Source organism: Chanos chanos, chromosome 3, assembly GCF_902362185.1.
Source record: "Chanos chanos chromosome 3, fChaCha1.1, whole genome shotgun sequence".
NCBI classification, from domain to species: domain Eukaryota; kingdom Metazoa; phylum Chordata; class Actinopteri; order Gonorynchiformes; family Chanidae; genus Chanos; species Chanos chanos.
In genome coordinates, this window is record NC_044497.1 from 19,054,679 (window position 1) to 19,125,159 (window position 70,481).

The following is a 70,481-nucleotide window of genomic DNA, read 5'->3' on the forward strand; positions in this document are numbered from 1 at the left end:
CCACTAAAAAGTTCCAACCAATTTTCGGTGTCAAAACAACATTTCAGAGACACTGTATCCTCTCTGTAACATTTTCTGCGGTAACCCAGCAATGTGTTTGCTAGCTCAGTTAAACTTAGGATGGAAGGTCTGGGGAGACAGAAAAACAAACAGCTTAATCTAGCATAAGTGAATGCATTTGTTTTAAACCACACAGTTATTTTTAAACTTGTTTTTCCTGGTATCACACCCTTTTTTACCATTACACCATACTGCCACAGGACCAAGACTGTTTTTTTTTCACGTTTTATTTTTAGATTTGCTTAAAGAATTAGGAACATTATTACACCACTGTTTTTACTTGATAATTAATCTTAAGCAATCATTGTCATACATCTTATTACTATTGTCAAGTCATTTATTATTGATATTATTAAAATAGTTACTAATAATATTGGTATTATTAACAGTAACACAGAATTATCAAGTGCATTTTAAAGAAACTAATACTAGAGGTGGCAACAAGGAAGGTCTGCTTCACTCACATCCTTCCGTTGTTTGGCTAAATCCTTCTTTTTTTCTTTTTTTTTTACCAAGCTCAGAGTCCAAAACCCAGTGCTCACGTAAAGATGAAGAGCAGTTAGAAAGTCTTAGTGTTGAACGAAATACAAAAAAACACATCAGCATAGTTCAAAGACAGAAGCTTTCTATAACAGTCTCCCTGGTTTGCAGAGAAGATTCTGACCTCTTTGCAGTCCATTCTGACATAAAACAAGTGTCAACATCAGCATCTGGATTTATGATCGCTGTTTGCACTATTAGGGTCATCAGAACGTCAAAAGTGCCTTCCAGAGCAGACAAACATTGTAAGTGTATCATTAACGCTCCATTTCTTGGGTTAACGAGTCAAAAATGAATTCCCCCTTTTCTCATTCCAGCACGTACCAAATCAATTGACAACAACAAAAAAAAGGTAATGCCATTTTATAGTTGCCTTTAAATGAATGAATCTCAGAGGTGCTCGCACTGGATGCAATGACTGACTCATTCCCTGTTGACTGTATCTCTGGTTCTGCATTCGTAGCGTCGTCCTGCAATGCAGTACTAGAGTGGATAAGGAGTCTCCTTCTCCATTTCAGTTTGTGAGATGAACTTAAAATGTGTTTAATTTAATGGAGAAACATATTATCTTATTTACAAAAAACAGCCTTTGCATTTTCAGCCCTTGCTACAGTTTCTATGTCTCCGAATACTTTTAGCGAGTGTGTCGTGTTCTAAGTGGATCGTAAACCACCCATATGAGAGATCCCTTATGAAGGTGAGCTGGAGTGTTGTATTCCCTGACTTCTGGCTTTTTGGAATGAGACCCAACGTGCTGGCTGAGTAGATGCTAGCTCTGCTGTGTGGAGTGTCAGCGAGTGTGAAGGACCGTCAGTGACTTACAGCTTCTGGACTGTTACGCTTCGGTAAGGGCCTAAAAGGAGATGAGCTACGGTTGCTCTGCCCACATGTTTAGGAATGATCGTAATGATGTAATATTTAGAGGGCTTGACTGTGCGGTCCCACGCACCAGGTCTATCAGCCAAACGGACCCCATTTCTATTTCCCTTCATGACTCATTGACATGTTTAAAGTTGGAGGGATGGCTGAGGTGATGTAGCGAGTGTGCATTTCGTTGGCTGACTAGGTCTCTGGATTGGGTGTAGCAAGCAAGGGCACATTGTCCCTCCTCCTCCGGCCCAGCGGGGGGCGCCGGTACTGCTCTCCATCAGCTAGAGTCTGGGGCAGAGGTTTCCGTTTACTCTCGGGGAGGAGCAGGATGGAGAGGACAGCCAGCAGGGCCAGAGAGGAGTAAATCACATGGTGAAGGAAGTAGCCATAGTGGTTACGTAGATCCATGATGGGCGAGCTTAGGCGTCCTACACACCCCAGAGCCATAATCATACCCACGGCACTGCCCCTGTACAAAGACCAGAGGAGGATTACAACAAAACCCCTCAAAATCCAATCCTGGAGACACTCTATCCTACCGCTTTATGTCCTGTTCTCTTTGTGTTTCTAAAGTCAACAGGCACCTGATCCAACTAATTACATCTGATTGATCTTGTTTAATGACGATCCAGAGCAAAAGGCAAATTGAGCCTTGGTGTCACAGGAATGCATCTAATAAGTAGTGGATTAAAATACCTCACACTGAAGCATCAAGCCTACTTAAGCTTTGTTAACCTGTTTGCATTTTGGGTCATCAGAGGTATGTATTTAAAAAAACTAATTTAAAAAGATCAATCTGTAACAGCTGTACTGCCAATATCCATCAATATTTTGAACAAATGCAAATGACAAAATACAACTGAATCCAATGCCTTTCTGCTTACAGCTACGCAGAATATTTTCCAAGCTGTGTATGAGACAATCAGAGGCAATACATACACCAAACCTCAATTAATGTACCAGGCTGGATTGACATCTTATGAGCCACATTCATTTATTTATATTTCTGCACTGTTAATATGGATGTCATCCTGCTGGTTTGGAGACAAAGTAAGGACAGGAGGACCTGTGAGGAGAGAGGGGCGTGGCATGCATGTAGGTGATTACCTGATTAGAGTGGGCATGATCTCAGCGCTGAAGAGAATGCAGAGCGAGGCGGCAGCCTGGGAGGAGAACAGCCCCATCACAGAGAACACAGTAATGGCCGACTCACTCAGATCTAAACAGACGCAAAAACACCAATGAAAGAGTCATCACAGAGCTGTGTGGAAATGAACAAAAGGACCTACCCTCAAGTTTAGAAAAAAAAACAGGGTGTCATTCCTGTCAATGCAGGTAAGTTAACTTTTACACTAACATAATTTGCTAAAGAAGGATAATGCCAGTGCCAGATGAGTGGTTAGACAACCCTGCCTGGGACAGAGGAAGAACAGGAGTATCACATCTGGAGTGAACACCAGCATGCTTTACTCTACGATCAGGTTGGCTGGCTTGGAGTGTTACATATTTGTGTCATTCTGCTGTTCTGCCACATGGTGGAGTAACAACACAGTTTTCTAAGGACAGGGACATTGACAAGGGCATCTCCAGCTTCTCTCTCAGTTTGCAAAACATGAAGTGGAAAAACACATTCGCAATACATTCACGAGAGTCTGCTTTTATCTTACTGATATTAAAAAATGAAACGCACACTTCCAGCGGACATTATCAATAATATAAAATAGACGCTGACTTACACTCCACTAGCCCGAGCAAGATTAGAGATGCAAGTCCCGTCATGGTCATTGCTAGCAGCAGGATTCCACGGCGACCGCACCTGTCCACCGTTGCCCAGAGCAGCAGCAAGGCCCCGCCCCCTGCACACACTGACAGAAGGTAGGTCCAATAAAAACTAGGGGTGGTGCCTCTCACGTCACCTCTGAAGGAGCTGTAGCAGTGACTAATCCCGTGAGAAATGAACCTAAGCATAAAACACAAAGACAGCCAGCGAGAGAGAGAGAGAGAGAGAGAGAGAGAGAGAGAGAGAACCACCCTTTAAATGCCTCAAATGCTTACATACAAAGTACAAAGGCAGGGAGCCAGGTATTATTCTCTGGCATTTACTATATGTGCTCACCAACTGTACCAGTCTAGTTATTCCACATATTTCACTTAAACAGCAAGCATTGTGGAATGTGAATTTGTCATACATGAAGAAATGCATCACAGTTCAGACAAAACTGTAATCTCAAAGAGAGTCAGAACTGTCATCTCAAAGTAAAACAGGACTGTAATCTCACAGTAAGACAGGACTGTCATCTCACAGTAAAACAGGACTATAATCTCAAAGTGAGACAGAATTGTAACCTCTTGGTGAGACAGAACTGTAATCTCACTGTGAAAAATAACTGTATTGTCATGGTGAGAGAGGTATGGTACTACTATGTCATGTTAAAATGGCCAACAAAGAAAACAAGCTCAAAGAGATGTAGATGTTATTTGACACCTTCTTTGGAAACACAGAAATGGAGTGAGAACATGACTTACGAGGTGAATCCTAGAACACACATGTTCTTCCAGATGTTCCTGCTGTGCAGAAGTTCGGGGAAGGAGAGATGTGGATGCCCTGAAGAGGACTGCTCAGATTCCAGCTCTGTGTATACAACAACATCACAATAACGATAGATGATCTCCACAAAGTGGGCACAGAACTAGCAACAAGAGAAAATACAGCATACTGAAAAAACAGCGCTCCCGTATGACATGAGCAAAGCCCTTTTACAAATGACCAACCGAAATGTGGAAAGACATCTAGTCAGACACCTAACCAGCCCCCTGCCTCCCTTTAATGAATGCTGGGCACATTATGTCTGACATTTCCAAAATTGCAGAGGGTTCTCGACGGACCTGTGAAGCTCTCGTCATCCCGCTCTCTGTCTCTCCGCTCACTTCGCTCACTGAAGGAATTCATGTCTCCTGACCTTTCAGAGAGCAAGAGCCAGCGAGGAGACTCTGGGAACACCCCCGGAATACTGAAGAGCAACAAACAGACATAAGCCACCTCTAAAAACTAATGATGCCGACATTACAGAAAACACAGAGGCAATGCTCAGCACTTAGCTAGAAATAACAGAATGAGCTTAGTAGATTGTTTGGGTGTCTTGGCACTCAAAGTCCTCTTTAGAACAACAGTTGCCAAGGTGATGCACCATACAGACAGGTGTTAATATGTTCTGACATGAGCTAAGGTCTAGATGTTACTTTGGGAATTTTTGGATCAATACTCTCCAATGCTACTCAACTGCAGTCAGCTTACATTAAGGACAATAAACAAAACTGCAAATAGCACAGCCTGATTCCTCCATGGCACTCCCTCAGTTTCCATAACACTAACCCGTAGCACAGGAACAGGGACAGAGGAGCTGCACCAGCTCCTAACAGGCCCCTCCAGGACTGACAACCAAGGGCCACACCAAGCAACAATAATTCTCCAGCAACCGTCATTAGGCCCGCCACCATGGTGACCAGCAGACGTAATGAAGGGTCACAGAGCTCCAGACCTAGTATTAATAAAGGAACACAAGACAGATCTCACTGGGGATTTCAGCAACAGAATTCATATTTCTTTGAATGCTTCTGCATAGACCTGCTACTCGCTTTGCATAAGGATTTTTCTTATCTACGTGATGTGTTGGACATTATTTTCACGGACATGAAGAGCTCATCAAAGGATCCGTCAACTGTCAACAGACGTGAGTAATCATTATCGTGATTATGCTGTTCCAGCTTGTCAGGCTGACAGTTGATATTGTATTTACAAATATGAGAAAATCTGATGTGTGTGTGTGGCACAATTTTGACATATTGAAGAGTTATCCTGATGTCAAACTCACGAGTGATGTAAAGAGTGAGGTAGACTCCGGCACTCGCTGCAGCCAGACAAAATCGCATGGTGATGAAAACAGGCGGCGAAGGAGAGACACACACCAGCACACCAAAGATCACAGAGAGGGTCAAAGAGGCCAGCAGGGTCTTCTGCCTGCCTAACCTGGTAAAATGAGAAAGAAATGAATATGACAAGGGTGGCTCAATTTGTAGTCATTTTTAGAGTATCATTCAATTCTTCGAAAACAAACTTCATAATATTACAGCCTGGACAGTTGAAAGACAGAAGACTATTTTGAAATTTGCAGTATAACTGCAATCATGTTTTTGCAGCCAGTCCCAGGCTTGGCCACTAATCAGCATCTGCACAGAGCACGGCCCAGTCTCATACACTGTGTGTGTGTGTGTGTGTGTGTGTGTGTGTGTTCTTACCGGTCAGCTGCGTAGCCTAAGCCTAGACATCCTGTCAGTATCCCAAGTATGAAGCACACCTCCTCCACTGGAACCAGCCAGTACTGAGTACACACCAAATCCCACTGGGGACAGGAGTGAGAGGAGAAGAGAAAACCCAGGCAGGAAGTGAATTGAAAGATGGCATGGCTGAGCAGACAAATGCATTATGAATGTAATCAGCCAATCAGAAATGCATCCTGTGACCAAGAAGGGATATGAGTGTAGTCCAGCTCACTAAAAGCAATTAGACTGCACATGAGACTCCGTACTGACAGATTTCCACTATTACTATCACTTAGTGTTTCATTATTTTGTATCACTTTGATCTGATTTTGATCTGTGTGTGTGAAGGTCAGAGTTATAACATGTTACAGAGATAAGGTTTTGTTTTTCTTTCAAACACAACCAAAAACTATCAGAAATAATGCCTGACTCAACTGGAACCACAAAGGGCTCCGTCACCAACTGGCACAAATCATCACTCGCCTTTAAAAGGTAACATTGATGACACGTTTGTGAGCAAGAGATAAGAACAACAAAACCTGCCCGTAAACAAGTTTGCTAGGTCACCGGACCAGTTTTTGCATTTGCAAGTCATCAGGAATCTATTTCATACTAACCCTTTAAATTAGTCACCAGAATGTTAGTCAAATCACTATTCTTATATACTGAGCCAAAGTATAATTGTGTGTAACAAAAAATTTACAGCAACACTAGTTAAAGGGAAGGTTTTCTTCTTACCATCATGTTCTTACTGTACATCAAGGTGTGGAGATTTCATGTTAGCTCTGTTATCTTTGCTAATGTTAGCGTTCTTACAGCAGGAAACAAAGGGATGAACAAGGCCAGGTTCTGAACCAACCAAACCATTCCTAGTGCGTGTCCACTATTTGGTGCTACGCTTTGGTAATTGTCAGAATGTTGGAGATAGCTGTTCTGACAGAACTGTTTTCCAGCAAGAACACAACGGTGGAGGAAAAACTAAGCAAACCTTTCCCTTAAGTGTAAAGTCAAACACACCCACAAAGTGTTGAAAAAGGTGACGTCCATTCAAAGTCTTTACTCAAGCACTTCACTGAGCATGCTTTTATCTCCCTCTGTCACGACTGCACAAACTCTTTGCAGAATGGAACAATTTAACAAGTGTTAACATTCAATAAAGCCTTACTGATTCACAAGCCTTTACAATTCACAAACCTTTCTTACGCTTTATTCATTAAATTTAATTTCTACTGATTACATAATCTGAAGCAGTGAGATTTGAGTGGGACACTGGACAGTATCAAGAATCAAAAGAGAAAATGACTTTTTGTTATAGATAACAGTTCAGTGCCACATGAGGAGCTAGAGGTGAAGCTGGATGGCTGCCTCATGATGTGTCTGAGACTGTCTTACCCATATGGTGTATGATCAGTGTAAAACACCATTACATTCATGTGAACCGTGCCCTTTAGCAGACAGAGAAATACTAAACAAATACGAAACTGGCAGAGCGCCCAGTGAGAGAGCAGTGGCATTTTAGCTTGGGCAGTAGAGATAAGAAATCATTTATAAGACATACAAAATCAACAACAACTTCACAGCTCATGCTGAGTGACATTCTACATTAGCAGAGTCACTGAGACAGGGTAAGGACCACACAGGAATTTCACAGTTTGGTGACGTTTAAAGAAAAGTAATTACACACCGCGACAAAACAGGGGCATGACTCTTCTGTCATTTAAGTTTACGGTGACAATCGATACTAGAGACTGTAAAGCTATTCTATCAAAGTGAAAAATTTCTTTGTAAGTTTGCAAGTATGTCATGCTACCTTTTTTTTTTTTTTTTTTTTTTTTTACATTTGGACTTTGTCAGCTGCTAAGTTCCATTTGGAGTTACACTGAGGGTGTGGAAAGTACAAACTTAATTATGTCCCAGTAGACTCTCAAGATGTCAAAATGATGTGTTCGAGTAGAAACCACTTTCAGTCATACACCAGGACTTCAGAATAATATTTACTATTTCAACTAAGACAGACCAGGTGACCAACAGCATTACCAGAAATGTTTTGCCCCTACCTCAGTCACAATGTTATTCTGTAACCCTTCTGTGACGTTGTAGTCCCACCCGGCCTCACAGTTCACCACACCAGCCTGGGTCCCATTAACAAACAGATACTGCTTGCACTGGGACAGGCCCCCACTCTCACCTTCTCTGTCACCCTTCTCCCAAGGCAGGGAGGAGTTGAGCACCTGGGGGCTGGGTGGAGGTCCGGGGAGACGACAGTGGTGGGGCGAAGCAAGAGTGAGTAGGGGGTCAGAGGAGAGCAGGAAGGCGAGGAAAAGGTTTGGCAAAATGGAGAGGCAGATGAGTAGTCTCTGCTTCTTCCGTCCCAGAGCCAGGACCATCACCTCCCCTGTGGGCGGCAGGGAGACGGGCAGGGGAAGTGTAGAGGGAGCGGGAGACAACGGTGTTGGGGAGGAAGGGAGAGAGGGAGGGGGCGGTGGACAGGGCGAAGGGGAAGCAAGCGGAGAAGGTGGTGACGTCATGGCTCAGAGAGGGTGTGTGTGTGTGTGTGTGTGTGTGTGTGTGTCTGCTCTTCAAAAAAGCTTTGGATCTGGTGTTTCTCCCCTCTTCTGGAGTAAGGCTGACTTGTTTGATGTGTGTATTCATGTAGTGGAGGAGTAAAAAAAAGGAGAAAGAGAGAGAGAGAGAAAGATAGACTTGTGGTCTGTGTCTCTCCCTCTCTCCCTTCCTCTTTCCACCTCTTGAGTAACACAGTGGGGAATTATCTGTGAAGAAGAAAAATGCTGAAATGAGATCACTGTTACGTTGTCTTTCACAGCAAAAACTACATAACTACAGCCCTTACAACGCATGCAGACTTTTGCTCGATTCATTTATGTCTGGGGATTTTACGACACAGTTTAATCACATCGCAGAAGAGGGACAAAAATGGAAATTGCTTTAAAATCTGTTAAGTGTTTGTAAAAGTAGCCCTCAGTGACAATTAGTTCACGCATATACTGTAATTACACACTCTCAGTAATAAAAATTTAAAATGTGTTAAAAACATCGAACTAAAAAAACGAAACAAAAAAAAATATCACTCTAATTCAATAACGCTTTCATCGGTTATTTAAAAAAAGATCCCATGCCTGAGAGATGAAGTAAGCACAGCTAATAGGCTTAATTTTACATGCGCCGCAAATGTTTCTTTCTGTGAGCCGGACATGTTGTACTGAACCCAGCCTTTGTTAAGTGCACATGGTACATTATGATAATATGGAGCAAGCTGCAGGCCAGGAAGTACTGTTGGAGGAATTCAGATGTTATATAAGCGGTGTTACAGAGTCTATGCTACCGCAGTAACCAAACTGAGAAGTGAAAGCTGTTGAATAAGGAAAATGCATGTCAGCGTGGACTATGGAAATACTGGCTTAAGTAAATAGGGTAATATGTTGGTCGCCTGTAAGGTACTGGTCGGCGATGACGTATTGATCTCTGACACCGACACATCCCAGGTTAACTAGTAACTGAACGAACATTTCGTTTTTCACCTTAGAAACAGCAACATTTCACATTTTAATTTGTAACAGAATTACACTTACCCCTTGTTTGGCAATTTTCGCGACACTACACAAAGTGTCTTTACAAGAACGGTTATAGCCTGTAATGTTTCCCAATTTCAGTTCCCAGTAAATGGGATGAAAATGAAATCCAGCGAGGGTGAAGTTCAACGGAATGACAAACAAATTTTAGAAAAGACTACTGCTAGATTTCCGATTATGCATTCCGCATTCCCTTCCCAGTCAGAGCATCTATTTTAGTAGCTAGCCTGTTGTATTCCTCCAACTCGCACCTAGTTTGACACTGTGTCTGAGAAATTTCGCTTTGGAAACGGAATGTCTCGGCCCTTAGCGGACACAATTCAGATTCGGGTACACCTCCGAGGTCAGTTTGTTTTCATGACAAAAACGTTGATGCTTGACTTCTGCCGTTTCTGGTCTTCACAGCTGTCATCCGACCCAAGTTTATGTCCGCCGACAAAAAACACATACATTAAATAAAACATCCGACACGGCCACTTTAAAGGGATGGCCATGAGCTAACCGGTTTCTCTGGGACAAAGAGATGGTGGAAGATTGCAACGAATGAGCTTTCGGAAAGGCAGCCCATCTTTCGTAAACAATCGGATACATTCGTTAGAGTTTTCCAAAATTCAGTCGAGGCCCGCATGGTGGGGCCATTGAGACATGCTTTACTCTTTATCGTTCACAGGACTGTTTTCAAGAGTAAAAATGGTCCGACAACACTTTGTGACGCAGTATTTGAAATGGACTCGGTCCAAGCTGCTTGGTCCTATTTACTCTTGTGGCTTGTGATTCAGTGACAGACACAAGGGATCTTGAAGAGAAAACGAGACGTCTCATTTCTGAACTTAAAAAGCCCATTTTCTGAATACTCCTATAACCGACAGTAGCCTCGACAGGACAGTTCATCATAAACAAAATTCTGCTCTGTTGCAGTTAAACTGTAGAATATTACCGTGTGAACCAAATAAATACATTTTCATCCACTCAGCATGGCAGACGGGCGCACGTCTTATACCGAAAGACAGCCGCACTCTCTTTCTCATTCACTATCAGCAACACTTAAGAGTGATAATTGTGAGATGTATATAAACTGTGCGTATAAAGAATACAGTATATGGTTTGGTTACCATTTGGTTTCGCTGAGCTCATTAATACATGTCGAGGTAAATCCTGAGTGAATGCTGAGTTAACCTGTTTCTCTCGTCCAACACACTTCATTGTATCGTTGACCTTGTGTGAACCTACATGTGACAAATAAAACTTAAACTGAACTGAACTAATCCATCAATTCACCTTTAATTATCTGCAGTGGTTAGCAATTGTAAATTCTTAAGGATTAATTCATAATTAACAATAAACAGACAGTTCTTTAGTAAGAATTTTATAAAAGAGCCTGACACCATTTTACTTATGTTTCAGTACATCATTTTCGTTGTATCTGAAGCTGATTTCAGCTCGCTTCATCCAGATGCTACTGGTGCCTCAGCGCCAGAACTTTCAGGCATCGCAAGAGTTGTCTCCCTAATGCTGTTTGCCTGTTAGATAAAAGCTGATCTACACCAATGACTCCTTATGTTCACAACACAGCACACACCTTATGTTTATAATAACACAACATGTTTAGTTTAGTTTAAGTTTAAGAGTTTATTTGTCATATGTAGGTTAACACAGGGTCAACGGTACAATGAAATGTGTGAGAAGAGAGAAACAGGTCAACTCAGCAATAAGAGCACACTAGTTGTAAGAATGAGTACAATAGGGATTTAAATAAATAAAGAGTAGGACACTAAGGAGTAGAAGAGCAAAACAGGGGATTTAAAAAAAATAAGAGTAGGAGAATAAGGAGTTAACTAAGAAAGAAAATATAAAGAGAGTTATAAATATATAAAAGGAGTTAACTAAGAAAGAAAATATAAAAAGAGAGGTATGAGCAATGAACAATAAGGTACAAGGAGGGTGCACAATAAATATAACAGAATATGGAACAGAATATGAAATATACACTATATACATGTGAAGGAGGCTTAAATTTAAAGTTTAAAGTGGTGAGTGTGAACAATGGTATTGCGCATGGGGGATGTACAGCTTTATGTACCAGTGTAAGTGTCAGTGCAGTATCATGTATACATTGTGAATCAACATGTATACCTGTATCCAGTGTCTGTTGGTGCACGATATGTATGTCTAATTCCGTGTAAATTTTTCTTTGACTTGAATGCCTGCTCTCGACAATTGCACACCCACGTGATATCCCTTTGTCATTGTGCTGTAATTATGTATATTAGAGTGATTGTCTTGGCAAAGTATAACCAGTATTTCTCTGTAATCTGTGTTAAGGCTCAGTCGAACAAAAACAAATTTCTAGTGAAGAAATATTCTTGGCGAATAAAGCTGGTATTCTATTCTATTTTGTTCTGTTCTATTCTATTCTGTTCTATTCTATTCTGCTCTATTCTATTCTATTCTATTCTATTCTATTCTATAAGTATCTGAGAATTACTCACATTTCTGTACAAGAGATATTTCCACAGCTTTACAATTACACTAGTGTCTGACTTGGCAGAGGCAAGCATTCTGTTGGGAAAAAGGCCAAAGCAGACTGAATGCTGGTTGTTTCAAATCGTAGGTTGTCTGTTCAAATCCATTTCTTGGCTATACAGTGTTGAGAAATTTGGATTTAGTTGCAAAACTGTCTTTCCTAATCTTGTGGCCAGGATTAGGAAAGTCCTGGGACCACAAATTACCCCATAGAGATACGGATGAAAATTTCAACATGCTAACAATTGAAGTACACATTTCAACATATGTGAACTTGTATATTCACAGCAGGTTCACTCATTGTTCCTCACTGTTTGCAGCTCTCGTGATTAGAAGCACCGTCCTACTCTGTCTGTCTGCCCGCCCTCCTCCCCCGTCTCTCTCTCTCTTTCTCTCTCTCTCTCTCTCTCTCTCTCTGTGTCTCTCCCTCTCTCTGTCCCCAACACCCTCTTCTTTTAAATTGTGCTCTTATACCAACAAGAGTTTAACAATTTTGAATTATCACAACTGTCATCTGTCCTCTTGCGCTGGCATAAACTTCATAGTGTGGTTACAAGCAAAACATGCATAGGAGAACTGAGCGGGTTTGTCCGCTTCCCATCCATTATCAGTCTACCTTCTTACTGCAGTGGAAGCCACAGGAAGGCTCTTGCACTCCTTAACTCTGATGCTATCTCCTGTTTGCTGTCCCACGCAATGTTGAAATCTCACCCATCCCACTGAAGCCTACCACTGCTCCTTTCCACACACACACACACACACACGCACACACACACACACACACAAACGTCCGTGTCATTGTGTCTGTTTGTAACGGCCTCGGTGATGTGACAAGGGAAGGAGCCTGTACATACACACTGAAATATTTCTTTCCAGTTTCACCGACTAAAATATTGAGATTTGTGAGGTTCATGGGCAATGCAGAAAACCACCCGGTGCTGACAGTTAGTTAGTACGACATACATGGACAAAGACTTCAGAATTTTATTTAACATCTGTACCTGAAAATGAGAGGTTAAAGGGACAGTTGACCATAATTTCAACATTTCCTTTAGTCTTCCCTACATAAAAAGTAACTGACAAGGGGAAACCGACATGAGCTCTTGCAGTTTACCAACAAAAAATACTGTGTTAACAGACTTAATGTACATTACTGATATTAAAGCACAGAGATTTTACTGTTTTATTGAAATTGCAATTTATCTGAAAATCTTCATAAATATACCTTGTCAGAAATGCATAACAAACAAATCCTGAGATTAGCAAAAATATAAACAAAACATTCTGTGATGGACTGGTGACCTGCCCAGGGTGTTTCCCCACCTTTTGCCCAGTGAGCGCTGGGACAGGCTCCAGCACCCCCCGCAACCCTAATTAGGATAAGCAGCTTAGAAAATGAATGAACGAATAAATAAGCATAACACTGACGAAAAAAAATTTCAACTTCTAACGTAAACCTGTATGCTAGTGCAATTAGAATTGTTGATGCCGACTTGTAATCTAAAGACAAAACATAAAAAATAAAAAGGCAAAACATAGAGACTAACAAGACTAAAAACATACCAAAAATGAACTGAAGTGATGTGTTGACTGAAAAGTGCTTCAAGTCAAAAGTAAACTGATTAGAAGATAGACTGACAAAACTTTTTCCTTTTAGAAATATACATACTGTTTCACTGGTTACTCAACTTTGAACTTTAATTGTAGTAAATTTATTTGATCAAACTAATCATCTAATATTACACTACCTAACATCTTTGCCAGTGTATGTACCAACCTAAAACACGCAAAGCATCCTTTGATGAAGTGTATATAATTTATTTATCGCCATGGTGTGATCAGTAAATTTGTGAAATTTTCTAGTATCACTCTCTTCCACTGTAGCGGAGAGTGGGCTGATTTGAACCAGCAGTTAAAACGAACTATGGTCAGCGAAATTATTTGTGTTATGCTAAAACTCAGAGGAGAGAATATTTTTTTCTGCAACGAGTAACTGTATCAGGACCAGATCCATGCATATTTTAATATTGGGAGACTTTAATTTTTTTAAAAACAGCATAATCAACATTGTGTAAATAATAAGTGAATGTTTACATAAGCTACATTACACAGTTATAAGTGTTGCAAATGCAGCAGTGGTCCCCATTGCAGAGATAGGTCATTTAGTCAAGATAGTTAATGTGCAGTAAACTAGGGGATCTGCCCTAGAGTGAGGGAAAAGAAAAGAAAAGAAAAGAAAAGGTTAGCAATAGAGGTTTGGAGAGAAAATATGATGTTGACATCTGTGGTACTCCGTGGTGTTAATACAACTTGATGTAAAAATAATAATTCAATCCTCCAGTATCCGTGAGATATAATGATAGACTTACATGTTTTTAGGGGTGTAATAAAAAAGATCAACTTTTTTGGCTCTTATATTAGTAGGTTGCGCTCCTTTGCACGTCTGATTTTTTTTTCTAAACCTGTACAATGTCCTGAAACATATGTGGCAGTTTTAGTTAGCATGTCGAGTGGTGATGTTACGTAGGTTATGAAAATGACTTGCGTGACTTCTTTCTCCCACATATCATATTGACCACAGACCAATCGCAGAACATTACCGAAAAGGACTGTATAATTATTTAATTCATACACAACATATATACTATTTTGTTTCTCCCCACTCCCCCAACCCCCCGCCCCCGTTTGTAAAGAAACTGAACGGGAGTGCCTGATTAATTGTTACTGTGTTTTAATTGTCAATAATAAAACAAGGCAACACAAAATAATATATAGATGCATTTTAAGTTAATTTTGCCGGCGAGTCAACATTTTTTGGCGTATACCTTACACATGAGAACGTTTTGTCGCAAATGTAAACAATACCAGATTCAATCTTCTAAATAACCGTAGAGATCAAGTTATGTATGTGGAATCCAGTCCCGATACAAGTTCTGTACACTCAATATGAAATGTGTGTGAGGACGGACGAACAAAACTTTTTTCTTTCACATTTTCAAACCATTATCCATGCATGACAGCTGATCATGGCAGTAATGCCGGCAATTCTCAGGCATCGAGGAGAAACCGCTTCCCGAAGCATGCTGAAGAATGTCAGAAAACAATGATTGCAGACACAAAGCACAATGTGTCCTACTCAACATTTCTGTGAAAGAAAAACGAAATATAAATTCGAGAAAAAAAGTATAGACTTGCAAACAAACAGGAAAACACGTCGTATAAATGCTCAAGTTGCCTGTAAATACCAGCCAAGAGAGAGTGAGTATAAACTAGGATAGAAATTTGAAAAAAAAAAACACACAAAAAACATCAACAACAAAAAAGGATTATTTGCATTGACGCTGTGCCCACTATGCACTCAACAGTTGTCTCCCCGCGTTTGTTCCTCCACTTTAGGCCGCAAGTGGCGCTGTGACAGAAAGTGCCGGAGCGTTTCCAGCTCTTGTGTTAACTGGTTGATGAGGGTTTGCAACTGACGGTTCTCTTCTTGGAGCTGGAGCGCACGCTGCTGCGTGAGCTGGATTCGACGACGAGCTTTGTCGCGACTCTTCCTCACCGCGATGTTGTTTCTCTCGCGTCGAAGTCGATACTCGGCGCTGTCTTTGTTCAAACCCCTTTTCTGGGTGGACTGCCGCAGGGCTGACGGAGGGGGAGGCAGGAGGAACTGGGAGAAGTCCTTTATCCGCGGAGGTTTATGATATCCGCATTCAGATTACAAGAATGTCAAATCAAGAAAAAAAAATAAAGTTAATAATATAATAATATTAGAACAACAAACACGTAATAAAAAAGGTATCACTCCGATAAAATAAACTGAATACGTTATACAAAAGTTTCTCAGCTAGTGTCTCTAAAATCCAGTGGCTCATTTACTTTATCTCTCTGAGCTCTCACACACACGTGTCCATCAGATGTTAAGCCCCACAATCACTGAATTCAATATAGTGTGCCATTATCTAAAACGTTTTAGATTAATTAACGTTATCTGAACTTTGGAAGCTTTGAGAATTAAATAATTCTGAAAACAGTGTGTGTGTAGGACACTTCTGTCAAGGTTTGAAACAAGCTGTATGAGGACCAACCCAGTGTCTTTTGAGCTGTCCCTTTTAAAAGGGTTCGTCTTTCATTACAATATAAATCTACTGTCCTTTAGGTCCTTAGAAAATGGGAAAAAACCTACATACATATATACCATCTCCGAACACAGAGATCATCTATAGGCCTACATACGCTCTTACCTGCTGTGTCATATGGCTATGTTGTGCCGTTCTCTCTGAAGCTGAGGTGGTGAGACAGGTTGAGTAAGACAAGTAGGGTAACCCCATGAGCTGTTCAGTGCCTCTGTCATTGTTGGTCCTGGAGAGTCCCTGACTACCCAGAGTTAGACCGTATCCTACCTCATCTGTCTGGGCCATGGCATTGGTCAGTGGATTGAGTGCTGGCGTGGTGGAGTCTGGAGTCAAAGCCAGGCTGTTGACCGAGGAGGAGGTGTGGGTCAAAGGGGAAAACATGGGTGACACAGCACTGTGGGAGACAGATATCTGGAGAGGAATAGACGGAATACATATAATAACATCTCAAAGTGTTGTTACATAACATCTCATATGTTATTATTCAACAGACAATTACATTATCTATGAATTATTTAAAAATATTATATAGAAAGAAAAAAAACATTAGCTCAGATGGTTTAGACTGATCCTCTCTTAAGTTATTTTTTGGTAAATAAGTGCTTCCAAATTCATACACTTTCAAAATGTCATACACCTTCAAAGTGTCACTAAAATATAATGTCCTGTTTAAAGTACCTTCATACATGTTTTATTTGGAATTGGATTTTTTATACTTGCCTTTTTATCTTACTCTTTTCTTTAATTCAGCTACAGATGTCTCTCTTAATGTCTCTCTCTCTCTCTCTCTCTCTGTCTCTCTGTCTTTCTCTCTCTCTCTCTCTCTCTCTCTCTCTCTGTGCCTAAATTCCGTTATGTTACAGGTAGTCATAAAGATCATGACACCATCATTTCCTCTGACCCAACCCCCCTCTCTCTCTCTCTCTCTCTGTCTCTGACTCTCCTCTCTCTCTCCTCCCTTCTTCATCCCTCTTTAATGTATCGTACTGGCTTATTGTTATACCCTCTTTAATGCAGTCTTCTCTCTGCTTTGTGATGTTCTCACATCTGCTTCTCATCTCTTATTGTCTTCTACAGAGACCCATCCTGTTTACTGACATTAGGACTAAAGGCTTTGTTTAACATTTTGGTAAGACTGATATGTCTTGCATTGATAAAACTGAAGTTATGCACATATTTATTATACATCGAGTTAATGGGGTCGTTGTCCTCAGTTACACAAACTAATTGAAGCTGAAATTTAACAATACAGGTTGCTCTGCTGATGCAGCTACTGATCAGTTTTACGTTTTCCCTATACGAGGAGATGTCATTTCGCTTCTAGAGAGCCAAGCGCCTCCTGCAGGACAACAGGCACACTTGCACCAGTTAAGCTGCATGTAGAAAAAGGGAGAAAGGAAAAAAGATGGTTTATTGCCTACAGATGGACGTAATATACTGTATGAGACAATAAAGGTCAGGCCATAGTATTGATAAACAGCTTACAAAATACTTTAGAAATGTAGCATTTACATAACAATTAAACAATAACTAAAATCTTGCTCAGATCTGAAATGACCTAGAATTAGAATATTACCACCACCAAACACTGTAATCACCAACTTTTCATTGCACTCCATAAATTTAAGAGATCCACAAATGAAAGATTTCATTTGCTTGTAGTCAAGGGTCAGCTATGTTTCAGCATTATTTTAAACAAGAATTGCTGATAGACTAGAATTGTCTTCCCAGCGATTCAGAAACCCTTAGGGGTGCAGGTGCAGTTTAAGTGACTGTGATGGAAATGTCAGCTGTCAATTAAATTCATTTTTTGAAATATATTTTAAAATAAAAAATATTAAATGAAAAAATGAAAATGTAATGCTTCATGTGACTTTGTAGGCTATGTAAGAAACAGTGATAGAATTAGCTAATTAATTAGCTATTGAAGGTCATGGAAGGTCATATTAAATAGGTATGCCTGTGCAAGTGCAAATAAGCCATCCAGCATATTTTAAATAGTTGTTTACAGTTCAATTCTGATAACAAATAACAATGTAAAAATAAAAAAGAATTTAAAAATATTAGTAATATTAATATTTTACAAAGTGAAAAACATACTAAGAGGGTCATTGCGACATTATTAACATTTATTGAGAGGTCTGATCTGGTTAAAACCTCAGTGGAGTACTTTTGGACACTTGGGTAACCTCTTGAGTTGAAGAGGTTCAACCGACAAAAAAGATTAGGAAACCCAGCACAACTGAATATGATGTAACTTACTGAACGTATTACCACCAAGTGAATATGATATTACCTATTGAATGTGATATTACCCACTGACTGTCACATGAGCTGTAACCAATATTGCCTATTGAATTATTAAGCAACTGAAGACTGAGTGCAAATATTTATTGAACAATAACAATGAACAAGTGTTGTCAAATGTGTAAGTACATATTTAAGCGTTAATATTTATATAAGAGTAAGAAATATTCAAATTATATGTTGAAATAATACAATTACATTGCATACATATAGAGTATACTGAAATAGCATTATATATCTAAATAATGAAGACTTCACGTCAAAAAATCTCTCTTTCTCTCTCTCTTTCAACCCCCCCCCCCCCCCCCCCCCCCCAAAAAAAAACAGCAGCAAAAAATAGGAACATACTTATATTTAAATAAATGTTTAAAAATTCTGTTACTAAACAGCATAAACCACACGGTAAGGAAGCTTGTGTAAGACCAGAAATCTTTTGACTAAGATTTTAAACATTTTAAACAGTATTGACGGTTGTGTTACGTCAGGGTCTGAGAGACTGTTGGGCATGGGTCAGAATGTCACTCCGGATCTGTGGGTAATCAGGGTGCTCCCGCAGAACCTAAACAAACAAACAAGCAAAATAAAAAAAAAATGCTGAGACATTCAGAAACATTTGAAAGCAGGTAGCATCTTATGTCATCACCCCAAATCTTTTCTCAGCATTAAACTGAACGCCACCAAACCACATGAACTGGGGAGAGAGAATGTGCGAAATGAATTAATGTTAAAGAGAGGGAAACTGAGCAGACACTACAGCAGAGTTAAGATAAATAGGGATAACACAGCAGTGTATAATAACACAGTGAATACAGGCATACATACATGTAATCCTCACAGTGTTTGCATGTGTACACAAACCTGATGACAAATGTCTATCGCCTTGGTATAGTTCTTACTCTTCAGATAGTTGAAGGCAAGTCGATAACCTGTGGGTAAGGATGGAGAGTTAAAATCACTCCAGGTGATTACCACACATAAACAAACCTGTCCTACGCTGAAGGTGCCAGCATGCTTGACAATGATGGTGAGTAGTCATATAATCAAATTTTATCAGTTCGATCATCAATACTGTCTAGATTTCTTGGTTCTAGATTCTTTCTAGATTTCATTTTCTATCTGTTTTTTAAAGTTCTACAGCTCTACAGTTCATACTGCAGATCAGACTTGTAAAAAATGGGCTTTGTTATTACTGAATTCAATGAATGTTATCAGACAGTAGTAGATACAGCAATACAACGTTAAAAAAAAAAAATTAAGAGAACACAACGTTTGACTTATAACAGGACCAACAACTCACCAATTGTTGGGTTTATTCTGCTGCTGTAGGTCCAAGCTAATTCATACTGCTCAGCTGCATCCTTGTAAGAACACTCATTTTCCATCATAAAACCCTTGTACTCATAGGCCTTACTGCAAGACTGCAGTATAAACGGGGACAAGCAGGTGCACAGGCATCAGCAAAGGTGCGGTGAAATACAATTAGCATAAGTTCAATTATCATACATACTTTAATACAGAGCTGAAACGAGCGACCAAAGAAAGCACATTTCATTCAATCAAAACCACCTGCAAAAGAAGACGTACCCTTTAGTTTATACAGGTACCCTAATTACAGCTTACCTCAAAATAAATTTGTCCCCTGAGAAACTCAGGACACATCTGTCTGTGGAGACTGAGGAATTTGATTGCACACTCACACAGGAGAAACAGAGGGTGCTATACACTATACTAGGGTGCTATACACTGGGAAATTACAAAGATCTGTAACGATAGAGCATACATCCCAAATATTCTTCTTCTCTCAAGTGAGCTTCTGGAGACCTGATGAGTACAGGTTCCTAATGAGTATTTAAGGTTATGCAGTGATACTGGTGTAACAGCAGTCAGTTTACCTATGAAGAATTTCTTACCATACATGTCAGTAATTTCTTCTTATTAAGAAATGACTAATTTTGAACGTGATCTCTGCATTTCTAATTGACCTGCATCCATCCACCATTGGGGCCCAGATAGTAGGACAAGTAGCAAAGCATTTAAAACAGGAACAGTCCAGCATTGACACATTCCACTATAAAGAAAAGTACAGGATTTTACCTTTTGGTGGAATTAATCCAATTGAACGAAGCCTTTTTGTATGCCAGCGATTGCTTTAGCGGCACATTAGTATTAGTATTAAAAACACTAACACGATTTATAAAAAAGCCAAAATAGAATCAGTACTACCCCTGATCAAACTGTGTAGTAGCTTTGTGCCTTTTCAGTGTTAAGTATTCATCCATATTCATGGGGACTAAAATGTCAATTTTTAGCTGACCTTGTTATGATGAATGCAGTGGTCCAGGTGCTTGCTTGCAATGTCATATTTCCCTGACTTAATGAAGATGTCGGCCAAAAGCAGCCAAGCCTCTTCGAGGGGTTCGGCAGTGTCCTCAGTCCACTCCTTCTTGGTGAGCCTCTTTAGCTGGTTTCTGGCCTTAGGACGGTGCTTCAAGACCATGAGTGCTTGAGCCATGGCCAACAGTGGTGTACATTTCTCTGTCTACAGCAGCAGACAGAAACAAAGAGCTAACAAATCAATGAGGACAACACACCTTCACAGTGTCCTCTAATGGGCTCAAAGAAAGGCCAGACACTAAACCTGGCAACACTGGCAAAGTTTAAGTCTAGTTCTAATCTAAAACACTTTATTCTCCCTATCAGGAAGAGTCGCTGGGTTACTAAGTCATAAAACACAGTAGTATACACATACACAGTTTCCCACAGACTCTTACCAGTCTGTGGAGCCGTATCGAACAAATGATGTACAGTACTTAGGCTTTTAAATGTGAAAAGATAGCCTCACCCTGCTAGATACCATCTGAGTAAGTATGGGTAATGTCCCCTCCACTTGCATGGGTTCCCTGCTGTGGATCAGACACAAGCAGTAAAGGAGTGTGGCTTTGTCCTTGTCAGCACTGGAGTGTGTTCGGAACTCTTTGAGAAGACACAACGCTGTGCTCATGCCCATTTGGTCATTATAATCATTGCTGCTGAGAGAGACCAACAGAGCTCTGGATAAATTCAATTTTCTGGTCGCGCTATATGCTTTTCTTTGTGTTACTTACATATAAACATGTGTTGTTCGGATGAGGCACAGATGACTGTGTACTGCCAATGCAACATTGTTCAGAAAGTGCCACTCACAAAGATTAACTAGAGGATTGTGTCAGGGTTAAAGACAATGGACAGAACAGAGTTCCAAAATATATTCCTCACAAGAAATGAAAGCCAGGCAGACAGATAAAATGCCCACTAAGCTAATGAAGGCATTGCTCACGTTGTTTCCTTCTCACTGTCCTCAAAAAGATCTCCTCCAACTGTGTCCTTATCTGGATTGAGACAGATTTGGATCATCAGCTCTAGTGCCTTGTTGCCCCACTCTGTGTCTCTCCTTGCTTTGTTCAGATACACCAAGGCCTCATTTACTCGGTAAACATGCCTCAAGAGGAAACAAATAAACATTTTCATCAAACACTCAGAAACTCAGAAAGTGGATCTTCGCTGTCAGATTCAATCAAATCAGCTCTCATTCAATCAGCTATGATAATAGTGTTGTGTAGCTTGTATGACAAAATCTCAAAATCAAGTCAAATTAAAGTTTTGCTCTCAAAACATAACAGGCTAGACTGACCCTTGACCAGCAGAAGTTTGCAGTTTAAGATAGTCAATCATTTGTTAATAACAAATGCTAAGAGGTGGGTCTGTCTCATTCCTAAAAAGGAAAGCATTCTTCAATCAATCTGAAAAGCAAATCAACTTTCACTAAACATATCGCAGAGTTGCATCAGGGATAGTTTGATACTGACCAGAGGTAGAGACCCTTACAGAAGTTGTAACCAGGCTCTGTGGTCGCCCTGGGGGAGCGGAGCTCACAGGCCTCAAAGTAAGGCAGAATGTCATCTATTCTTCCTACCCTTCGCAACAGGTTGAGAAACTTCAGCAGAGAATGAAAGTTGTCTATTGTATGGAAATAAATGATTGCATCATCATGTCAAACAAAAATTAAACGGCGCTAGATAAGAGTATGTGTTTTCTTGGAAGTAACTCTAAAGCAGTGTACAAGACCATAATCTCTGCTTCAATATTACCATCTGTTAAGTGATTTTGACGAGCTAGTTTGTACTTTCAGCTAAATGGTACTACTCATAGTCTATGATAATTAGCTGTACTTGCTTTTCTCTGGCCCACAATACCTGGGAACTGCTTCATCAAGTCTGAGTACATCCGAATGGCTTCGTTTGGCTGATTTTTCCGAAACCACACATCTGCTAACAGCTACAGAGGTATCACATAAAATGGATTACATATTTACAGAGGGAATCTCAAAGAATCAAGATTACAAAAGTTTTGTGGAAAATTCTGTGCAAATTCTGTGCATCAACTGAACAAAATGATTGCATGACTGTTTTTAGTATAGAGTTTTAATGTTTAAAGGTTGACTGATGTAGTGTTTTAGATGGTTTTGAATGAGAATGGTCTCAGCCTCTTAAAAAAAAAAAGGCTACATTTTCTGGAGCTACAGCCAGAATTATACCATAGATGCAGCAGTGTGCTTCTCATTTGTCTGGAGTATCTTCAAACACTGGTCCTCACAGTGATCTAACTTGTGCTGATCATAGAACAAATGAGCAATCTTGAGGATGATCTGAAATGTTTAAAAAAATGACAAGGATCATATACTGAAACTGAGCACAGTGTTAGATTAAAATTTTCATACATTTCAAGAAGTGGTGCAACAGAACTGCATGAATGCCATGAATAAGAAATAAAATATGACTCTTTAAGATTTTTTCAATGTCATCTGATGTTATCTAAAATATATAGTGATACACATGAGGAAATAGTGTAAAATGCTCAGAATGAGAAGATACTGAATGCTAATAATGCTAATGCTAGTAATGTTGCCTACTAGCATTCATGTCTAGTGACCAACCTCATTGTTGTCTGGGCTGTGGGTCAAGGCCTTAGAGTACCACTGTTTGGCCATTTCTAAGTTATTTTCAAGGTGATCCAGCTGACCTAATTCACAACAAATGTCAGATGCCACCATATTTTGCTGTGTGGCGATGTGCGGCTGCTCCAATGGCAGGTGATTTAGGATCTTAGTTTGGAGAGTGTAGACCTAACCGGCGGAGGGGGGGTCACAAAACATGGTGTCAAACATTTTACAATAAACTTTACTTCATTCAGCTCATGTCTAAAGCCACTAGACAATAAAATGAAATCAGTCGCTATATTTCACTCTTTGCAATTTTTTTTAACAAAAAAATTGCTTTAAGCATCTAAATTATTGGGGAAAAAATTGTGACACTTTGAACTGAGTTTTATTTCTTTTGCGCAAACACAGTTCATTTCACATGACTCTTGACATGGAGAGGTTGGCAGTTTAAGATACTCAATCATTTGTTTATAATAAATGCTAAAAGGCAGATCTGTCTCTTTGCTAAAAAAGGAAAGCGCACATCGATCTTACTGAAAAATCTACTTTCACTAAGCTTATCAGTTCATGTCTACACGGGCCACTGAAAAGAAATCAGTGTCATTGAAAAACAACTTTCAACATCTAAATTACTGGGGGAAAAAATGTGAAACTTTAAACTGGGTTTCATTTCTTTTGCAAAAACACAATTCATTCCACACTGAAAATTTACCTGCAAAAAGACAGTTTGCCACAAATATAACAAATTGTAGACTCAGTGCTTTTAGAATAGTACTACCAAAAAGTTTGCTTACCTCCTCCATGACCCCTTTGAATGGCTGATCAGTAGCCTGCAGAACTTTCACGAGCAATCTTAAATATTTGACGTCATTCATCATGGTGTTCAAATCTGTGGCTGAAGAGGAGCAGAAATATCTACTATAAGAGTTGGTGTTTAATTTTCCTGGTCAAAACAAACTAATTTGCTCACGTCATGTGGCCAAATAACCGGAAGAAAAGCATAGTTCAGTACAGAACATACAGTCTCGATGGTTTAATGCTGTGTGCAGTATCCTCCCAGCTCTTTCAAAGTGCTGCATTTTAATGAGAAGTTCTACCAGCTTCACACACAGAGAGTCTGGTTTGTTGTCTTGCAGAGCAGTCAAGTAACAACCAACAGCCTGTGACATATCAAACAGTGTTTTTTCCAGATTAATGTTAGCTTGGATTCTCTGTCAATTTATCATGAGAATGTGTCCATATCAAGTATATTTATATGCAAAAGCAAATGCCTGAGACATGCTCAGCATTTGAGTAAATACAACAATTATACTGAAAACTTAGCAAGCCAAGGTTTGACACCTCAGTGATACCTGCCTGATGATACTGATGGGTCTTCAGGTGAGCGTGTCCTATTTTTTGAGGAAATGTTGGATCCTTGGGTGCACAATTCATGCCTTCTTTATATGTCTCAATGGCTTTTTCATACTTTTGAAAATAGGAATTTGTTTTTCGTCATATTCAGGCAAACATTGTTCGTATTAGGCACTGACAAGAACACACATGTGTTATTAGTCAACATGTTCAACTGTAAGCACTTCCACATACAATGCCATACAATGTGTAAATGTATTTCATTAGTGAAGTAAATTAAGTGAACTAACAGTCTTGAGAAAAATTAAAGTAAACAACACTACACTAAACTAAACTAAGATTATGTTTCAAATCCATGTTTATGCCATTTGTAATGAAATGATATCAACTGCTGCCTTGCCAAAGCTGTGGAGAAAAGACAACCCTAGCCATTATGATAGCTTGACAGAAGAATAGCAGCATTTGTCAATGCACACATCCAAGTGCTTGTTATTGTGACTGAGTTGTGCATGAGATGACAGATAGTGGTAGTGGTGTGCATGTTCACATAAGTCTCAAAGACTGAGAAACAAATCCGTCTAATGGCACTGAGGAGACTCAATATGCAAAGTCCTATTTGGTGAAAGAAAGGCATCTATTGATTGAGTAGTCCCTGGAGCACATCCCTGTCCTTTATAGCGTACAGGACTTGACAGTTGCAAAAGCAGACAGCTAGATGAAAACTTAACAATAGCACATTTCTAAAATTTGTAAAACTTAATTAAAAGCAAAATAGCTGGTAACATTAAATACTTTATTCTACACTACATTATGCTACACTACACTGTGTTGAACTGTACTGTGCACGCACTCTCTCTCTCTCTCTCTCTCTCTCTCACACACACACACACACATGCACACACACACTCACATACATGTGAGTTTCCAATATGGTATACCTCCTGTATCTTCATAAAGGCATCGCCAAGTAACATGCAGGAATGAGGCCCAGGAATTTGCTTGTGAATTTCCCTGTCACAAAAACAGTCCAATTAGCAAACGGGTTGATTAGCATAATAATGAAGACGGTAAGATGATAAGAATAATACGTTGATTAATATGCAGTGATTATGTTACTAAACCGCTCACTGGAAAGAATTATCAATCAAATGTTAAATATGTATTACTGCAGAAATAGTGCTTTCTTGTTCTTCAAGCTATCCCTACCTGTAACAAGCTATGTACAGACTTTTGTTTCCTCTTTTCTCCAGGTAAATATGAGCCATTTTCTCTTTAGCTTGAAGGTAGTTTGGCCAGTTTGGAGTAACATGTTGAAGTACCATTAGAGCAGCATTGATATCACCTTTGGCAAGGGACAAGTCTACATTAGCCAACAGGACTCTGACTTCCTCAGGGGTGTCTTTGAAGCTCAATATGGCATCTTGTATAACTTTTGTGGCTTCATGCTGGAAACAAGAAACGTTTACAAAAACCATAGAGACATTTATCATGAAGAAACATTAACTCAGAAGAAGAAGGACACATTTTGCTATTTTATTCAAAACATTAATTGCATCTCTTATGTCGCATATACACAGCCATTTACTATAATAATAATAAAGCTTGCTCCAATCCAAATGCTTGATAGAAGAGAATCTGAACTCAATGCTATTTTGAACTTGTTAGAATATTTAATTTTGCCTAGAAACTGGCATGACAAATTGTAGAGCATGGACTTTTGTACAGAGTGGAATGTTTTGTTTTATTGCTGCCCTCCTGGTGCACTGAATAAACAGATTCATCGCAACTCCTGGATCTCTAACTCTCTTTGCGCAAACTGTCTCAGATTAACTGCACTTAAATTTGTCTTCTCTGGGATGGGCAACCACAGCTTCACATTTTGAAACAAAAGAAGAGAGATAACAAATTTAAAGACTTAAGGAAGGGGCAGCATAGGGCACATGTAACCTGTTCTCCATTTAGTGTAAGTGCTTCAGCTAGATCCAGGAATGCAGTGGCTCTTTCGCTGTTGGAAATGGAGGACTCCTGCCCTTTAGTTGGATTCCTGACCCCCGGCATGTTCATGACCATTTTCAGAGACTTGATGGCCTCTGACAGCTCACCGCTCTTCAGCTGGGCTTTGGCTTTGACAAGGATGTACCGAGGTTCCCTGATCTGAGTCACAAACATAAAAACAAAAAGCGTCACCATAACTGAACACCAAGCGAAGGCAAAAATCAGTTTAGTAGTGATAGTCTAATGTTGCTGGATTCTTTTCTTTCTTGTAGTTTTAACTGCCACATCTAGAGAGATAAACTTATGATGCTCATACATGGGTTTCTCACTCATACATACAAAAGGCAGTGGACTGTTTTAGTGCAAATAAACAAGAGCATTTCTTATCATTTTTAACCAATCATCAGGCACCTTTAGTGGTACTGGGATGTTTTACCTATTTATTTATTTATACCATTTTCTTCCCCTTGTGTACATCATTGAGAACATTATCATAACTTTAATGTAATCTTATACTGTGTGACACACCTTTTGCCAAACAACCTTTCACTATCTTGTGGATCAGACAGGTCATTATTCTGAAGATTTTCAATACATTTTTCCCATCCAGTCAGTATGTCTTTTATGTGGCTTACTGTGGATAAGAAGAAGAGGAACTGTTAAATAAATGAGAAATGTGCGAAGGAGTGTTACAGTGGACTTTTACCCAGGCTAAGTTGTGGCTGACGCCATACTCCAGGCAGTCCAGACACTTGCTGTTCTCCCCTGCGTGAAGATGCATTTTGGCTTGTAACAAGATTACATCAGGCACAGTTGGGTCCTTCTCCATACAGAGGTCCAGTAAATCCTGTGCTGCCCCATGTTCACCTACCAATCATATAAAGGTAACCAGTGAGCCAATTTCAAAGTTATAAATACACAATCATCTACTTAGTGCAAGGCAAAATATGTGAACATTCAAAGTTATCTAATTGCCAGTGAAACTGAATATTTAAATGGAAAGCTGCTGAGCATGTAGTCAATCAGTGTGGTTTTAAAACACAAAGTTTCGATACTGTGAATAATAACTTAATTTAAACAATCCTAGAACACATGGTGGAATTAACACCATGCTTTGCTCTTGCAAACAAAGAGGTCTGACTCATTCGCCCAGCAGCTGTGGTGCTGGACCTCATCTCAGCCATTCACATCCAAATCCAGGCTTGATCTGGCCGCTTTACATTTGTTCCATTGATGGCAGAGTTGTGTTGTCACCTGCAGCTGGTGCGCTGCAGATTAGTCTACCCTGGTAAGTTGCACAAACATTTCACTATTACTTTATCCAAATGTTTTGCTCCAAATTTGATCCAAGTGTTTACCCCATAAGAAACTTGACACGTGCCATGAGGTAGCAGCTCATTAGCATGCCCGGGGTGGCCTGAACAAGCACCCTTACAATCCTGTTTGCATTTATTAGTTCAGAACAGAATGGCTGACCAGGGATGAGGGGCTGATCCTAGGGGAGGTGACAGATACATACGATAAATACCTCATTACATCAGATCAATCATTATTTTACATCATAAACTCCCATTAGTGCAATGAGATTACATTAGAAAGCTAGGATCCATTTCTCAGTGGGCAGGAAAAAGTGTGGGAACTGTTGTAACATTATGTCCCATAACTGATGAAAAGTAACTGAGCATTATGAATGAAAAATGATACAATTAAAAAAAAAACATTTCAAGGAACTGGCTCTGAGTTAATGTCTTTGACTGAGGAAAACATCAACCCATAGTTTTAAGGTCAAAATTTTAACATCTGTTATTGGTGAGAAAAAAGCTAATCAATTAAATGATGTTTAATTTCATTCTTTGGAGAAGCATACCTGACAGTAATAGAGGAACATGTTAACTAATTCAAGGAGAAGATTGACATTGAACTTCTGCAAAGACTCCACTGCATAAGAGAGTTCCTTCACGCCTTTCAGATGCAAATTAGTGGCATCCACCAATAGGCTGACCACAGTCTTCTGGGCAGCCCCTTTTCTACACGCTAAGATAGCCTGCAGCAGAGTTACCTCCTGAAAAGAGGTAACAAGGAGGTTGACGGGTGCTAAAAAAAAAGCAGTCTGTATATCCTGTATATACCAATGAACTCTTAGGTCAAGCCACTGTGGAATATTAGGTAGTGCTTGTCAGACACTGATTCGAAGCCCGCATGGGCCTTACTGCTGTTATCCCATTGGGCTCAATATGTGCTATGGAAGTAAACAGGTATGAAATATAATTCTGTGACACTGTTTAACCGAGGTTAGCTTTGTGTCAATTACAAAATGGACAGTGCGATGATACTTTTATCTGCTCTCTGGTTGATTTAATTTCATTCTCATACCATCGATGCTTGCAACACTTGGGCAGTTTCATAGTTGACACAGTGTTCATTTTTACAGGAATTTCATCTGCTCCAGGACAGTTTTTACAGTCCAGTCATTAAAGTTGGATATGGTTTAGGGATTCCATAAGTGTGATATTGCACTGTGATATGTTTGCATTAGTAACATTAGACATCTGTCCTCAATTTGCCATTTGCCATTTGCCATTTCCATCTGATTAATACTGAACATGCGCCTATACACTGTGAGGTGAGAGAGAGAGAGAGAGAGAGAGGGAGAAACTGTGGTGGTCTTACCACTGAAGGACCTGTGGATTTCTGTATTTCACACAGGAACTCCAGCTGCTGCTCTGCCTCCTCTATCTCTCCATTCATCAAATGACATCGGATTGTACCTGGGATCACAGATTTTGAGAGGATCACCACAGCCAAATGACAGTTATGCATAAAGCAAAGAGAAAAATGAGAGAACAGTCTATACAGCCTTTGGTAATGATGCTCTAAACAATAAATTATATCAGCGAACCTCCATCAGAAATCATGATCACAGATCTAAGCATTTCAGGTCATTAGAAATCAGCAGTTAGCAATTGACCACTGCAGAGAGTGTTGTCATTACCTGATGTTAAAAGTATGTCTTGTGTTATTAAAATACCAAGACTAATCATATTGCCTGATTACCAACAGAATTACATCAATTCTTTTTGCAAATGAAACTGTCAAAATACTTTTTAAAAATACTTTTTCTCTGTCAGAGAGTGGCATTATTGCCCAGGTCATTTGGGTTCTAAATTCACGAGGACACAGTGTACCTTCAAAGGCTGACACACAGCTGGTATCTGCCCTGAGAGCCACAGAGTACCATTTGGAGGCATCTCTGTACTTGCGCTGGAGAACCATAAGATAGCCAAGTTCAGAGGCAATGTCAATGTCCCGTGGTGCTTGTGAGTGAGTTAGCTGCACAAACGATGTCAAGATCTGAAGGATGTCTTGATCCCTTCCACACTGAAACAAAAACAATGAATCTAATAATGTACATAAAAAATTAAAATCACTTGTGTGTTAGGAACAGGTGCATGGTTTAACACATCATAGCATGTAGTCTCACTCCAGTCCTGGCACGCCTGAAGCAAGTCATCGCAGCTTAAGAATCTGTTGTGAGCATAATCGAATGTGCAAGAGCAGACCTAATGCAAAAATGTTCAGATGTAGTATCCTAAAGGAACTAATTGAGAAGCACTGATGTATTGTTCAAGTTCAAGTTTATTTGCATAGTGCTTTTTACACTGAAATATTGTCTCAAAGCAGCTTTACAGAGATCAGTGCCTAAACCCCAGTGAGCAGGCCTGAGGTGACAGTGGCAAGGAAAAACTCCCTCATTATGTGAACAGGAGGAAGAAACCTTGGGAGGAACCAAGACTCAACAGGGAGAGCCTATCCTCCTCCGGCCAGCACATAGAATAGAGACATTTACAATTTAAAATGAGTCCAGGGTTACCAAAATCAATGGTCTATGAATTTGTTTATAGTATACTGCTTACAGTTCAAACAAGTGAATATATAGAGGTTCTATGAGTTCTAGGTGTTATTAGATACTGATTAATTTGATAATCAAGCAGTGTGTATTTCAGTAAATTTGCAACCTCAAGGTTACAATTCAAGAAAAACCACATCACGTTGGAGTCTTATTTTTAGTCACATTCTATGCATTTTGGATGCATTGAATGTTTCTTTTGCACTTATTGGATTTTCTTTGTTTGAAGATATCTTCAGGTCATAAAATTATTAGCTAAACCTAAAAGGGATCATCTTAAAAATAGCACATGTTTTGCAGTTGACCAACTACAACTTCAAATGAAATGTATTCATCTCTGGTGATAGCTTGATGTTGAACCCAAATACAGCCTGCTATTTGCGAATGGCCCTTTGAGACGCATAATGTTTAAAGTAGTTTCCTAGTAATCTTTCATTATGTTAATCTTATTTGCTCTACAAATACACTTGCTCACCAATCTGCTGATGGGCTTTGTGATGTTGACGTGGAGAACTGGTGCATTGGGTTCAGAGACTTTAACTGCATTGAGAAGTGCTTCAAGATATTCCTTTGCCTACAACAAAGAAGTTAATGTTGCCGATCTCTTTAACAGAAAGAGATGTGTAAGTCATATACATATACATATAGAACACTATGATTTTTCTCTCAGAATGCTTACCCTCCTGGGATTTCCATCCTTTGCTACAGCAAGAATAGTCATCATTTGGAGAGCTTTCAGATTGTGTCTATCCTTCTCTAGAATCCTGTATGGTGAAGGTAAATACCATCCATTACTGAAGACAGTAAAATGCACAGCAGTCATAGCCAACACAAATCCTTTAATCAATGTAAGTATCACTGTATTTAAAGATTATTCATGTGTATTCTAGTAGGCCTGGAGTGTCTGCATGGTTTTGAAAGGACCTTTCAGTTAGCCATCAACCTACAAGTGGAAAACCAGAAAACTATGAAGACAATTAATCCATTTCATCAAATTTGAAAGGAGATTTCTACCCTTCAGGACTGGGTTAAATGCTGTCGTGTTATTATAATACATTTGCAAATCTATTCACACCTTTCAGCCATTTCCATGGTCTGCTCCCAGTCACAGAGAGACAAACAAATGTTCATCTTGATTTCAAATGCTGGAATGAAGTCTGGATGGGAGGCTATGATCTGATTCACACAGTACATAGCGAAGCTTTTTTTCTGATTTACCATGAAGAACTCAATCTACAAATAAGGAAAAAAGTTCAATATTTCTTAAAGAAAATACATAAGAATACTAAAACACATTCCTTATCTGTACTCTACTATCTGATCTCTAAGCCAGTCTTTCAAATTTTATTACATCAGTGTAGTCAGTATAATCAAGTACATCATCATTTCCACTGGAATAGAATGTTGTACCTTTCCAATCAATCCAAACACATTTAAGGAGTCTCCAATTCCTGTCTCCAGGTAATCTATAGCTTGTGCTTTCTGAGCTTCATCCTCAGAGCTCAAAAGAATCCAGCCCAGTAGAATAAGCCCCTGGCCAGAAACAACAGAAAAATTATATCATCACATTAGACAACTGTATGTTTCATATCTCTACCGAACTGTGTAAAGAAATATGATGTGTGAAATTACACAACTTACATGTAACAATATGGAGCTCCATATGAAATTAGGGGGAAGGAAATGTTTTACTAAAGGGATAGAACTTATGCTTTCTTTGTTATAAGGATTTCCTGAGAATATACTGCTCTGTTTGTGTGTAATACTCACGTGAATGCAGAAACGGATGCTTATGTTAAAGCTGTACAGTGAATGACTCAAGAGGCCTCATGAATACACTTATATTACACAATTTCACATGGGTATTCATAAGACTACACAAACCTGTCCAGAGCACTTAGATAATTTCAGCATCCTGGTGATGTAGTCTTTTGCCTTTTCATTGCATCCCAGTAACCAAAGGAACAAGCCATTGTAGTACAGTGTTTGCTTTAATGCTGTCTTCCGGGACACTTTAGCACAAGATTCCAACTCTGCCATGGTGTTTTGGTCTTATTGCGCAAAAAAAAAAAAAAAAAAATGTGGATGAATCACACGTCATGACATTTCAAGCTATGATCCCTTGCTGCTATCTTTTATAACTATGGACTTGCAACTATGGAAAACTTTGGATGTACGGTGATAGAAGGGAGAATTGCTTCTCCATGACATCCAAGTGACAGTTTTTTTAAATTTTCTGAGGTTCAGTGTTTTTAACCTACAAATTAAAAAAAAGCACTGATACATTAAAATGTTAAACAAGCATGATTCACAGAATCATGGATATTTCTCATGGATATTAGTCATGGATATGGATTACTTGAACTGAGCACTGAAAAGTAGAAAGTCTTATAGACTTTATTAAGTCCAGTTGCAGCAGAATGCATTCTTCCATCCCACTGTATTAGCCCTGGGCAAATAGGTTACCAGATGAATGGTCCACCTCATATCTCATTGTCCTCTACCATATGTAACATTTTAGCCTTAACATCAGATTATGGAGAGCGAATTGGACACCTTGGCAACTTACCAATGGTGTCACTTTGCCTGTGTGCATGGATTAGAGCCATGATAGAACATAAGGAAACAGGGGATCTGTCTTTGATTTGTTGGAGCTCTTGGATGGCCTCTTGGATGCGACCTATTATAGTGAAAGCACAATGTTCAAACATTAAGTGGATTGTCTCATATCTTTCCCAGCGTATCATAGCCTACATACAGAAGTCATTATTAACCCTTAATTGATATGTTCAAGATTTGCAAGTCCACAGTGTAGACAAAACAGTAAAAACACTGTAAAAATAGTTTGGTACCTTCCATTAATATTCCTATTGCTTTGAAAAACAGAAGCACCGGATCATTTGTGTGTATTCTCAAATAGCTCACTGTAGTATTTATGGCATGCCTGTAGAATTTCTCCCGAAAATAATATATGATTGAAACCTGAAATTGGTAAATAAGACCACCACCATCATAATCCTCATAATCATCATCAACTAACCGTTAACGCAGAAGTCACAAGAAACTCAGCAGACGGGAATGAAACCATCAATGTTTAAGATTATTTTAGACTTACCAAGCATTTTGGATCAGATTCTGCCATGTTTATTTCTCTTTTGGTTTTATTTATTTCAAACGCTTTATGTTGGCTGTTGTCAATTCAGGTATCAGATTAAAAATGTCAGATAGTTTCAGAGATTCAAAACAAAAGAAAGCACGGAGACCTCGGCGTCTTCAGTTGCTACGCAACCCTTATCAAGGAATAAAAATCGAACACAAAATAACCGATATCGTACTGCTGATGAGAGCCTGCTGCTGAATCATACCATAACCATCTATTGGCTCCGTCAATGTATTAGTCATGCCTGTTACAGAGAACTGTCAAATCTACATTACTCAGCGAAGTGTCCTAGAAGCCTACAAGGTTAGGTGCCTGCAAATGCATGCATTAAGGCTGCGATATCAGTTAACATGATTTCTATCTGACAGACCATAAGAACAATAAGACATCTATGTTACACAATGGGTTTGACACAAAGTTTCGTGGCTCCGGAGGGCGGAACTGGGGGATATCACGTTCATGGGGTAAGTTATCTGCGAACCACCATCGAGGAGAGGGAAATACCTTGCTTTATTCGTTTCAGCAGTGTGTAATTTTCTCATAAGTTCGTATACTAACATCTTTCTTCACTATGCCAATTTTAAATACAGCAAAACAATTGCAAGAAACTGAGCATAACTTCCTGGAGAACATAGAACAGGATGACATTGTATTTGCTACGTCAGTCGCTGAGGTGGCATGATGACGAACTCCGTTTCAAGTGTCCATGCAGATTGTGGATTTTATCAGGGAATTTCTTCGATCAAGTGCTTCTCATGTCAACCATACACATAGTTAATTTTGCTTGGATCTCTGATACAAATTATTCAGAAAATGTCGATTTTGACTGTCGCTAGCAAACTTGATCTGCACTGCAAATAAAAGCTTCAATATCAGTGGCTAACACGGCCAGGCGACAGTTATTGCTGCTTGAATACAGCATAAAAGTAATACAAAAATGTGAAAAGTTTGTTTAATAGGCTGTTAATAGTCATTGGCAGTTGTAGACAAACGTAATCCTGTCAGTGAGAGGCTAAAAGGAGATATCACTGACTGTGTCTTATACCCTGTAATTCTACGTGACTATCCATGGTGGCACTAAACTCAACATTTTTATTCACTGTCATTCTGATAAAACATGTGACATTAAGTACACTTATGAATTGAGTAATATTCTTCGTACCACTTGCTGATCGATTACCTACTATTTTACAGGTTCAAGAAAACTCACCAGCAGAGAAAGCAGGGTTGGAACCATTTTTTGATTTCATTTTATCTATTGGGCACACAAGGCTGGTGAGTTTTTGATTTACTCCACTGAGTTTACAATGGAGGTTTTTCTGGAGATTGTTTATGGTCAATCGTGTGTTGCATTGTTGACTTTCACACTGGTTAACTTGATTGTATTTAAAAGCCTTGTGTTCCCTTCCAGTTCTGGTGAAAGATCCTACATTTTGAGAGATAGCCCATCTGAATCCTGAATTTCTGCTTCTCACACAGAATAAAGAGAATGACACTCTGAAAGATCTCCTGAAAGCCAATGTGGAGAAGCCAGTGAAGCTGGAGGTGTACAGCTCCAAAGCCATGAAGATCAGAGAGCTGGAGGTCATTCCCAGCAACATGTGGGGGGGTCAAGGTTTATTGGGAGCCAGTGTTCGCTTCTGCAGCTACCAGGGAGCTAATGAAAGCGTCTGGCATGTCTTGGTGAGATTTGTGAACTACTTTTGTGTTACTAGATTAAACCCCTTTTGTGTATGTGAGTGGGGCTCGGGGTATTTTTAGAGTGGCATGGTGAAAAATAGCTAATAAAAGCCTGACTCAAACTAATTAATTAGAGAGACCTTAAGCACTAAAAGTACCTCATACTAAAATGTTAATCACTGTAAAGCTGTACACAGTGTCTTGTCTCTGCAGGACGTGGAGCCTAATTCACCTGCTGCTTTGGCTGGCTTACAGGCACACCATGACTTCATTATTGGAGCGGATCAGATTTTGCAAGATGTAAGGCCACATTGAGTTTTACTGACAGAAGACAAAAGGTTAATTTCAACATAAGTATAGGCTTAGACGCTGTAAATACTGTTTTCTATTTTCCTCCCCTACATTTAGGTGCTCCACCACTTAAAACACTTCATGTGTTTCTTTCATGTTATAGACTTGTACAATCATAGAACATCGAGTAATTCTGGTCAATGTCTGATATTAACTTATTGAGGGTGTAGTCTATATGCAAAGTCAGTTAGCTAGTGTATTTAAAGACAGGTCAGAGCAGTACTGCTAGATATTCACACAGCCTCCTGCAAACTAAGCTTTGTTTCCCTGGATTTTTAACTTCACTTGTACTGAAATGCATGGAACATCTACTTCCACAGTCAGAGGACTTTTTCTCCCTGATTGAAGCCCATGAAGGGAAACCACTGAAGCTGCTGGTGTACAACACACAGACTGATGTGTGCAGGGAGGTAGTTGTCACCCCCAATGGTGCATGGGGAGGAGAAGGCAGGTAAAGGGATAAAAACGGCTCTTTGTCACAACTGATCGTGACAGCACCTAAAAATGAGACCCATTTTGCACAGCTGGATACTCCTAACTTAAACATTCTCTTATGTCTTTTTGGTCCATGTGTGTCATTTCATCATTTTTCTTAGTTATAGTTTCAGTATTGAAAAGAACAGGTAAATGATTTAGGAAGCATTATTATTATTATTATTAATGTGTTTATTTGTTTGTTGTGGTGCTGTAGCTTAGGTTGTGGTATTGGGTATGGCTACCTGCATCGAATTCCCTCACGGCCCCCTAAGGTCAACACAAGTGTGAACTCACCCACTCCCCTTGAATCCACAGAAAACACCACAGAACAGATGTCACTTACAGACAACACTGAGGTAATGTACCATACGGCCTCGCTACAGCACATGGCTTTCACTGTCACTCATTCTCATTTGATTTCAGTAATAGAAATCCAGACCTTCTTTCCCCATTTTGTTTTCTTATGTTCCCCTTTAGCTATCCTCTAACAGTGCATTAGATAAATCGGGCCAAAGTGAAGTGAGCTTGTATGTTAGGGAAACACCTGGTCATGATTCTGAACGGTTGCCTGCCCCGCCCACTCTTGGTCAAAGAGAAAAGGATCTAGGTATGTTGGACACCTACTGGCTGAGAACCAAACATGTTAAAATCTCACACCTTCATGACTTTACTTCTTTAATGTTCCTGAAGTGTCAGGCACCAGAATATCTAGAATATTACTCACTGCATAATTGTATCACACATCTGGCATGATATATCATTACATTGGGTAACACATTAAACCAAAACGAAATTAAGGTGATTAGGGCAGCATTTTACACAGAACACGTGTGAAAAGCAACCTGCCACAGTTGATCCCTTGTTCACTGATGAACACTTTACCTGTGGAACTGCAGGTCTCTCGGACCTGTCGGAGACTTCAGTCACAGACCTCTCTGAGACCACAGACAGGCTTGACTCCGTCTCATCCATAGACATGACAAACACCTCCCTCGTTGTGGATGATGGTGGAGTCTTCAGCAGTGAGAACAGGTCCAGTGCTGGTAAGTTGAAGGCACAGGGCTAAGTTTATGGGCCTTACAGTTTTTCTACTGTGGTTTCTTGCTAGGGTTCAGTGTGGAATTCAAGGTAATATTGTTTCATATATAAACTGCTGTATTTTTAGAATGTAGCCAGTCTCTCTAGCAGGTTTATGAAACTCGAATCTTGTATCTGATTGACTTAAGCTCTTAATTAAATTGATAACAATAATCAAAGTTGTCCAAGGGAAAAAAAAAATTGTACCTTTGTGAATCAGAATGGAATCCCAGTATCAGTGTGACAAGCACTTGCAGATCTTAATATCCTTACATTAAAAACCTCACTGCATTTTGCTGCCTATACTCCCTCTCTTTCTCCAGATTCTGGCGACAGCACCGTAATGATAACTTTATCAGACATCCAGAGGGAAGAATCTGGGATCCATGAAGCTGAAATGGGCTTTCCTCACTCCCACAATGCACCCACAGATGACAGTCTCACCTCTGAAGTCATTCCCCCCAACCTCGGCGCCGTCTCCTCAGAGCACACTACATACACAGAGGTACCAAACAGTGACACTTCAGCTGGTGAACAGTCTACTGCAATGGAGAGAACTTCTCCGTGAAGGCGACTGACCCTGGACATGACTACTGTGATTAGATGGACCTGAAGAAGATTACCAAGGCTTTATACTTAAGAATAACTTGAAGACAGAATGTATAACATATTTAAATGATGGTATGGGTTGGTACAGGTATATTCTCACAGTCATACCCGGACTTTTAGACAGTTCACTACGATGAATGGTGAACATAGGCCCAAGGCCAGTGATAGCAGACGTGCACATTTCAGCTACAGGTGGACAAGTACGTACGTTGGTCTACAGTGCAGTCTTTTAATCAAAACCCTGAAGAGGCAGCAGAGATGAACCAAATCAACACACCACCTCTATTAAAGCCTGATATTAAAAATGGATGTAGTGTCAGTTCACACTTGATTAATGCAAATCTATTTATGCATAGAACTGTATAAACTGTTGTATTCATACAAATGTATTGTGTGAAATGACTGAGAAAATTTAACAACTTTAAAGATATCTGTATGATTCACAGCATCAGTGCAGATCTCAGCTTGCAAACAATTCAAGATGGCATCTGTGCATATGTATAGTGCTGTATAGTGGAAGTTCTTTAACTTGCCAGCGCTGTGTTTTGTGCACCCCTCTGCCGGAGCATTATAAGTTAATGGGATGTTCTGAGATTTTGTTTTTGAAATACTGTAACAATGACCTGCTGAATGTCTCTGGAGGTGACTAAATGGTGCTAAAAAACAGGTAGTATGGGGTACACTGGGCTATTCTATTTTTTTCCCTTTTTTTTTTCAAAGCTGAGACATAATTATGCAACTTGCATACATTTCAATAATAGACTACTATTTAAAGCAAAATAGAAACCCCCAAAAATGGATCTAAAGGGTTACATAAATATGTATAATGTATGCAGATAAATGAAACACAATATCTCAGAGGAAAATGTTTAGTGGAACAAGCCACACAGTCCTAGTACTTGAGCCTCTCTCTCATTTTTTCACAATCATTAAATGCTGGTGATACATCTGCTTTTCAGGTTTCACACTGATTTACATAAATGTAACCGTACAACTGATTGTATAATTTTCGGTCAGCTTGGATGAGTGGCATTCCATCTTTCATTTTGCCTGGGACACTCGGATTCTGTGAAATGACCTGATTTAATCATTTATTCCCCCTCTCTTCCTTTTGGCACACAGAAGAGAGACGTTTACATTTACAGGAATGAGGTTTTAAAAGTGCTTAGCTGGAGTGTCCCTTAATGCTTTACTGCAAACAATAAATTATATAATAAACTGTGAATATTCTGCCCTCATATGTTTCATGTGTATTCAGTCTCATTGCAGTAATCACTGTCACAAATCACAATAACAACACAAAGTAAACAACAACTAGTAAACCTACAAGGTAACAAAAAGTATAAGTATATTCTCTCACCACTCTTCAAAGCCCTATATAGTTTTGTTACTCATATATCAAAGTGAGATGGACATAGACATCATTACATTGTACATAAGTAAATGTGCTTTATACTAACCAGGTAGAAGCATCCATGTTATGTTACCTATTAAAGTGGATAAATTTGTGCTTTAGTCCAACATCCACGTTTGGAGACTGTTTGTCTCCAGCAAAAAGATTTCGAAACATGGAGGAACTGAGGACAGGAGCTGTCACCTCCGAAAAGGACGCACTAAAATTACACTAAGGTGTTCGTAGATACAGAACCTGAATGAACAGGTCTTTGCACATGCACAAATGCTGTAAAGGACCCAGTGCCAACCAGAATCAGGACTTGACATCCGACGCAGTCAAATGAAATGATCAGTCGAATCTGCAGAATGAAAAACAAAGTAACAGAATGAATAAGTTATTCTGACTTAAACCTGACATCACAGCCATGAAAGTGTACCTAGAAAATGTCTTCATATGCCACTGTGAGAAAATTAAACACATATCATGTAAACTATCTAGTATAGTTACCAAGTACTGAAAGAAATTGAATAGCCCAAAACACACTGCATGTCAGTGAGAAATTAAAAGACTGAATCTGTTCTCATCTCAAAGCAAAAACTGAGATTCGGGGACTTTACCAAAGGCCTAATATCAACACAGCACACACACTGTGCCACGGTATACCTCCTGTGGCCTGAGTGTTCATCAGTTTTGTATGTATCAGTTATGTTTCTGTATGTACTTTGGGAACTTAACAGGATGTTCTGCCTCAGCCCTCCTGCAAAGCAACTGGATTATGCTTATATCTGCTCTCTACTGTGAAACTTAGTTATACTGATGATAGCCCGTAACTCAACATTAAAGGAATCTCATGAAAGGTTGTCTTGATTATTAGTAATGCAGACATTTGTGATACATTTGTATCATGATTCAAGGTTCAAGATTCAAGACATTTATTCATCACATGCTTGACTCTACAACAGCTGTGAAATGAATTTCAACAACCCGGTAACTGTGTGAAAATAAAGCTACATATCAATCTGAATTTAAATAAAGAAAAAGAGAAAAATATATGAAGCTACATACAGGTAATGTAACAAGAAACAATATAAAAATCATGTAAATATAAAACAAAATAAAAATAATAATATAAAATATGTACAGGGAGATATAAGCTATGTACAGGTGTAGACATCTCAGTGGCATTGCTTACTGTTGTGCAAAAACATGTTTATCTTTTTTAGGTTCAAGTATGAATGGTGTGAACCAGATTCATTCTTATGACCATTCTCAGGGAGGAAAACCATGACTATGGTCACACTGTTTTTATACCTCACTACTCACCTAAGCTTCTCTAGCTTATTGTTTGGATCCTCTAGTAGAGCAGAGAGATTCTTCTTTCCCAGATATCCTAGATGTTTTTCTTTCAGGGTGAGCTCTCTCAAGTGTGAGGGATTTGATCTGAGAGCTGTGGCCAAGGCGATGCATCCTTCTTCTGTTATCCCACAGTTTTCCAGCCTGCAAAGACAACAGCATCACCCCCTTCACTGTTTTAACTCAGCACACAGAACATGCACGCATATCATGCAGAACCTGCTGTATTCGACTTTGCTCTAGAATATGAGCTAACTCTAGTGCAGTTTAAACGTCTCCATGAGGTCCCCACTTGTCTGATATTTGTATCTTCATGGGGATATTTGGTCTGCACAATGCAACAAGACCCTAAACCACACATAAGTAACTTGATGTGGAATGAATTCCATCGCTATGCTCTTACTTCATATGAATATTTATATAGGGTTGTGTGAAAGTTACACAAATGTCTAAGTCTTTAGTGTGGACTGAATTAAAGTATGTGAAATTCTTGGATCTACACCTAGAAGTTAAGTCCAGTCCAGTCCGGTAAACAAACTACTAGAGACTGCGAGGCACTGAGGACAAGATCGTGTCTAATGAATGAAGATGAGCTTACCCCAGTGTTTTTAGATGACAGTGAGGACTCTCAAGGCCAGCACAGAGGGTTCTAACCCCTGGATCCCGTAGTTCATTGCCACTTAGGTTCAACTCTTTCAGACGTGAAGAGAACGAAGTAAGAGCTGAGACCAAATGAGTACAGCTTCTCTCTGTGAAATTACAGGACCGTAATCTAGGGCAAAAATCAATTAACAAAGAAAAATTGTAGATCTGAACCACATGTTTGTCTGTGACACAAAGGTGGGTCCTTCATAATCTTGTTTCACAAAAAATTACCAAGTGTAAGTTCAGGCTTCACAATAATGCATGTATTTGCTTGTGACTAAGTATTCTTTGATATTCGTGATGATTTGAAAGCACATTTCGTTGACAGTCATGAGTACTAGTGAGTACTAGTAATAGTACTCCCTTTTATGTGCAAAACTCACTGAAACACCATGCTACTGTGAAATTGCACTAATAGATACAGAAAAGAAAAAAGGACCTTTGTCAGCCTGATCACAATATAACTGGAATGTGAATGGCACTAAATAAAGTGTTTTATCATTACACATTCTGAAGTTCTGTTGTGCAAAGTGTCTTTCAGATGTTTAATTTACTTCAGTTTAAGAACAGAATCTCCATTGTCATAGTTATCAAGAAAAAAACTACAGTACAAGAAGAGGACAATGTGGCTCTGACATACATGTTTGAGGGTTATGACCTCACCTCAGTGTCTCTAGTTTACAGTGAGGACTCGCCAGTCCAGCAGACAGCTCTTCCACTCCTGAGTCCTGAAGGTCATTGCCGCTCAGGTCCAATTCTTTGAGTTGTGAGCAGGCAGAGTTGAGAACTATGGCCAGAGTTTCACAGCCTTTCACTGTCAGACCACTATTCCTCAACCTGAAAAGACAAAACAATGATTTATGATCAGTGACAACTTACTATGATACACATAACACACACACACACACACACACACACACACACACACAAACATGTCAGCCTACATACACATCAGTATAACCCCATTTTATATCGCATACAACTTGAATCCATTATCAACTATATTAAATCAGTATGTAGTATAGTGACTGATAACTGTGATTCAGTCATGTCTGATTCTTACTTTAGTTTCTCCAGTTTACAACGATGATTCTCCAGTCCAGCAGAGAGCAGTTTCACACCTGAGTCCAGCAAATTATTGTCATTCAAGTTCAGCTCCTTCAGACATGTGTAGTCTGAGCAGAAACTTGAGGCCAGAGCTTCACAGCTTTTCTCTGTCATGTTACAACATCTCAATCTAGGACAAACAACACGTCTTTTTATACTTTTCACACAATGTCTAACAACAATTTGCTCCAGAAAACTGAATAAAAAAAGGTTTTCCCTGCAAATGTCTTATGTAATAGGTAGCTGTTCCACATCAGATTTGTCTTTGGGAAATGATAGGAGATCATATGGCAGCTAGAACACTAAGACATGGAGCAGATCCACAAAAGGATTTTCCTTCCACAACATTTTGTGTTGGTATATTATGTCATTATAAAGAGAACAAAATATATGGGACAGGAAATACCATTGCACGCCAAATGTCCTAAACTTACATATTTGATCATTGTAATTGCACTTGTCATATGCAGATGTATATACACACACACATATGTGTGTGTGTGTGTGTGTGTGTGTGTGTGTGTGTGTGTGTGTGTATCTGTGTGTGTGCCCTATTCTATCACCACATTAAAAAAAGTGTGGTACAGAAGACTTGATGTGTGCTCCTCAGATACCTCAGTATTTTCAGTTTACACTGAGGACTCCTCAGTCCAGCACAAATCAATGTGACTCCTGGATCCAGCAAATTATTCTCACTGAGGTCCAGCTCCGTCAGACACGAGGAATCTAAACCAAGAACTGCGGAAAGAGCTGAACAGCTTTTTTCTGTCAGGTGACAATTATTCAGCCTGGGAGAGAGCCAGAAATACATACTTTTAAAAACCTCATGGACTGTTTGACTGTTTGATACTTCGCTAAATCTGAGCCCTTAGAAAAAGTCTGAAAAGAACATAATGATTGTAACATGTAGATTTTATGCAAAAAAAACTCTCAAAATTTTAATTCTGGCAAATGTTGGTTTAAATAATCAGAAAGAGTCATAATGTGTACTTTAAGATAAATTTTTGTGCGACCCTCAGATGTTCTTACATCAGTTTCTCCAGTTTACAGTGTGGACTTTCCAGTCCAGCATACAAAGACTTTATCCCTGAATCTAGCAAATATTCATTATCTCCAAGATCCAGTTCTCTGAGGTTTGAGAAAGTTGAATTCAGGACTGATGCCAGAGCTTCATAGCCTTCCTTTGTTATGCTACAATATCGCAACCTGGAAGAACAATGAAAACTAGGGTCAAAACAAATCAAAAACACATACACATGATGAATGTATATACACAAACACACATGTACAGTGAATTTATAATTGAACCCTAAGGTGCATCATTGTGTCTGAGTATTTTCTACATTCCCCTTCACTTAGCACATTTTGATGTGGCAGGTCTGAAAGCAGCTTAGCATAAAGGCTAGCTTGTTAAATCTCCCTCAGATTCGATAGAGAACATGTAAAAAAGCAAAGTATCTTCCTAGTTATGAGCTTCAGCAGATCCTGTCCAAGAGGCAGATCCTCACAAGAGGATGTGTTATGTACTAGTAAAAACTAGCTCACAAAGGCTAAAGACTACCCAACGTACATAAATTACTGTCCAACATAACTGATGAAAGGCTAGTAAGTGGTGGGAGTCCAGTGGTAAAGGAAACGTGTAATTCCTGTTACACCTGGGTTTTGGGGAGTTTTTTCTTGCGCGCCATGAGGATTAAGTCAGGGAGTGCTGTCCTGTTTTTTCTTGTTGTGGGCATGTAAAGCCCTTTGAGACTGTAAACAGTGATATTGGTCTCTAAATAAACTTGAAACTTGAACTTGAAACTTGAAACAGCCTAAGCAACCACAGGATTGTGGGAGTTTGGCTGCACTCTTCCAGTGTGAGTCTGTGGAAAGGTGCTTGATCCAAAGACTCAGAGGCCTGAAATCACTCCCTTTAAACTGTAAAAAATGTACAGTTGCTTTGTATAACTGTATCTCATAACTGAGTGACTGTAACATAAATAAAATGATTTACCATACAGTAGAAATCAACCTAAAATAATGGAACTTTATTTAGAATGCTGTTTAGTATGACAGGACATGAATCCCTGTTTCCTAAGATTAAGTAAACCTGACTTACTTTGCTGCACTGGATGCTCTGACAACTGGAAGGAGCCTCAGAAGAAGCAATGTGACATATGAAGCATCTGATACAGAGTCTGTGTATTTCTTCAAGTCAAACATGCCCAACTCCACTTCAGAAGTAAGCAACACAAAGGCTACCGCTGACCACTGTGAGACTGAAAGGTTCTTAGCTAAATACCCCGTACTCATGAAGCATTTGATTTCCTCCACTAGAGTGTGATCATTCAGTTCATTCAAACAGTGAAACAGGTTGATGCACTTCTCAGGACAAGAAGTTTCCTCAATCCTTTTTTTAATATATTTGATTGTCTTCTCTTTGCTCAGTGAGCTACTCCCTGTCTGCCTCAGTAGGCTTTGTAAGAGAGTCTGGCTGGACTCCAGTGACAGGCCCAGAAGGAAACGGAGGAAAAGATCCAGGTGTCCATTCTTACTCTGTAAGGCCCTATCAACTGCGCTCTTGTGCAACTCAACCATTGCTGTACCTTTGATGGGGGATTCCAATTTTGTAACTTGGTGCAGGACATTTGTGTTATTGTTGACAAAGGACATATGCGCATACAAAGCTGCCAGGTGCTCTTGAATGCTTAAATGTACAAAACTGAAAACTTTCTTCTGCTGCAGCCCAATTACTTCTCTGAAGAGCTGGGTGCACAATCCTGAATACACTGATGCCTGTCTGACATCAATGCCACACTCCCTCAGGTCTTCCTCATAGAAGATTTGATTGCCATTCACCAGCTGCTGGAAAGCCAGACGGCCCAGTCTGAAAATAAAGTCTTTGTTTGGCTCTGTTCTTTCACCATACTTTTCTTCTCTGACATTTGTCTGAGTGAGCAGAAAGTGTGTGTACATTTCAGTCAGAGTTTTGGGTACCTCTCCTTCCCCTTCTTCAGCAAACATCTGCTCTAGAACAGTGGCTGAAATCCAACAGAAAAACGGTATATGACACATGATGTACAGAGATCTTGAAAACTTCAAATGCGAGATGATTCTACTGGCCAGATCCTCATTGCCAATTCTTTTTCTAAAGTATGTCTCCTTTTGTGAGTCATTGAATCCTCGAATCTCTGTGATTTGATCAATATACTTAGGTGGGATCTGACTGGCTGCTGCGGGTCGGGAAGTTATCCAGATGAGAGCAGAGGGAAGCAGGTTCCCACTGATAAGGTTTGTCAGCAGCACATCCACTGAAGTTGGTTTTGTCACATCACTCACTCTGAAATTGTTCTGAAAATCTAGAGGGAGTTGACACTCATCCAGGCCGTCAAAAATGAACAGAACTTCATATTCCTTTCTAAAAGATTTCAATCTTTTTGTCTCAGCAAAATAACAGTGGAGAAGCTCTACCAGACTGTACTTCTGGTCCTTCATCAAATTCAGCTCCCTGAATGGAAAATGGAATATGAAGTGGATATGCTGGTTTGCCATTCCTTCAGTCCAGTCTTGGACAAACTTTTGGACAGAGACAGTTTTTCCAATGCCTGCGACTCCTGTTGTCAGTACTATTCTGATGGTTTTGTCTTGTCCGGATAAGGGTTTAAATATGTCATTGTATTTGACTAAAGTGTCCTTGGTTACTGCTCTCTCGGATGCCGTCTCATTTTGTCCAATTTCGTGTTGATGACTGACCTCATCTCCACCTTGTATAATGTAGAGCTCTGTGTAGACCTCACTGAGAAGTGAAGGGCATCCCTGCTTTGGGATTCCTTCATATAAACGTCTATACTTTGTCTTCAGACAGGATTTGAATTCCTCAGAAATATCTTCTTCCTCTTTAGGAAATGCAGATTCATATCTATCAAAAATCCAAAAAAGACAAAATGTGATGTAAATCTTACGAGGTGTGTGTGTGTGTGTGTGTGCGTGTGTGTGTGTGTGTGTGTGTGTGTTAAAAGATGATGTCACAGTGTGATTGCATTAGAGCTATAATGGAATAATGTGATAACGATTTTCTAAATTAATTATGTGTCATTACAGTACAAAGGGAAAAGGTACACAAATCAGAGATCATTCATTCTTTAAAGCACTTCCACTAAATTTATACAAAAATTACACAAAAACATGGAAATACATTTGTCGATACTCAAAACAGATAGAAACTGCAGAGTCCAATCAGTGCTCAATGACTTGAATTGCTAAAGCACATTATTAAGTATTTGGGCAGGGTCACAGAGTTAGTTCAATTAAAATTACAGGGCATAATATACTTACTCCCCAGGCCTCCTTCTGTGCTAACACAGCTTTGTTGACAATTAGATCTTAATCTACTGCCTTTCACTCTGGTGTTAGCCACATTGTTATTCATTCAAACATGGTGCCTTTTCATTGAAAGTCAGCCTCGGCCTGCTGATAAAATCTTGTCATTTTTGCTTACTTTGTCATTGTCATTTTACATGATCCCTTTAAGTTTTTGTTCATGATAAGCTCCATGGATAGAGCCCTAGCGTGAGATGAAACTATAAAGTCCCTGATGTCTGTGTCTGCAACACTCAAGAGGCCAATCACTAAGATACTGAGGATCTGGGAACTTGAAATAAGTATCTGTAGTAAATGGTATTCAAGTGAATATGTACTTACAGTTAGAGCCCATAACAATTCTGATTTTTATGCATTATAAACAGACAAGTCCTGGAGAAATGCAGGCATTGGACAAATCTTAGGACATTTGTTTGGTAAGAATTATGTTAGGCACAGAGTAAGCTGTGATCATACCTTTGTTTTGTGGGCATGGTATTCTTTTCTGTCATCGTTGCCATTCTTCTAGACTGTGCATGTGATCTCTCTTGATTCACACTGGTTGCACACACACACAAATTAAATAAAAAATCAGTTAATCAGCAACATTAGTCTATTTTTCACTCTATCTTCCCTGTCATTTATTTGTTGTTGGCAGAAAAAAACCCAGCATTAATAATCAGAGATAATCACCAAGAGATGATGACTCAATGTTTTTTCTTTACGTTTAAACTCCACATCTGATTTAAATACACACCAATCTGGCCAAATACACATGAAATATCAAGAGCATTGATACTGATCTGTAAGAAAGCCTACATCACATTGCAAGGCTAAAATTTTACACCACCTTTAACATGTTGATTGAAAAAAACACAGAAAGAGTAAATCATTTGTGGGAGTAATTTATTAGAGGAATATCTCAGTGAATTTTAAATAACAAAGACCTCAAGCAGTATCAGTATTAGGATCACTATTTTTGAAAGTCAAAATTCAGTCACTTCCTATGATATAATCTTACCTGTGTCCTGGTGAAACTGTCCCCTCTTTTAACTCTGGTGGGTGTTCCATGGACATGTCACTGCTCATAGACAAACAGCTGGGCACAGGTGAGTCTGATCTCTGCTGTTCAACCTCACTACAACACAACAGACACCTCTAAGCAAATTTTCACACTGCTTATGACCATAAATGATAATTAAAAATTTAATTCTGAAACATTTTGACACTTTATTCACTACTACAAAACATTATCACATTCAGACAACAGACATTCCTTTACATATTGATTTAGCTTGTTTGAGAGATGATAGGTTTAATATTTAAAGTCAAAGCATTGCACAAAATATCACTCAAAACATGTAGATGAGACACAACGCTACCAAAAATTACTATAAATTAGCTGTATTTCTACTCTGTCATCTATTTGTTGGTGGTGAAAAGAATCAGCATTAATAATCCTCTGGCTTGCTTCATTTGTAACTGGCCTCCATGAAGGCTAAAATATACATTTCTTTCATTTATTTTAATCTAAATCATCATTGGCTCAGTGATACCTATTAGATATTCCTGTTGACCAACAATATTGTGTCAAACAAAGTTCAATGTTTTCTAAGGGTGTTTCCATGAATGACTTACATTCTCAGGGTAACAATTACTCTCACTTTTAGAAGTGTGTCTGGTGCCCACCAGTATTTATGAATATCAGTCATCACCAAGAAACGACAAGGTTTTTTTCTTTTTTTAACATGTTTAAACTCCACATTAGAATTAAATACACATCAGTGTGGCTAATTACACATGAAATATCAAGACCATTGATACTGATGTTTTACACCACCTTTAATATGCTGATTGAAAAAAACACAAAAAGAGTAAATCATTTATTAGAGGAACATCTCAGTGCATTTTAAATAGTAAAGACCTCAAGCAATATCAGTATTAGGATCACTATTTTTGAAAGTCAAAATTCAGTCACTTCCTATGATATAATCTTACCTGTGTCCTGGTGAAACTGTCCCCTCTTTTAACTCTGGTGGGTGTTCCATGGACATGTCACTGCTCATAGACAAACAGCTGGGCACAGGTGAATCTGATCTCTGCTGTTCAACCTCACTACAACACAACAGACACATCTCAGTAAATTCTCACACCTTTTATGACCATTTCAGTTTTAATTCTGAAACATTTTGACACTTTATCCACTACTACAAAACATTATCACATTCAGACAGCAGACATTCCTTTACATATTGATTTAGCTTGTTTGAGATGTTATAGATTTTAATATTTTAATTCAAAGTGTTGCACAAAATATCTCTCAACATTGAGATGAGGCACAACGCTAACAAAAGTTACAGAATAAGACAACTACTCATGATTTTCTGTTCAGCTCCAGCTTTGCTGATCTTTACCACCAAGTGACATTTGTATCATTCTGAAAGCTGCAGTCTGCTGTTATGAGCTCAGTTATAACTGTAATGAGTTAGTACCTGTGTCCTGGAGGAGTGGTCTCCTCTTTTAACTCTGCTGGATGATCCATCGGTGAGTCATTCTAGATGCACAGCTAGGTACACGACACAGAAATTTCATCCATCATTTCAATCTATTAGCAGTAATGAGACTCTTTGCCTCTTGTGCTCTGAGTAAAATGTTGTTAAGGGGTTAACAATTACTTACTAATATTACTATTAATATTACTAATATAAATGAGTGTGTACTACTGCTGCATGCTAATGATGAAATACTTAAATAATTACATTTATTTGGTTATGGGTTTATTGACCACATTTATATGTCTCAAGCTGAAGTTCCCCTGTTACCAGGTCTATTTCAGGAAATTCAAGAATTTCCTTTGGGATGAATAAAGTTCTGTCTTATTTATGCTTTATTTCTACTGATTTGGTTGTCTGGGTATTATGGAAGCCCGTGAAATGAAGTCACATAGTATGTCATAATAATAATGAGAAAGCTTCTTATAATTATGACTTAGTATCTCATAATTATGTGATACTATGTCATAATTATGACTTATTATGTCATAACAGTGTGACTTAGTATTTCATAATAACGAGAACATTTCTCATAATTATGACTTAAGTTCTCATAATAATGAATTAATTACCCATAATATACCCAGAATATTTTCTCAAAATTATGATTTAATATCTCATTAATTATGAGACAGTAAGTCACTATTATGAGAATTTATGTCAAAATTATGAGATACTAAGTCATAATTAGGAGATACGTTTTCATTATTGTGACATACTATGTGACTTGATTTTTTTTTTTCAGGTGACAGAAATGGGCTTCCATAGGCAATTGAGGTGTTGCGATTTCTTTAGGGGATGTTATGTCGATTCTTCAATGCACGTACATTCTAGATGAAAAGACACTCAACTCTGGAAGCCAGATTCTACATGCTCCAACCCCAGCTGAAATTTCTTGGGCTTACTGTAGCATTGTGTAATTCAGCAGAACTCACAGTTTGCACAAAAATCCTTCCCAATACTATTAGAACAGAATCCCGTGATCGCGCACACACACTGTGAATAGTGAGCAGTGAATTTTTCCTCTGCATTTAACCCATCCTTACACACTAGTAGTGAACACACAAACAACAAGAGCAGTGGGCAGCACAATTGCGCCTGGGGAGCAGCTGTGGATGTTTCCCACCAGTCCTGGGAATCGAACCGGTGACCCTTCGGACACAGATTCTATGGATTCTCACAGATTCTTTGGAGCCTGATTCTCTAACCTTGAGGCCATGGGCTGCCCATTTACACCACTCATTATTATTTACATCACTCATTGTAATCAATGAGCTCATTCGTGCTTCAAACCATTAATGAAAGAGGATCCGAAACGAACAATGTGCTTCAAATCCTGACCTGAGGGTTCCGCACATGATGCAAGCTTAATGTAGCAAGAGTTTCACAAAGTCAGCTGGTTTAAATACACCAAATATTACTATTCGTGCCTTGGGCAAATATGGGTAAATTAGAGCAGATTAGAGTAAATTAACTTTGGCTACCAAGAGGCCAATTGCACAATTACTGTGCAGGACGCTGCTGTAAAGTCACTACTCTAAATGTATCAGGATTCCCTCTGCGCTGTGTTTAATTCTAGTGCCCCATTAATGACATTGCCAGTGTACCACAAATTGGTTTTAATTTATGATTGTTGACTGTTTTTTGTTTTATTTTTAAGGTAATCGTAGCACCGATTGTTGTCTTTTTTTTTTTTTTTTTTGTCTGGGGCAGACTAAAGTTAATTTTGTCAGTAATAAAGGGTATAGTGTGTAAATGTTTGGATTTGATTATTAGTATGATTAATGTTCGGTTCCCTTTGTGTGTCGAGTCTGTCTCTTATTTCTTCCCTCCAGGCAGCGTCGCGGGGCGCAGGTGGGGCGAACGTGTGTTGCTCCTTAATACTTCACTAATCTGGGTGCAGTAGTTTGTAGTGAGTCACAAAGTCTAGTGTGTGATCGTGTGCGGTGGTGTGGTAAATTGGTTGCTTTTTTCTCGCTCACCCTCACTCATCACTCCCCCTACTGTGTCCTAGTGTGCTGCCTGGCCTGTCTGTCTCCTTGTTCTTTCCCTGTTTGCTTTTTTGTTTGTTTGTTTTTAATTTTTTTAAATAAAGTTATTTTATTGTGGATGATAAATTTCTACTGTATTTAATAAATCTATTTTGTACAACTAACTATCTTGACTGCTGGGTTTCATTTAACCATGAAAACCATATTTTCTTTAGTTGCATGTGTGATTTAGTTTGACCCGTTAATGGGTTACAGGATGGTCATTTCGTGCTTGATTCGTTGCATCCACATCAGTTTTGTTTCCTTGGAACCAAGCGAGGGTAAGCCAGTCCACACAGCTACATGTCAAGGTGTAAGAAGGTAAAGCCGAAATCAAGGAACCTAATATTTTGTCAGTTTTATGTAATTAGAACAACAGATACAAATACACCAACAACTGGTCGATGAAATCCTTTTACGAAAAGTAAAATTACGAAACTTATGTGATCCTACTTGCCGGTTAAAACTACACTGCCTTACCACATTTTAAGCACTGCTATATTACAAAAATGCGTCCATCTGCATTGCTGCGTTGGAAGCAGTGTTGTATGAAGTACCCAGTAGTCACACTTGCCTAAACGTAACGATATCCCTTGAAATGGCGATTAAAAGTTAAACTAACCTTTCGGGCGTGTTGTTGATGCACTGCGCAAACTACTGAATTGCTGAATTCCCACAAAGGCAGTATGAGTGAAACAAATAGAGGGGAGGTGTTAGAAGTGGGTGTGAGACATGACAGATTCAAAGAAAATGAAGTTTTCCTCTGATTTTGTTAATGTGCAGCCTTCTTGCTTCTTGCTCGTCTCACAACTGGCACAGTACAAGAGGCTAGCTCGAGTCAGTTCAACCGTTCTGAATAACGGGGATGAAAGATCTATGCGGCTCACTAGCTCGAGACAAATTTCAGTGCAAATGCATTTAAGGATACTTGGAAAGGTGTAGCATCGGGGTAACTTATATCAAAAAGTTTTGGGGACTGTCAGTCTTTAAAGACTGCTTTTAAGGAGAGCATTTGAACAAGGTTAAAACTCTTTTATTCAGCTGACTGACAATGTTGAAACGCTACTTAAAACGGTTGATTTGGATCGTCGTCCTCGTACCCCTCATATTCGCGCTCGGGCTAATCCAGGAGCAGAGGTTTCATGTACTCTGCCTTTATAACAGGAATGTGGCCGGTATGGGTATTACGTCAAAACCGCACAGTTAATACTGTCAGATACATTTACGGTTCAGGGTCCTGCCTGTTCCGGCTGTTTCTTTCAAAAGTAACTTAATTATGTGACTACCGCTGTGCTCTTGGGTAGATTTCTACTCTCTGTGTACGTGAGTCGGGTAATTAGTGACCTGGAGAGGGCTAGGGTGGGTGATGACGGAGTGTAATTTAGTGTTGAAATCCTGCATCCATCACTGGAGTACATCCATCGAGAGGAAGAGCAGAAGCCGATACAGACATCTCGCCACTTAGACTTCCTTAAAGGTAATGTTGACATGGCAACCAACGTTCTTAAGTTTATCTCTGAATTTTCACTAAGTCATAATGAACACCTTAGAATTATGCGAGGTTGTCAGCGGATACATGATAAGACAACAAAAGTAAATTGATGAGATTTATCTCAGGCTACGTTTTCATGCTCTTTTACAAAGTAAAAATTCATACGGCATAGAGAAATGTTTTTGAAAACGAAACCGGGTAAGTACTTTTCGAGCGACTACATAATATTTATGCATTATTTGCAGTCATATTTAACATAACAGCCCTCAAAAAACGAACAAATTGGGGTGTGTTGTGACACGATCCCGACCGTATCGATAATCCATACAACTGGTAAATTTAAATATTGGTTGATTTTCAACTTGAAACAAACTAATATTGAAAACAATTGTCACTGAATTAATGTGTGTGTCGGAACAGCTCTTAAGTAGCCTATACATTACAAAACTTTTGAACAGTTACACTCGTGAAAAATAGTACACTTAATGTTTTCTAATGAGAAATGATTTTAACAGAATTACAAGAGAGGGGTGTATCCTTAAAAGGTTCCAGTAATCTTTTTACTGCTGTTTCCTCTCAGCTTCAGATAGTTTGCTCTATAAGAGCTGCAAGGCAGTCAGGAGGAAGAGAAAGCCGTGCTCACAGTTTAGTGGAGAGAGAGAGGAGAGAGCAAGATTTAGCATCCACCTCCAAACCCCACTGCCTCCATTGCCTGTTGATCCAGACAAATGTTTGGAAGTAGCCGGTCAGAGTTGCCCCACTGTAACATCCAAGGGCCGAGTGGCAGCTGTCCCTTCCGGTATGGCCCCAGACATGGCCATTGGACAGGCCACTGGCCACAGGCCTCAGATCAGTATGAGGCAAGGCAGTAGCAAGAAGCTTCAGCCAAACAGTGAGGGCCACACAAAGTCCAGCAGACTTTGTGAGGAGGAGGAGGATACACCTCCACAGAAACAGCCAGGGCGTCAGGGGTTGAAGCGGTCCCGGCAAAAAGCAGGCCTTTCCACCAAAGATCGCAGATGTGCCAAACGCCAACGCAGAGGTCTGAAATCGATCTGATAGTCACTTAATGGAAATGTTTCAAATATAACGTTCTCACAGAGTGACAGATGTTTTCTTCACATTGTAGGAACATTTGAGGAGTCGTACACGGAGGGGCACTTCCTTGGAGAAGGCGGCTTTGGTAGTGTTTTTGCTGGGGTCCGCATTAAGGATGAAATGCCTGTAAGACCGTAACTATAGCCCTCTGTTTCATTATATGTTTTCAGTTTTACACTGTTATTTTATTACATTTTATAAAGTTATAATCCACTTCAGGTTCTGTACAGGAGCGTGAAACATGTACATTCCTCTGTGTAAAGTTATCTCCAAAAACGCTCTGTGTCACAACGAACTTCTTTGTCTCATAGCTGGCTGGCCTTATTAAAACTCATAAAATGTTTGCTGTCATTAATTTGAAGTACGATTACTCTAATAACAGTGTAAAAAGCTTAATATTACAACTGGAACTCTTTATTAGTTTATTTTCAGCTCAAATATTGTGCGACAGCATTCCCCCTAGCTTCAGCCATTGAAAGAAATGTAGCTACAACTACTGTTGAACAACCTTTTCTGATTGGCTACATGTTTGTGTAGTGATTCTAGCATTCTAATCATCACAGCTCAGAGAAATATCTAGACTCAGGTCAGATTTTGATTTCTTCAGGTAGCCATCAAGTACATCTCGAAAGACAGGGCAGAGGAGAAGCTTCAGATTGTAAGTTATCTAGTTGTGTTTAACTCGTTTTTTAACCTGTTCTCAGGGCACAAGAGAGAGCTGAATTTGAACCATGATCCTATTGAACCTGCATTAATGGCATAAAGCACAAACTTCCCTTCACGTCACCTGTGTTTTCTGTAGCCTGGACAGGGTACTTTGCCTTTGGAGGTGGCCCTGATGAGCATGGTGAACGCAGCCCCTCACTGTTCAAACATTCTACGGCTGTTAGAGTGGTTTGAACAACCAACGCAGTACATTTTGATCTTGGAGCTGCTTGAACCCTGTCAGGATCTCTCTGAATTCTGTGAAGCGCAGGGTGGCTCCCTGGATGAGAATGTGACTCGCGAGGTGATGAAGCAGTTGTTGAGGGCTTTGCGTCACTGCGAGAAGCGCGGGGTTCTCCACCGGGACGTGAAGCCTGAGAACGTGCTCATTCTGACGGACTCTCACACGGTCAAACTCATCGACTTTGGCTGTGGAGACCTGCTCCAGAACTATCCTTATGACTACTTTGCAGGGACCTTTCAGTATGCACCACCTGAATGGTTTCTGCATAATGAGTATATGGCAGGCCCAGCCACTGTCTGGTCTGTGGGAGTGACCATGTTCCGTCTAGTGTGTGGCTTTGGACCATTCACCTCCAGGCGACAGATCATCCAGGGCCATCTACCTTTCCCTCAAGGACCATCTGCAGGTAAAGACGTTGGCACAAAGTGACACACATTTTTATTATGGCCAACATACACAAACTAACAGAAAGGACTACATTCATTACAGAACTTCCACATCTCTCATGTAGTTGGTTGATTTGTCCAGTTTTTAATTCCATACTTATTTTCTTTCTCTTTCAAATAGAATGCCAAGACCTGATTCGCTGGTGTCTGAAAGAAAATCCAGAGGATCGTCCTACCCTGAAACAGATGAGCCGTCACCGCTGGTTCCAGGCTTGCTAAAATTTACATATAATTTTGATATTCATATTAGAAAACGTAGTAATTTTCCAATGGAATTTAGTAGATTAAACTTTATGTAAAATATATTAATCGCATTAAACATGTAGGTAAAAAAGAGGGTGCCTGTCCCTCGAGGACCTAGAGCAGTCCCGCCCCAGTTCAAGTGCCCGATCCATTGTGTCAGTTCCATTTAAGGTCGTTAGTTGGCGGTATTGCACTGATATTACTGCACGTCACTTTCAAAACCAGGAAGAATAAGAAACGTAGTTGTGGAATGGACCATTTTTGGGTGATAGTGGTAAAATTGCTAGCACATATTCAATTTAAGCATCCATATTGATTTCGGAATCTTTCAAAAACTGTTGTAATATTCAATGTCAGTATGTGTCCGTATTGGCAGTCATGCTAAGTGTTTGTTTTTTAACGGTTTTGAAGTCTTGTTTTTCAGTGCACCCCCGGAAAATGTAGTGGTTTGAAGTAAACATTCGAACACGTTCGCGGTAAAACACCAGGTATTTGGCGCAAGTGTACAAGTAAAATACTGAATGTTGATAACTGACAGTGAAAGCACAATTACATAATTTGGCAGGGTTTTTTTTTTCCATTTTAACCTAGTTATCCCAGCGACGTGGTGTAAGTACAAGTTTAAACAGTGAGAAATTAAACATGAGTAGAATGACAAAAACGTTAAAAAGGGTCCAGCAGGAACTTAGGGTGAGTAACCTTTTCCTTATTGCATTACTTAAAGTAAACATCAATAATCTGTTATTTATGTAACGTGCTTTTGTTTTGTTTTGTTTAAAAAAAGTAGCGGGACAAAAAATTTAACGATTCAATCTCCAGTTCATTTTCGTAATCCTTGATGGCCTACCGGCAAGTCATTGACTTTTTCTCGTGTATAATTACTTAAATTTGTAGGTTAATATCTTGCTGTCGTTTCTTGGGAAACCCTGTTGTGTGTTAGAATAACAGACTGAAAACGACAGGAGATCCAGCAGAGTCACCGGGAACACCGCTCGACGTGTCTTCTATAGAAAAAGCCAGCTTCCTTCAGGGGGAACAATTTCTTAACCACGGTAATTTAGCAAAATAGTGTGCATCTACCAGAAAATCGTGAACGTTTTTTTCGTCGTTAATAATATTTTAAAACGTAACAACGGAGGCATAAGTGTCGATGTCGTAATATCATATATCACTGTAATTTCACTACAGGTGACGGTGAATGTTTGGCCATGAAATATTTAAAAAGATAAAATTTTTACTGGTTTCCAAAGGCAACCCACTCCACAGTACTGCACTTGAGGATGATTTTAGCCCGGGGCTTCCACAGGACAAGGGAACACTTTCACAAAAGAAGATAAACAAAGTAAAAACCAGGAGGGCTGGTCAAGGTGATGTGGAGACTCCAAAAAGACCCACACATACCGGGAGGAAACCAGAAACAAATGGCAAAGGAGATGGAGGGGTCCAGCAAAACCATTCTGCTCAACAGAACACTCAGAGGTCCTCAAGGCAAACAGGGACAGGGGCAAAATCCAAAGCCAGGTAGAGAGAGGGAGTGTATGTGTGTGTTTCAAAAGTTGATTGTGCTTTCTTTACACTCACAACTATGCTGATTGTCTGTTATTCTGATCCATTGTCAGAACATGCATAGTAGGCTGTTGTCAGTGTATTCTACTTTACATTTAGGCTGATCTGAGGAGGTTTTACCAGTTTAGTTTAGATTTATTTGCAGAAATTACATTTATCATGGACATATGAAATGTGCCATTATTTTTTCAATAGACTTAATCTGTCTGTCTTTCATTTCTGTGCGGATTTATAAAGGAATCATCTTTTTTTGTTTGTTTGTCTGTCAGACCTCTGCAGACTGTATTAGAGGACAGACCATCATCAGTTTCCCAGACAGCCTCCTCTGATGAGACAAGTCATCAGTCTGAGGATGCAGTAAGACACTGAATTAAAATTCAGACTAATTTTACAAAAATTTCTGAACATGATCATGTAAAAAAAAAATGAGAATACATGCAACTGAACTGACTGATAACTAATTTGCTATATTGAATTGCATCTGTAGAAATACAGACTCTGCTCTTTAATTTTGCTTGTTTGGAGCCATATTCCTCCTGTTTCTCATATGTGTCTGTATTTATTTGATCTTCCAGAACACAGCCAGCAAGAACACTCCTGCCCCAACATCTATGCAGGGAAGACCATCCCTGTCTTCTGAAGAGCTCACAGATGAGGATGCCAGCTTTGTAAGTCATAGACTTTATACCAGTACACTCACCATCCATGTGACTTCTGGCTCACTGCTCTGTTTCTGTGGCAACTGTTTGTAATGATCCCACTGTAGCTGTGTTGTCTGCCACTTCTCTGTCATAAACTCTTCATTAGATTGCTGTATATGTTAGCTACAAAAGCACGCATAGCAAGGACACCTTAAACCATGTCTCCCTATTGTCTTACTCTCTGAACCTCAAGGGTCCAATCAAGGCATGTGTTTCAGTTATCTAATATATAATTAACGTATTCTTTCGTCATAGTCAACCCTTAAGACCAGGTTATACTAAAATGTTACAGTATTTTTACACCTCAGATTAAATATCACTTGTCATTCAACAGCACCCAAGCAGCAAGAAATCCAAACCAGGGCATGGAAGACAAACAAGAAAGTCGCTCTCAACAAACCGTGAGCCTCGGAGTGCACGGGAACAGAACAGGAAATCGTCATCAGGTTCCTCAGGTCAGGTGACATGACAAGTCAGCCATATAGACATATGTGCTACATTAACTTGTATGTGGAGAGGTGACAAAGGCAGTTATTACTGCAGTTTCTCTTATCTGTGATGCTTCTTCACTTTTCCCCTTTACAACTTCTGTAATAGAAAGTTAGTGCATGTAGTAACACACAAGAACTCAAGGGGTTTTAGAGCATTTTATGCCATGACTGATTTGGGAATTTCCGTATAGGAGACCTCATTAATAAAAACCACATCACAGATTGTGGCTAACTTGATTCATCACAGTCAACTGATTGATTTTGTCTTATTTATTTTGGGTGTACTTGGTCTCTTCTTTTAACTAGATGGAGGTGGTCTCACCGGTAAACAGAAGCACAAAGTGAGACATGAGAGAAATCCCACTGATCTGGATGTGGTGCTTGATTCTTTTCAGGACTTTGTCTCAGAGTATAAGTAAGTCCACTGTAAGAACTGAGAAATATCACACCCACTGTAATGAAAACTGTATCTGCTTACTTTAAGTCAGTATTAATACTGTTGTCTGACTGGTGTTGATTGAGCTGTTTGGCTGTCATTATGTGCAGGAAGACAGTTGACTCTGACACAGTCAATCAAGCTATTGATGCCTTGTCATCTTCTTTTGGCGATCAGCTCACAGAGACAGTAAGGCTTTATTGTTTAAAAGTATATCTCACCAGTGGACTGCACTATCCTTAGACGGATGAATATCCTTAGACAAATGAATAAGTGTCCTGATTGACTTCTCTCAGGCACCTTGACTTAATTTCGATGATAAATCATATCAGAATGGTTGAACAGTTTGGTGCAGTTTTATTGAAGGAAACTGATGCCCGGTATTTTTGTTTTAGATCACTGCAACAAAAGAGCTCGGCAACATTAAGCGTAAAAATGCCAAGGTAAAGATTTTTTGTTGTTTGTTTGTTTTTTGCTTTATGGTAATCAGACCATGTTAATAATTTCTGTGACACTCCATAGTAGAATAATATCTGTACTGCAAGCTTTATATTTAATAAGTGAATGCAGTATTGCTAGCAGTTAGTGTGACAGGTTTAGAGGATGTTCAGAACAAAAGCCGACAGCTCAAGGCAGTATCAGAATCATGCATTCAGACTGTGTTTGTTTGTTCATTGTTTGTTTTATTTATGCAGATAAACAGAGCCATAAATCTCAAGAGAACCAAATTGATGGAAGCCAAAAACGAACTCATAAAGTAGGTATCAGCATTGAACTAAGATTGCAGTGTATGTCACTGTGTTGCTTTTAAGCAAACTGTATTTAAGGCAGACTTGAATCACAGTGCAGAGCAAAACCATAGAAATATCACAGATGACCTCACTGGCAACTGTGATAGGCTCTCTGAATTTTCAGTCTCTTCTACTCCAGAAGCTATATTGAACATTTGATCAAACTGACGTCTGTTTTCATTTCTCTTTTTATTTCTCTGTCCATCCATTTTCAGGAGTGAGGCTCATATGCGGAGACTGCAGAAAGGGCGTGATGAGCTGGAGCAGAGACTCACAGACCTGAGAAAAGCTTGGTCCTTCCTCAGTCACCTGGCCAAGCTTCACAGGAGCTACCTCCAGCACTGCAACACTCACCCTGATGAAGAGCCAGTGGTAAGCATTTGACCTCTAACTTTCATCCATCATCACCTTTTTTTCTTTTTCTTTCTTTTTCATCTTGCGGGCTATTCCGCTGTGGCTGAATTTGTTAAATCTCAGATCAACTGAACCCGAGAACTAATTAAATTTAGATTGAATTTAGAATGAAATTGCTGAAAGTCATATAGAAAGGGATGCATGGTGTTACACCCTAAATGTTTTCGAGGTATTGTACAGTGTTGTAGCTGGACTTAGTAGCCATGGAGGGTAGGCAAATACAAACCAGTAGTTCTCACAGAGTTTACTCTGAAAAGCTTCAATGAGTGAATTATGGGGAGAGGAGTTCTCAGTTACAGTGCTGCTTCATTTGAAGTGAAAATTTCAAATGAAGCAATTATCAACGCAACAGTGGATGTACAGAATTTGGGTTTCCTATCTCAGCCAGCGTCTCTTTCCACAGTATGGTCCCTCCTGTATGCCAGCACTGCTGCTCGAAGCCAGAGGCATGCTGGGAGCAGAGCATCAGCCGAAGACTATTAATGAAAAACTGCAGCAAATCTTGGACCAAGCTGACAGCAAATAACTGCATGAATATTTCAACACTTCATTGCCTAGAATTCACGACACAACAGAATCCAACTGAAGCATCTTTTCAAGTTAATTGTTAGAAATGTTAGACTCACTGTATTTGGCTGTTTGCAGTGTATATTAATAAATGGCTACGAATGGTTCTGTAATAAGTTAAGTATTAAATAACCGTTATCATAACTGTTGAAAGTTGTCAAGTTTTTGATTATCACTGACTAATGACTTGGAACCAAATGTTGCAACACAAACTGGCAGGAAAGATTGTCATATTTCACCCTTTAATAAGAGACATCTGATTCTGCCTTTGACTGTTTGGATCAATGAATATCACTGCATCGCTATTTTGGTGTAGATGAAAACCATATGTTGGAGAGAGTGTTGTGACATCTCACAATTAGCTACTTCATCATCAGAGGAAGTAAGCAAACTTACTTTATATAAAACCTCCACAAATTATTACATGCTGTACTTACACTAAATTGGTTGGAGCTGGGATATAAAGATTCTAATATTACCAAACAAAACAGTAAAACTGCAGATTACCCTCCTCACAAGGCTACATCAGATCCATACATGTTGCACAATTGTATTGTAGATCATGTCAGGCAAAAATAGGCTAGTCACATTAAAGAAAACGTTCACAAAGCTGAAACTTTGATGCGTAAATAGGCTATTACACACTGACTATGTATAGGCAACACCTGCTGTGACTTTTAGATATGTAAACTAAACAATGTAACTACTCTCACTTTAGTTAATCTTATAATAGTCTTTGTTTACTGATGGTGCTTGTGGTCTTGTGCTGTACATGAGTTGCAGTGGCTTTACAAAGCAATGTATGATCACATGAAATTTGATACCACATGCTCATTGTGGAACCACATGAAAATGACTGCAGCACTTTCAGGATCTTTGTAAAATAAATGTGGTCTGGTAAGCTGTTTAATTGTGTGGTAATTAGCCCAAGTGATTTGAATTAACCTTCAACTAATTAGGACAGGGCTTGTTGGCTGAGCAACTTCCTGCTCTTATACAAAGAGTCTACCTGTCACACTGAGGAAAGGGTAGATAAACGTGGACTTTTGTGTCAAGGCTGTGGATGTAATTGGTCAACTCGTTAAAGGGTATTTTATATTCCTGCCATCATGATATTTCGTTCATTGTTCCATGTGTTAAAGCCTGTTTAAGTGACCATCGTGGACACTCTTTCTCTGGGCTCTAGCACAATCCTCCGTGGCATCACAGATAATATTGATGAATATACTATGCATTCAGAGAACTTGATCTTGCTGAATGGCTCATGAATGACATGGAAACAAGCAGAAGAAATAAAATGAAAATAAAGGCAGAAGGAAAAGGAAAACTGAACAAGATCCTTCAGCATCAAGCGGTGACCATAGGACCTTTCCTGAGCATCATTCTCAACTCTAAATAAGTTTGCAGTTTGGTTAAGGTAGCATTTCTGGCCGTATGCAGAAATATGATTTTTAGACTCCTTTGTCAAGAAAATGTTTACCCAGAAGCCTATATAATTGTGTAGGTGATCCTTTTTACTAATATAAAATACATTTTAGACAAGCATTACGGTTTTTTTCTGATTGCTTAAGCACCATCTTTGAAACTATAGGCTATTTTTGCAAATCTCTACACACTAACCACAAAACCTTACACCAAACCACTCTGTGTAGATAGTGCATAGCAAAAGTCATCCACTGGCATCACAGCCGGCCTCTTCCCAAGAGTGAAGAAAAAAAAAAAAAAAAAAGCAGAGATTGGGGGTCGCCTTACCCCAATGACACGGCTAGAACCATTCTAAGTTTTCTTTTTCTTTTTTTATGGATGCTATTATCTACCGTACGCCTGAACAACAGAAACTAGCGCATTTACTCGTAGAATTACACTGACGCTGGGCAATAAAAGCAAAACAACGCATGGTTAAAAATTCCTGTTGCTCATCTATGAACCTAAATGACCTGTCCAACAAAAATATATTTAGGATGTCAAAACAAAATATCAAAGCAGGGCACTCTACTGTACAGTACTCGCAAGAATTCACCTGAATATTATAATAGGGCCTATAACCTACCCCAGAACACCAGGAAGCACAAAATTGACAAATTCGACAGAGTTTTAATGAAAATGGTTGCCAGATTACCGAGAGTTTGATTGGTTAAGATCCGGGGTTAAAAGCCGAGGTTTAATTGAATTTAACCTTCTCCCGAGCTCTTAAAATTGCCACAATGATACCCAGGTGCAAACCTGAGCATCGTTAAACGGATAACATGGTGACGTAAAGTCTTGTGATACAAATAATCGCAAAAAAGTATGCCTGTAGGGAAAATCCTAATATTGACTTGTTTAGACGGTGCATACGCAATGCAAAATGTTATTTTCGTTCACAGTTGGTGGTTGAAATTATGCTTATCTGTCATAGCGCAAATGACAAAAGTTCCTTTTAAAGCCTTCATAATGGAACAGTTCAGCTGCAGAAGTACATAAAACATATCAGATGACCATAAAATATCAGGTGACGATCAGGAAAAAAGAAACCTTGCCAACTGAAACTTCTCCAATAAGCAAATCACAAAGCAGCATACTTTTGGAGAAAGAGTTGTTACTTGTGTTTAGACTGATGACATAGGGATTTTTGTTCGACTTAGTTGTAAGATTAAGCACTTCTGATCGTAACCGAATGTTAGCAGTGTTGCGAAAGTTCTGTGAACTTAAAATTTTGTTGTACACGCCAGCTGCATTTTCTTTATCAATCAGCGTTTTTTTGTCAAAGCTCAAAGTAAACGCCCCTCTTAACTGTGGGATATTAAATGATAATATGGCACTTACCGTTCTTTTCTGAATCCAAATTTAATGCTTCTGCTCTTAATTTTTTCACGGAGCCACGGATGACCTGTGTTCAACCTGCCACACCTGCGCATAGGCGGAATAATTGCTTTTTAAGCCTATTTGCATATGAATCTGAAGCGCTGCTCTTTGTGTCAAAACTATTTTGACATTCACTTTTTTCAACCAGCTATTAATTTCCGTTCAAGCTTTCCTAGCTAGTCCAACCTAGTCATTCTACTGCCATTTTGGTTTAGCAGACACACCTTGAAGATCAGTGAACTTATTTTTTCATGTCGCTTGCTGGACATGAGGGCATAGTGCAGATAACCTACCTGTATCTGATTTATATGTCACTGAGGACTCCAGTGTTGGGATTGGTTATCTTTAAGAGGACAAACTCCCTTGAGGGTGATATGAGAGACTTGTCAGTGTATTATGAATGTAGTATTAGTGCAGTACAGTGCAGCTTCACTCCTTCATACTAATAAAAATGGTCCATTTAAGCTTAGAGTGAAGCGGTAAAACATTCGAGGTTTCCTTCCTTTCTCTGCCAGGTGATGGCAACTGTCTTGTCATTAGGCAAAGCACTGAAAGATAAGCAACTGTAGTTCACTTTTCAATGTTGGTTAATTTATTTTGCTGTTATTTACCCAAAAATATACTACATATGATTACAATTAACACATGGGGCATAAATACAGAGGTTTTTGGATATGGACTCTTCAATTTGTTTCCCTAGGGTATTTTGTGTAATTTAGAGAGCTTATTAAACACCTAGACTGTTAAAGTTCTGTTAAAGTTTTATTTTTTATTATTTTTTTGGACTAAACTAATATATATATATATATATATATATATATATATATATATATATATATATAAATTATTATTATTATTATTATACACTTTCTTTAACACTGTGCAATTCAAATTTCTCATTCGATTAATTTTCAGGGCACAGTTCTATTTCTTTTGCATAAATAAACAAATTATTTTTTTCCCCATCCAGTAGTATCCCTCTTTAAGTGAGTTGTCTCTTTTTTTGTTTTCCTCCCTTGAAATTACCAGCCCTAAACAGTGTTCTCTCCTCCTCCTGTCTGTGTGAAGGAGGGTCATTGGTTAGCAGCATTCCATTCTAAGTGAAACCAAGTAGTGTCATAACTGAGAGAGAAGACATTGTAAATTTCAATGGAAGTACCCACTGCTCTGGTGGCCAGAGCTACTTTTCACAGCAACAGATGATTCGTTTGTCTCCCATGAAAAGGTTGCATTTCTTCCTCTATAATGGCACTGTCCAGTCCTTCATTTTATTTGAATTCTTTTGTGTTTTTTTGATGTTGTAAATTTGCCCCAAGCCAAGACCAGACCTGTCTCCTCACCCGTTTGTCATATCTGACATGGAAAAGCACCCTTTTGAAAACAACTTACATTTAAAAAAAAGAAAAAGTAAATAAAAACATCCTGATCATCAGGTGAACAACTTGGGTCAAGCTGAAGACAAATAATTACATTCTATTTACAAAACAATGGCATAAACAAACAGGACACAGCATTAGTGAGAGAAAGACGCATCATGGGATAAGAGTGGAAAGAACCTTCCCAAGCATTCTGTGAGCTCCTTTACATTCTATGAGACACCTGATTGTGTGAAAAGCCACTGCATTTAAATCCAGATTCAATCCAGATTGTAACGCTACACTTCTTTGTCCAAAGACTTATTTGGTGGTAAGATGCCATTGGCAGCAAACACGTCTCTGGAATGTTTAAATGGGGGAAGCAGACAACATAAACGACAATAAAAGCAAAAAAAAACACGAGCAGTCAGTGAACGAATCTGATCGACTAAACAGCGTGTCCATGAATTAAACTTCTGCATCAGACACACAGAAAAAAAAAAACAATCCATGTCAATAAAAATCTTAATTACAAAGGAAACAAAAGGCATATTAAATAATGCACAAAAAACCTCAAGGATGTCATTTCTTAAAAAAAAAAAAAAAAATCCCTGTTTGTTTCTTGTCCGCTCTCGCCATATATATATCATAATGCCTTTTTCTATTACTGTCCTCTTAATCCCCGCCCCCGCCATGTCCTGTCAGATGAGATTCGAGTGACTAGTTTTATTAAATTCAGAAATAGTTGGGTAGCAGGCTGTGTGGACCTGGTGTTGAGACGGACCTGTTGTGCAGATGAGCGTGCATCTGAACAAATGTCGTGCTCCTGAAAGCAGTAACACACGAGAAATTTGGCGGGTTTTGGAGGTCCAGGCAGGCACCCTCAGGAGAGATGTAAAGTGGACAGTTACAGAGAAAAGTGGATGTCGGGGCGGGGGTGGGGAGACCAGTAACTGATGTCTCTCCTTCACGTGGACTTCTGACGGTAGTGGAGCGTCAGATCCCCTCCACTCTTCCATATAAAATGCTTCACCGTCCGCAGGTCCATGTTAGGGTCCAGAACCTTCAAGAACAAACAAAACCAATATGACACAAATATAGAGACAGAGGAACTCAAAAAGACCAATCTCAGTCAGAGGCATTCATTCCTATGCCATCTAATAATGATACATTGTGTTGTATGCTTATTTCTGTACGAGTATAGTTGCATGTTGTGTTGATATTGTTGTACGTATGTAAAGATTGCTCCACCTGGTCCTGACACAGCAGCTCAATCTTCTCTTCGGCGAGTACAGCCATGTCCTCATCCTCTTTCTGCTCGCTGGGCTTCTCTCCAGCCGAGCCGCCCGTCTGAGACTCGCTGTCTAAGTTAATGATCTTCTCATACACGTGCTCCATCACCTTCCTCACCTGCAGCATGTCACTGGCTGACAGCCGATCCCTGTGGGTAACAACAACACACAAACACACACAGACACGCGTGCACACACAAACACACACACACAATCAATCCAACTAGAATTCAGCCAGGCACAATCAGTCACCCTTTCCAGCATCAGAACAGAACTTAAGCCAAGTTTACTCAGCTCTTTAATCAGAAAGTAACTTTGTGTCCTTTTTTTTCATAAAAAAAAAAAAGACAGGAATGCTAATGAAAGCACTATGAGGTGACACATTCTTCTTTGCTTTGTTATACCAGGATTCACCAAAACTAAAAGCCCCAAATAAGAGAGTCTGTTCCCAATGTCTGTGCAACATGCTGAAACCAGAGGTATTCCAGAGCCGCCTACTTCTTTAATGTCTTTGCACCAGAGGACGAGTGGGGCTGGAGGTAGAAGGGGATTTTGTTGAATTTGGGCATGTTTTTCTGGAAAAATACAAAAAGAAGAAAGACAGAGGACATCATTAGCAAATCATTAGACTTCATCAGTAAACTCATCCCCTGCACAAACTTCACGACAAAAAAATCCAGACTTAGTCAGTTCAGATTAGAATATGTGAATGAAAGGAGAATCTGAGTAGAGCTCACATCCACGGTGATGTCAATCACCCACTGTGGAACAGTCTCATTCAGCAACATGGATTCAGTCTCGCCCCCAGAGTCTCGACACAGCAGCCTGCAGGAGAAGGCCTGGGCTGGAATGAACATCTTACAGACAGCACAGAGGACCTGACACTACCAGTCACACACACACACGCATGCGCGCGTCTTAAACGGCTACAGTCCCTCAATTTTACTGGAGGGCACCAACTAAAGAATTCCTGACTAAGTTAAGATACATGTGAAATGTGAATAAGTGTAAGAGAGCAAGGGCACCCTTTATTGTTTAGCTGTGTATTACAGGCACATAAGACCCGTGTAAGCACAAACATGTGATTATGAATACACCCGAAGGACTGTTGGAAGAAATGATACTGACCTAAACAGTGTCCTTCCTCCTGCCTCACCAAAAATGACGGGAGTGTGTGGCGGCACCTGGAAATAACCGTTTCCTTTCTGTATCCGGCTCTCGTGCTCTCCATTCACTGAAAACACACACACGCACAACTGCCTAATCCTCAGGTAACTGTTAACCCCACTCCAGACTAGGGGTGACTCAGATTAGTTACTTAAGTGTTCTGGAGAATCAAAGATGAGCTCTGCACTGTTAGCTAAGACTTCTTAACATGTCATAATAATTTAATCCAGAATTCATTGGTAATGTAACAGATTCTGGAAAGGCTGGGTAAACAAGGGACAAACATCATTCAAAGAGACTTTCTGAATACCCTCATTCTCATGTGCGAGTCGCAAAGATCGTGTTTTAATAAAGAAGATGACTGGTTAAATTACTGATGTTCTACTATATTCATACATTAATGGAAGGTCAGTGTCATCAATAAGAAGCAGGAAATTAACATGATTCTGTAACGAGGGGGGGGCAGCAGAAGTTCATAGAGTACGCATTTCAGCTCTGATCTGAACACCTAATCAGAGGAAATCCAAATCACAGACTATTAACATATGTCAGAATCATGAAAAATCCAGGTAAAACATTCAGAAAATTCCAACATTGGGCTGATCTATTAAGGCCTTTTCTGCTTGTTGGCTTACAACCCTGATCAATCAATCAATCAATCAATCAATCAGACAAACCAGTGATGGGTTACTCACTGTGGTTCAGTTCTGTCTCCTCATCCATGGGGTTAATGTGTGTCCTGGGCCAATACTCCAGCAGGGCCTGAAGCAAGAGTCCGCCCAGATTCACTACAAACACAGTAGAGCAATAACGAGGCAGGTTGGAAAATTCTAGAGAAAGAAATCATTGGAACAACACAGGAACGTGACTGAGCAAAGCTATGTGAGAGAGAAAATGGCCCTTTGAGACAGTTTTGCATGTCATTAATAGAAAGCTCACTCAGCATTGTGCTATTCACAGCTCTGAATGCTGGAGGCAGGGAGATTGAGCAGCACTCACACTTTGGGTCTGATCCATCTGGACTGGTGAATCCAGCATCCTTGGCCGACACCCAGGCAGCAAAGCAGTCGCTCTCATCAAGAGTAATAGTCAGCATCTATCCATCAGATACCATCATCAAATACGCACAGAAATGTTTACCATGCAAAAATAAATGAATAAATAAACAATCAAACTGCAAAGGCTAATCCCAAGGTTTTTGGTCTGAGGCTTTAGATTGAATCCAGGATGCCTGGACTATTAGAAAACAGCTCAATACTCCTCAGTGTGCTATATGAAAGCATTTGTTTACTTACCCCAGTTTTGAGATCCACTGAAAACCAGTTTGGCACATAAACCATCTTGAAGCGTTTCTTGATCTCCTCATCTAATTCTACCTTTCCTAAGTCCTCCACTTTACACGCCTTTTCAAAGAGAATGTCATTACATCAGTCAGAGCGCATGGGGCAGAGATATGATTTCTGTGCAAATGAAAGCAAGTAAATAAGAATACATGAAGTGCACACCTTCAGCACGTCCCAGTAGGCTACGTTGTTGTTGGTGTCTTTGGTCAATATATGCCTCTTGTCATTAAGAATGTGGCACTGGATTATACTAGCTCCACCTAGAGGACACATACAGGTAAAACAATGTCAAACAGAAAAAAGCAAACTGTGAAAACAAACCCATTCAGGTTCTTTATGTTCATACATAATTCTAATCTCGCACAATTATACAGATCTAGCAATCTGGCACCATCTCTCTACACAACAAAAAAGTTGGATGAAATTGTCCCCCACCCCCCAACAAAATTCTCTGAACAGCTTACATCACTGTAACACAGGATGTCGAGTGCAGCAGAGACCACCCACACAAATATAAACTCATCGTGTCTGTGAGTTTTGTGCTAAGCTGGCTGTGTTTGAGGCCTGACCTTTGATGACCTGCTCTGGCTGTGTGCACAGAGGGGACAGGGGAGTGCTGCAGTCATTGTCATAATCACCAGACGCTCGGAAGTTATGAATCCCCTTCAGAGACTGCAGTGAGAGAATTATCAAAGATACAAATGTAAATATTGTATGAACAATCACACACTCAAAGAATGTTATTAATGTAATTAATAAACATTTAAAGAACAGTTATTTCCACTCTGTTGAACACAAAGTGTCTTTCTACAGAACTGGCAATTAATCAGACAAATAAGGTCAGACATAACAAGACAACAGGTCACCAGCCCTTTTTTTCATCTTCCTTAATCAACTAGTCACTTTCAACTGGACAATAAGCACACATTTACTATTACCACTACTACTGCTTTGCAGACAGAATGCCAGACTTTCATGTAGTGTATGTAGTGTAGCTTTGCTTACCCATTTGTTGACAGTTGACTTTGTGGTTGAGACCCAGATGGCTGACGGAGGGTCTGCTGACCTGTCCAGCTCCATCTGACAGAGGGAAAAAAACACATCCAGTCAGTGCACTCATCAAGTCATCTCATACCTACTCTACATTTACCTATGCAGTCAGTCCACTGTACGCAGCACACCTGGTTTTATGATAGAAAAACTGTTTGCAGTTCTTGTTTTTTTCAGATCTTTGGCATAGGATCACTCTTAGACCAAGAGCACTGCCCCCGCCAAGATCTGAGTATTTCCATTAAATATTTAAAGACTAATATTAACCCTTTAAGTGAGTTTACTGAAGGCTAGCATCTCGCGCAAATCTCATTCTCAGGTTTGGCCTCTGCTGCACACTCATACTGACTAGGGCAAGAGGCAACTAGAGATGCACTGATATTACCCACTGGTACTTGTATTAGGCCGATACAATGTGGTTAACATGCATAGTTGGTATCAGCATCATAATTTAATGTTTCCAAGTAGGCTGACGTATATTGATGTAACCTATAAACTCGCTGCAAAACTAACAGCAGAGCAAAATGAAATCCTACTCCCTCATTGGCTACCACAGCTCAAAAATGTCTTGGGGCACCATGCACCAGTCTTGAGAGCTAGTGACTTTTTAACACAGCTTCTCAAGTTCTGAACAAGAGAGGAAACAGACTTAGAAGTGAGGAAAGGGAATGGTTCCTTTTATCCAAAAAAAAAAAAACCCAACAACAACAAAAAAAACAAAACCTTTCCCCTTAAATTTACCCACAGAAGTCACATCTATGTTTATTATCAGCTAGTCAGGTGCCCAATGGCTTTGTAGAGAAGGCAGTTAAACATTTCTGTGTTACTGGCCTGTATTTAGTAACTTTGTTTGTTGAAGGTAAACATATTATTTTATTTTACAAC

General features: G+C 39.4%; 7 protein-coding genes across 10 annotated transcripts in view; 2 read left to right on the top strand and 5 right to left on the bottom strand.

The window, feature by feature from the left end:
- Positions 1-1,245: 1,245 nt before the first annotated feature.
- Positions 1,246-8,438, bottom strand: slc22a17 (solute carrier family 22 member 17). The gene is made up of 9 exons (XM_030769689.1): positions 7,848-8,438; positions 5,767-5,870; positions 5,343-5,497; positions 4,844-5,009; positions 4,357-4,481; positions 3,997-4,102; positions 3,207-3,430; positions 2,578-2,689; positions 1,246-1,939 (listed from the first exon to the last, which is right to left on the bottom strand). Exons 1-9 carry the CDS (start codon positions 8,316-8,318, stop codon positions 1,663-1,665), a joined length of 1,740 nt encoding a protein of 579 aa, XP_030625549.1. The 5' UTR covers positions 8,319-8,438; the 3' UTR covers positions 1,246-1,662.
- A 6,823-nt stretch (positions 8,439-15,261) lies between these two features.
- cebp1 (CCAAT/enhancer binding protein (C/EBP) 1) lies at positions 15,262-16,717 on the bottom strand. Its single transcript, XM_030767632.1, has 3 exons — positions 16,712-16,717; positions 16,142-16,444; positions 15,262-15,579 (listed from the first exon to the last, which is right to left on the bottom strand). The coding sequence occupies exons 1-3, from the start codon at positions 16,715-16,717 to the stop codon at positions 15,262-15,264; spliced, it is 627 nt and encodes a 208-aa protein (XP_030623492.1).
- A 2,104-nt stretch (positions 16,718-18,821) lies between these two features.
- On the bottom strand, positions 18,822-33,715 carry ttc21a (tetratricopeptide repeat domain 21A). Its single transcript, XM_030767633.1, has 30 exons — positions 33,689-33,715; positions 33,426-33,555; positions 33,143-33,253; positions 32,458-32,624; positions 31,984-32,106; positions 31,649-31,806; positions 31,253-31,337; positions 31,049-31,147; positions 29,852-30,044; positions 29,337-29,434; positions 28,534-28,728; positions 28,025-28,161; positions 27,921-27,934; positions 27,373-27,518; positions 26,619-26,825; positions 25,878-26,116; positions 25,610-25,682; positions 24,675-24,785; positions 24,340-24,478; positions 24,113-24,213; positions 23,313-23,501; positions 22,914-23,024; positions 22,573-22,654; positions 22,186-22,336; positions 21,657-21,818; positions 21,183-21,369; positions 20,655-20,879; positions 19,638-19,758; positions 19,199-19,266; positions 18,822-18,899 (listed from the first exon to the last, which is right to left on the bottom strand). The coding sequence occupies exons 1-30, from the start codon at positions 33,713-33,715 to the stop codon at positions 18,822-18,824; spliced, it is 3,927 nt and encodes a 1,308-aa protein (XP_030623493.1).
- A 319-nt stretch (positions 33,716-34,034) lies between these two features.
- gorasp1b (golgi reassembly stacking protein 1b) lies at positions 34,035-39,039 on the top strand. Its single transcript, XM_030769540.1, has 9 exons — positions 34,035-34,197; positions 34,928-35,008; positions 35,213-35,416; positions 35,627-35,713; positions 36,085-36,215; positions 36,456-36,597; positions 36,719-36,848; positions 37,138-37,284; positions 37,642-39,039. The coding sequence occupies exons 1-9, from the start codon at positions 34,135-34,137 to the stop codon at positions 37,884-37,886; spliced, it is 1,230 nt and encodes a 409-aa protein (XP_030625400.1). The 5' UTR covers positions 34,035-34,134; the 3' UTR covers positions 37,887-39,039.
- A 632-nt stretch (positions 39,040-39,671) lies between these two features.
- LOC115806771 (NACHT, LRR and PYD domains-containing protein 3-like) lies at positions 39,672-55,731 on the bottom strand. Its single transcript, XM_030767635.1, has 14 exons — positions 55,723-55,731; positions 55,469-55,508; positions 54,858-54,904; positions 49,262-49,323; positions 48,768-48,884; positions 47,791-47,907; positions 44,530-46,329; positions 43,458-43,634; positions 43,043-43,216; positions 42,385-42,558; positions 41,985-42,158; positions 41,275-41,448; positions 40,647-40,820; positions 39,672-39,681 (listed from the first exon to the last, which is right to left on the bottom strand). Exons 1-14 carry the CDS (start codon positions 55,729-55,731, stop codon positions 39,672-39,674), a joined length of 3,249 nt encoding a protein of 1,082 aa, XP_030623495.1.
- Positions 55,732-56,230: 499 nt separating this feature from the next.
- cenpu (centromere protein U) lies at positions 56,231-60,504 on the top strand. The gene is made up of 12 exons (XM_030767636.1): positions 56,231-56,269; positions 56,520-56,631; positions 56,830-57,100; positions 57,415-57,502; positions 57,721-57,813; positions 58,181-58,301; positions 58,644-58,752; positions 58,884-58,962; positions 59,169-59,216; positions 59,469-59,530; positions 59,780-59,936; positions 60,382-60,504. The coding sequence occupies exons 1-12, from the start codon at positions 56,231-56,233 to the stop codon at positions 60,502-60,504; spliced, it is 1,302 nt and encodes a 433-aa protein (XP_030623496.1).
- Positions 60,505-65,360: 4,856 nt separating this feature from the next.
- The window catches only part of wdr48a (WD repeat domain 48a), a 10,079-nt gene continuing 4,958 nt past the window's right edge, over positions 65,361-70,481 (bottom strand). For all 4 annotated transcript variants that reach the window (XM_030768184.1, XM_030768185.1, XM_030768186.1 and 1 more), the window contains 11 exons: positions 69,552-69,626; positions 69,116-69,218; positions 68,709-68,806; positions 68,499-68,606; positions 68,203-68,299; positions 67,899-67,991; positions 67,165-67,270; positions 66,774-66,861; positions 66,535-66,611; positions 65,996-66,185; positions 65,361-65,807 (listed from right to left, as the gene is read on the bottom strand). In XM_030768184.1, the coding sequence (XP_030624044.1) occupies positions 65,712-65,807; positions 65,996-66,185; positions 66,535-66,611; positions 66,774-66,861; positions 67,165-67,270; positions 67,899-67,991; positions 68,203-68,299; positions 68,499-68,606; positions 68,709-68,806; positions 69,116-69,218; positions 69,552-69,626 (1,131 nt within the window). In that variant the 3' untranslated portion in view covers positions 65,361-65,711. The remainder of the gene's footprint in view (positions 65,808-65,995; positions 66,186-66,534; positions 66,612-66,773; positions 66,862-67,164; positions 67,271-67,898; positions 67,992-68,202; positions 68,300-68,498; positions 68,607-68,708; positions 68,807-69,115; positions 69,219-69,551; positions 69,627-70,481) is intronic.

Coding starts and splice junctions, on each gene's coding strand:
- slc22a17 (XM_030769689.1), bottom strand. CDS start 8,318: ATGACGTCACCACCTTCTCCGCTTGCTTCCCCTTCGCCCTGTCCACCG. Junction 5,010..5,342: donor CCTCACTCTTTACATCACTC/GTGAGTTTGACA, acceptor TATTAATACTAG/GTCTGGAGCTCTGTGACCCT. Junction 4,482..4,843: donor TCCCTGTTCCTGTGCTACGG/GTTAGTGTTATG, acceptor GTTGCTCTTCAG/TATTCCGGGGGTGTTCCCAG.
- cebp1 (XM_030767632.1), bottom strand. Junction 15,580..16,141: donor ATAGCCATATGACACAGCAG/GTAAGAGCGTAT, acceptor CCGCGGATAAAG/GACTTCTCCCAGTTCCTCCT.
- ttc21a (XM_030767633.1), bottom strand. CDS start 33,715: ATGGCAGAATCTGATCCAAAATGCTTG. Junction 24,214..24,339: donor AGCATTAAACCATCGAGACT/GTATGTTCTGTA, acceptor GCTCCTCTTCAG/CCACAGATTTGAACACCATG. Junction 22,655..22,913: donor AGCACACTGCTGCATCTATG/GTATAATTCTGG, acceptor ATACCTCTGTAG/CTGTTAGCAGATGTGTGGTT.
- gorasp1b (XM_030769540.1), top strand. CDS start 34,135: ATGGGTTTGACACAAAGTTTCGTGGCTCCGGAGGGCGGAACTGGGGGA. Junction 35,417..35,626: donor AAAGCGTCTGGCATGTCTTG/GTGAGATTTGTG, acceptor TTGTCTCTGCAG/GACGTGGAGCCTAATTCACC. Junction 36,598..36,718: donor CACTTACAGACAACACTGAG/GTAATGTACCAT, acceptor GTTCCCCTTTAG/CTATCCTCTAACAGTGCATT.
- LOC115806771 (XM_030767635.1), bottom strand. Junction 54,905..55,468: donor TTCAGACACCAGCGAATCAG/GTCTTGGCATTC, acceptor TGCGCTTCACAG/AATTCAGAGAGATCCTGACA. Junction 49,324..54,857: donor AGCAGCTCCAAGATCAAAAT/GTACTGCGTTGG, acceptor CTGTGCATCTAG/AATGACTCACCGATGGATCA.
- cenpu (XM_030767636.1), top strand. CDS start 56,231: ATGACAAAAACGTTAAAAAGGGTCCAGCAGGAACTTAGG. Junction 57,101..57,414: donor GGGGCAAAATCCAAAGCCAG/GTAGAGAGAGGG, acceptor TTTGTCTGTCAG/ACCTCTGCAGACTGTATTAG. Junction 58,302..58,643: donor ATCGTCATCAGGTTCCTCAG/GTCAGGTGACAT, acceptor TCTTTTAACTAG/ATGGAGGTGGTCTCACCGGT.